The 72089-nt window shown below is 34.7% G+C and overlaps 4 protein-coding genes across 8 annotated transcripts; 1 reads left to right on the top strand and 3 right to left on the bottom strand.

The window, feature by feature from the left end:
* The first annotated feature begins 1589 nt into the window (after positions 1-1589).
* LOC18422287 (uncharacterized) lies at positions 1590-9934 on the top strand. The gene is made up of 2 exons (XM_088864663.1): positions 1590-1899; positions 8812-9934. Exons 1-2 carry the CDS (start codon positions 1605-1607, stop codon positions 9864-9866), a joined length of 1350 nt encoding a protein of 449 aa, XP_088720789.1. The 5' UTR covers positions 1590-1604; the 3' UTR covers positions 9867-9934.
* Positions 9935-36439: 26505 nt separating this feature from the next.
* On the bottom strand, positions 36440-37930 carry LOC18422283 (thaumatin-like protein). The gene is made up of 2 exons (XM_006826788.4): positions 37856-37930; positions 36440-37392 (listed from the first exon to the last, which is right to left on the bottom strand). Exons 1-2 carry the CDS (start codon positions 37911-37913, stop codon positions 36725-36727), a joined length of 726 nt encoding a protein of 241 aa, XP_006826851.2. The 5' UTR covers positions 37914-37930; the 3' UTR covers positions 36440-36724.
* Positions 37931-38252: 322 nt separating this feature from the next.
* LOC18422282 (pentatricopeptide repeat-containing protein At1g18485) lies at positions 38253-41748 on the bottom strand. The gene has a single exon (XM_011624409.3). It carries the CDS (start codon positions 41735-41737, stop codon positions 39212-39214), a length of 2526 nt encoding a protein of 841 aa, XP_011622711.1. The 5' UTR covers positions 41738-41748; the 3' UTR covers positions 38253-39211.
* A 416-nt stretch (positions 41749-42164) lies between these two features.
* Positions 42165-56698, bottom strand: LOC18422281 (protein ESMERALDA 1). Of its 5 annotated transcripts, none has more exons than XM_088865607.1 (11): positions 55885-55989; positions 54396-54496; positions 53988-54060; positions 52752-52819; positions 52510-52598; positions 48713-48910; positions 46991-47195; positions 46678-46845; positions 44440-44607; positions 44134-44324; positions 42165-42813 (listed from the first exon to the last, which is right to left on the bottom strand). In XM_088865607.1, the coding sequence occupies exons 6-11, from the start codon at positions 48820-48822 to the stop codon at positions 42651-42653; spliced, it is 1005 nt and encodes a 334-aa protein (XP_088721733.1). In that variant the 5' UTR covers positions 48823-48910; positions 52510-52598; positions 52752-52819; positions 53988-54060; positions 54396-54496; positions 55885-55989; the 3' UTR covers positions 42165-42650. The 5 variants fall into 5 exon arrangements, 4 of the variants coding, with proteins under 4 accessions (XP_088721733.1, XP_088721732.1, XP_006826849.2 ...); XM_088865606.1 differs by having other exon boundaries at positions 54396-54471; XR_016054758.1 differs by lacking the exon at positions 54396-54496 and having other exon boundaries at positions 47314-48910; positions 55885-56698.
* Between the last annotated feature and the right edge of the window lie 15391 nt (positions 56699-72089).

Raw genomic sequence — 72089 nt, 5'->3', positions numbered from 1 at the left:
ATGATATTGTCTTTGGTATGATTGTATTTGATTTTTCTATATTAGTTTGGAAAAATATTGTTTGTCCTTTATTGTCTATTTGAAGTATATTTGGACATAATGTGTTCATTACCTTATAATATATTCTATAAACAATGGCTATGTTTTGAGAACCTGCCATCATATCAAAACCTTGCGTTTTAAGATTTAAAGATAAAACATTTAATATGTTTGGATCAGTTAATGATACGGAATAATTTGGAAAGCAATTGAAATATATTGGTCCACTACATAAACTAAACCCCTTAATAAAGTTTTAAAGTGGATTAGATATCCTATTCCAAATAAAAAAGATCTATTAGATAGATTATTACATGCTGTAATCTTCTCCAAATTCGATTTAAAATCTGGCTTTTGGCAAATACAAATAGAAGAAAAAGATAAATACAAAACAGCCTTTAATGTTCCTTTTGGACAATATGAATGGAACGCTATGCCTTTTGGCCTCAAAAATGCTCCATCCGAATTTCAGAAAATAATGAATGATATATTCAATCCCTTTTACAAATTTATGATTGTTTATATTGATGATATCTTAGTTTTCTCTGAATCCATAGAGCAGCATTTCAAACACCTACATACTTTTATCCATTTAATAAAAACATCTGGTTTAGTAGTTTCTTCCACTAAGTTACATTTATTCCAGACAAAAATAAGATTCCTAGGACATAATATCAATCAAGGAACTATCATTCCAATTGATCGCTCAATACTTTTTGCTGATAAATTTCCTGATAAAATTCTAGATAAAACCGAATTACAACGCTTTCTAGGATGTCTTAATTATATAAGTGATTTTTACCAAAATCTTGCTTTAGATGCAAAACCTTTATATGATCGCTTAAAAAAGAATCCTCCCCCATGGACTAATATTCATACTCTAGCTGTCCAACGACTTAAACTTAAAGCCAAAGACCTCCCATGTTTAAATCTAGTTGATCCCGAAGCGTTCAAAATCATTGAATGTGATGCTTCAGACCTAGGTCTTGGAGGAATATTAAAACAATCTATTAATAATTCTAAAGAACAATTACTACGTTTTACTTCAAAAGCTTGGAATCCAACTCAACGGAATTATTCCACTGTTAAAAAAGAACTACTTGCTATTATACATTGTGTTTGCAAATTTCAAACTGATATTCTCAATCAACATTTTCTCATACGGACTGATTGCAAAGCTGCTAAAGATATTCTGCAAAAAGATGTCCAAAATCTTGTCTCTAAGCAAATCTTTGCCCGTTGGCAAGCCATTTTATCTGCTTTTGATTTTTCCATTGAACATCTGCACGGATCTTCCAATTCTCTTCCTGACTTTTTAACCCGTGAATTTTTGCAGGGGGGACCATATCCATCATCATCATCCTCCTAAAGACGAAACCATCTTGACAAAGACGAAGACGAAACCATCTCGTTTTCCTACTTACGGTTTGCAACTCTTTCCTTCCAATAAACATACTAATACAAATATGAATCCTCATTCCAAAGGCAAACAACCAATGGATCTCATTCAAAACAATAGATATGGGCCTCTCATGCCCAGTCATTCACCTCTTGACTTAACCCCAATGTCACCTTTGAGATCCACAAATGTACCAGAATACATAATACAATCTCCTCCCCAAAGTCCATTTGTTACCCCAAGTCCAGCATTTACCCCAGCATCATATCCAAACAAACAGACCTCAAACTCTCCCAAGTCAATTTACACTGATACTGCCTTCTTACCAGAAGTTATTATCTCAGATAATCATACTGATCTGGACCCATATAAAATAGCTCCCCTATATTTATCCAACCATATGAATTCATCTTATGGTATCAAAAATCGTGAATGGTATGAGGCCATACTCATGGAAACTGGTTCAGTTTCCATAGTTCACTTCTACCAAGAAAATACTAAGATATTTGCATATTCCAAACTGTAAATCAAAAAATTGCTTTCATATGAAGATTGGGGCTGCAATCCCAATCAGGGAAAAAAGCTTCTCAATCCAGGATTTCAATACAAATCATATAAGTATAGTGAATATATTGAAGCATGGCACAAAGTCTTTGCTTACCAAAATCCAAATAATACACACTCCTGGTATATCCAATTCAAATTCCCTATCCTTGAAAGGTTCCCTAGCTGGTTCCGTCATTGGTTTTTAGTCTGGGGATCTTTGACCCAAATAATGCCAGAATCCTTCCAAGCCCTACAAACTAAATTTGTTGAATATAATACTTGTACCGAATCCGATGATTACCATCTTTATTTCATGGCCATTTACCAAATTCCCTGGATTCTCAAATGGGAATATTCCATCTCTGAAAATAATACTCATGACTATACTTATATTCCCCAACTTGGCAAAACCGTAAAGGTTAAATGGTGGGATATTTTCAGTACTAATCCTGCTACTTTACCTTTGAAAAGAATACCTCCACAACCTGCAACCTTCAACTCTGCTACATATAATACGGTCAGTCTCCCTACTTTCTCAGCCTATCTCAAAAGGTTGAAACAATCAAATCCCAATGCTACTTTTGAGGAAATAGAGCAAACATTGCTCCATGTTTTCACCCCCAATACAGCCATGCCAACATCATCAGAAGAAACAGTCCAGTCAGGAAACCCCCTGTTGGATGATTTCAGCCAAAGGCCCACAGAATGACCCGACCCGATGGTCTATTCCTTCTTCGACATCGACAAGACTACTACAGCATAAAATATTCCCTTTTCACAAAAAACAAAAAAGAAGACGCGTCCCTCTACAGGAAAGATTCCTTTTCATAAACGACAAAAGCCACGTTGCACAAAGGACAACCTTGCCTCTTCGCCAAAAGCTCTGCACCGACATATAGTCACATCAACCAAATATCAATGGTCCGATTCCCTTCTTCTCCCGCACATACGAAGTACTCCTACCATCGATCGCATGCACCGTTACTATACAAGATTCCTCTTCAACCATCAGCATATCAAGGATCGCCACGTCCCCTCTTCGTACTATCTCCTTATCTGAAAGAAGCCTTCTCCAGCAAGCAATCAATCCTGAGCCACAACCTCCTTCCACCAATTACATCCTTTCCTTCATCAGCAAGCAATCGATTCCAGCCACGCATTTGAGACCAAGTCCTCTATAAATACCTCTCTAAACCAAGAAGAAATCAGAGCATCAAGGATAATCCTTCAGCAATTCAGCAGACGTTCTCGCAGCAGCATAGCAGCATAGTTTCTAGATCTTCTCATACTTTCTCTCTCATAAGATCTCTTCTCTTCCTCTTACCTTCTTCTCTTTTCACTCTGTATTTAGGATAAAGGTCATCGACGACAGTACTTCATAAAAGTCGGTAACCTCCATAACTTTTTATGTGTGATTGTAATCAGTCTTCTTTACCTTCCTTTTTGCCTTCCGAGTGGAGGAAATTCGCAAGCCTGTGTATATGTAATCAGTGAGTAATGCAGTTCAAATTTGTCTTTACTTTGATTATACTCATACTTCGTGGATTGTCTTTAACATTTCAATATTACTAATTATTGTAATGTTCTTTGTATTTCTTTATTACATTTCTGTACTTCAGCAATTAATAGTCTATAATTCCGCAATCTTTTCTTACTTCTTATAAATAATTACAGTTTATTACTTAGGGTAGATTCTTGGGCAAAAAATGGTATCAGAGCCAACCCTGTTTTAGAGATCTCATAGTATTACCAGTTTTGTTATCTTAAGAAACTTAAGAAATTTATCCATTAGAGAAAGTTGGTCCGAGTGTTAAGACACGAGACGAAAAAGTCTTATGCAAAGTACCGCCAAGGCCGAGGAAGAGCCGTTAGGGAAAACGCTGGACTTTTGGTCGTCCTGAGTTGTCATTATCCGCAACCTAATAATGGAGAAATTTATTAAGAATCTAACAGATAGCACAACTAGTAAAACTAATAGAACTCTAAGGATTAAAAACAAGGAAGAACTTGTCATAAATGATATTGAAAATCAAATCCAGAACTGGAACATACCCAAGGTTCCTATATCTGATATTTACAAAAAAGGTACATTCGACCTCAAAGTCGGATATGCCATAAAAACAGTAGAAGAAACTCTTTCTGTTACTAGTAATCAAGAAGATTTTCAATTATTATCTAAAAAAATATTACAAGTTCATCAAAATAAGAATTATAAATATCTACATATAGGTTTAATACAAGTAGCAGTTAAACCTCTGACTAGGTTAGGATTAAATAATTCTATTCTAGTTTGTTTAAGAGATACTAGACATAACAAATTCTCGGATTCATTACTAGGAATGGTTGAAACTAGTTTATGTAGTGGACCAATATATTTCAATTGCTTTCCAAATTATTCCGTATCATTAACTGATCCAAACATATTAAATGTTTTATCTTTAAATCTTAAAACGCAAGGTTTTGATATGATGGCAGGTTCTCAAAACATAGCCATTGTTTATAGAATATATTATAAGGTAATGAACACATTATGTCCAAATATACTTCAAATAGACAATAAAGGACAAACAATATTTTTCCAAACTAATAATATTATCAGATGTACGTAAAAATCCTTCCATCTGTGGTTTTGAACCTGGGGTAGCTGGTATGTGGGAATTCCTATCATAGGTTGTAATGGATCTCCTTGGGGGTTCTAAGTTTCTGAAAGAATGGTTGCTTATGGTTTCTGAGGTGGATGTCCTATTTAGAATTCTATTATTCGTAGTAAATTGGATTTCAGTATTTCCATCCGTATATTCTGTAATTCTGTCTGGGATATTTTGAATGGGATTTTGTGATGATGGTTGGTTATCATTATGGATAGCCCAGGTATGGGGTAGGACTATATCTGACCATGATATTGTCTTTGGTATGATTGTATTTGATTTTTCTATATTGCAAACACAATGTATAATAGCAAGTAGTTCTTTTTTAACAGTGGAATAATTCCGTTGAGTTGGATTCCAAGCTTTTGAAGTAAAACGTAGTAATTGTTCTTTAGAATTATTAATAGATTGTTTTAATATTCCTCCAAGACCTAGGTCTGAAGCATCACATTCAATGATTTTGAACGCTTCGGGATCAACTAGATTTAAACATGGGAGCTCTTTGGCTTTAAGTTTAAGTCGTTGGACAGCTAGAGTATGAATATTAGTCCATGGGGGAGGATTCTTTTTTAAGCGATCATATAGCAAAGAGGTAAGGTAGTCCTGCTATAAATTTTTCTTTCCAGTGATCAAGATGACTATCTTCTCGTATAAGTAGTCGGGAGAAAAATACGTCTTTATACCATTTATAATGTGACAATGTTGGGCATCGTAAATTAGATAAAAGATCAGCAGTTCTTGCTGCAAGTATTGAAGTATTTCCTATGAAATGAAGGGCAATTGTATATATCAAGGAATTGACAGCATCTATATATATATATATATATATATATATATATATATATATATATATATATATATATATATATATATATATATATATATATATATATATATATATATATATATATATATATATATATATATATATTATTTTATATATATATATACTATTTTTTTTTCTTATTTTTTTAAAAAATGTCACCCAAATAAGAAAATAATTTAGCTTTGAATCTTGAAAATCTGAGGCAGAGGCTAGAAATTATGAATTCAGATCTTGGAAGCCACTTAAAAATTTTGGAAGTAGTGTTTTCGAAGTCAAAACTTGTTAGAAAAAACTTAGACATTGAATATTCAAATTATTTCAAAAACTTTAAGCCTTGGTCACATAAAGACTTTGACTTAGTTTAATGAATTTTTCAATTCACACTTTGAAAATTTGTCATTAGACCATTAAGATTCCAATTATAGCAAAAAAAAAAAAAAGATAAAATAAAATAAAAGTTATTAGGAACCTCGATCAGTCAATCATTTTGGAATTTCAAGATTCGGAAGTGGAGATCCACAAGCGAAAGCATTTTAGGAAAAATAAAAAATTGAGAAAAAGGAGGAATGAAAGTAAAGACCACAAAAAAGAAATGAATTTTATAAAGGAAAACGTTTCTACATAGCCAGAGGCTCTAAACAATCAAATTAGATCCTACATTAAAAATTTCACTAGAAGATGTTGTTTTGATGCCCAAATATCCTCAAATTGATCATCTCGATATCAAGATGAATCGACATGAGAAAAAAATGGATTTCAAGTTTCAAAAATAGTGCATCTTGTAACGTATTTTTGAACCGCCAATTTTCAAGATTATCAATTTCATTGATTTTCTCGATATGCACTGTTTTTTAAGTTTTAAATTTTATAATTAAAGATGAAAATATATTTGAAGACTATCACAAAGATTTCCAATATTTAAACCACATTTCTTGATACTATTTGAAAGTGTGTTTTACTTTGATTGTTTAGAACCTCGGCTCTATACAAATTGTAAATGAGATTATTTACAAAATTCTTTACTACTATTTGATGTGAAATTTGATAGCTTGGATGTGTCCTAAAGTTCGAAAGAGTTTCTTTTAAAGTTTAAGCATGATCAATAGAATAATTGCATCCACCCAATTTCACATCCAATGATCAAAATTAATGTGACGAACCTTATATCAAAGGTAAATGACAAAATAGTCTTATTATGTATTTGCCTGTTTTTAAAGTTAGAAAAAATTGCATACATGTTTGTTATATTTTTTATTATTACAAAACGATCGAATAATTTCCGTTATTACTTATCTATCCGTTTTTTTCACGTCAGAAAGTTTTTAAGATAGACAACTTTATTCTTTTTGATTGTTGAACAACCAAATTCATAAGATTTTCGATTGTTCATCAGCCAAAAAAATAAGCTAATTTCGATTATTGAATAACCTAAAATTTTGCTTTTGTAATACGCAACATTTTCTCCCTTTCTCTCTCTACATGCCCTTTCGCATTTTCTCTCTGTTTCTCTTCCTAACAGCCATCTCTCTTTCTCTTCTCCACCCGCCATCTCTCTCTACACGTCCTCTCTCTCCTGCACCCACCGTCTCTCCATAACTCAAATAAGCATTCTTATTTTCATCAGCCCATATCCAAGTCCAACAGAGGAAACATCTTCCATCTTTCAAAGTCCCAATCTCGAGAAAACCTTATTCATCTTTTCCCTCGTTTCTCTCTCTCTTTGGTTTTCTATCCAAAGATTTATCTGTTTTTTCATTGATTTCCTTTTTGCTCTCTCTCTCTCTAGGAATTCATGGAACCCCAATTCGTGATCCAATCCGAGCCTCCAAACTCTAGTATTTTTTCTCTCTACCTCAACAACCCATCTCAAAGAAACGCCCTCAACCCCCAATTCTTCAACGAATTCCCCAAAGCCCTCTCTCTCCTCGACCAAAACCCATCTGCAAAACTCATTATACTAGCCTCTAATGGCGACCACTTCTGCTCCGGAATAGACATTCTTGCTCTGACATCTATCCAAAACCAATAAACCCACGACCCAGGTCGGGCCTGAGAGGCCCTTGGGCAGGCCATTAAAGAGATGCAGGCTGCCATTACAGCTATCGAGCTTTATCAAAAACCTGTTATAGCTTCAATCCATGGAGCTTGCATAGGTGGGCGGTAGACTTGATCAGTGCTTGTGATCTGAGGCTCTGTAGCAAACAAGCTTTCTTATCTGTAAAAGAGGTGGATTTGGGCTTAACATCTGATGGAGGGTGGAGGAGAGAGCGGGCAAGTAGAGAGAGATGGCAAGTGGAGGAGAGAAACAGAGATGGCAGGTAGAGGAGAGAAAGAGACAGGACTGTTAGAGAGAAATAGACAGAATGTACGAGAGGGCATGTAGAGAGAAGAGAGAAAGTCTTGCCTACGCGTAACCACAAAAGTAAAATTTTAGGATCTCGAGGAATCGAAATCGGCCTATTTTTGGTTATTAATTTTATAAATTCGGTTGTTCAACGATTGAAAACGATAAAATTTAATAAATTCGCTATTTGAACAAACAAAAAATTATAAAATTGTGTTTTGTTTTTAAATTTCGTTTAAATGTAAAAAATACGGATAGGTAGATAACAACATAAACTATTCGATAGTTTGCAATAACGAAAAATATAACGGATGTGTACATAATTTTCCCATAAAAATTAACTCATGAACGTAAATTTTGCAATTAGCCTACCATCGTCGGCCGTCCATTCCATCTCTCGTCCTACGATCTTAGCCGTCCGTCCTTTCGAGCCGAATGATCACCCCTAGCCCTACTCTTCAAGGGGTCATGGCTACACACTCTCTCTCTACAAAGTTTACTCATGAAATCTTACCAGTACTTACTCACTCATCACCAACAATATGGCCTATCCACCATTTCCCTCTGTTTGAAATTGAGTGAGAGAGAGTCCTGCTTCTTCCTCTGTATTTGAAAGAAGACTGTGAGAGGGGAGAGAGAGATTCTCCTTCTCCATTTTAGAGAGAGAAAGTTGGGGTGCTTGGAAGGAGAGAGAGGGTGTACAGGCTGCAGGTTACTCGCGTTACAGCAAGCCACAGAGTACGGTTCTCGTTCTTTCTATTTCATTGTTGGGTTAAATGATTCTTGTTTTCTTGACGTTTTGTATTCCTTAATGGTGTTATTTGTATTCGCCTCAGAACTGTTTATCTTCTTCTAACCCTTCCAAATCATGGCTTTGACAAAAGCACAATCTCTCTCTAAACCCCACTATTTCATTTCTTTTGTTGTTCCTCCCTCTCTTTATTCTTGTGTTGAACAATTCTCCACAAAACCCCTTTTTCTCTCTTCATCTCCTTCTTCTCTCACTGAGGATGCCATGAGCTTAACTTCTTCCTCTCCTTCTTCATGGTTAATCTGCTTATAAACTCTTTTGGGCTCTCAAAGCAATCATCCATTGCCACAACTTCACAGTTTCTCCGCCTCAAAACAGATGAGAAACCCCTGTCTGTTCCAACCTTCCTTAAAAACAATGGTTTCGAAGCAACCCACATCCATGACATTATTGTAGCTGATGCCGAGAATACCCTAAAACCCAAATTGAAATTGCTCCAAGATTTGGGTCTTTCTAAATCTGAACTTGGGGCCTTCATCTCTGCCAATCCATCTATTCTTACTTATAGCTTAAACAAAACGCTTCTCCGTAGAATTCTTTTCCTCAAAAGCTATTTAGGAACCGATGAAAATGTCTTAAGGTTTGTCAGATGTTGTAGTTCGGTATTGGTGTCTAATAGATTGCTGCCCAATATAAGGTACTTGGAGAGCCACGGAATTGGGGGATTGAAGTTGAAAGCGCTCCTATTGCAAAGGCCGCATATGTTCAATCGGAAGCTCAGTAGGCTTAAAGAAATCACAGAAAAAGTTAAGGAATTGGGTTTTGAATCTCACTTTAAAATGTACTCTCATGCTGTTGGATTCATGAGTGCAATGAGCAAGGAGACATGGCAGAGGAAATTCGAGTTCTTTAAGACTTTTGGATGGTCAGTAGAAGATATTTGCGCTGCTTTCCAAACAATGCCTCTAATCTTTTCTTTATCAGAAGAGAAGTTGCAAAAGACTATGGATTATTCTGTTGATGAGCTTAAATATGATGAGAAATATCTGTGTTTTCATCCACATATTTTCATTTACAGTTTAGAGAGAAGGTTGATCCCAAGGATTAATCTATTGAAAGTGTTGTGGTCAAGGGAATTACTGAAAAAGGATGCCAATTTATCGACAGTTAGTGTGTTATCGGAGAAGGTATTCTTGGAGAAGTATGTGCTAAGTTTCCGAGAAGTGGCCGAAAGTTTACTAAAATTTTGTAAGGGAAACAAGGAAAATCCAAGAATTGGTACTGAGTCTGCGGATCTAAAAAAGGCTTCATAACCATTAAAATCTGAACACCATGACGCTTGTTTTGTTTAATACTGAAAAAGAAGAATTTGTATGTCAAATTTCACTTGGAGTTGGCTTCTTTCTATTTTTTCTTTGTTTCTGCATTGCAAAATATGGGTTAGTAGATTATAAAAGGCTGCTAACCTCTACACAAATGCAAATTAGCAGGCTATAATTTTGGTTTTATTCTAACCATGTTAAGGTTTTGTCTAGGATTTTGTGTGTGTTTTATTTGTGCAGAAAGTCCACCCATTTGTTTTGATTTTCAAACTTTCGAGTGAAAATGCACTCCCCTCTTACCAAGCTATGACTTTCTGCCTTAGGCACAAAAAATTGGTCACCCCCTTTGGGGATGGAAGTATACCCTGGTGCGGGAAGGTGAAAACCCATTTCAGGCCGTAGGCCTTCACTTTCTCTCTTATTTATCTCTTCTCTCTCTCACACACACATTGTGAATGGATGATTTCTCCCAAAATGAGAGCTGTTGGTTAATAAGATTTGATTGCTTCTTTTTATGCGAATACTCTCTCTCTCTCGCTAACTTGGATTCTGAACCAGATCCAACCACCTACTCTTCCTAACCCCTCATTGTGCTCTTTCTCTTCAAAAGTTTCTCCGTTCTCGCTCTCTACTTCTTGGTTTTAGAAACTGGGTTGGATTGGTTGCATAAGAAACTATGGAATCTAATGATGGAGGCATCAGTTGTTTAGATAATAATTCAACAGGTAGCAGCTACTTTTGTTAAAAGGCATGTGATGTGAATTAGCTATTAAAATCTCATTCATAGGGTCGATTTCTTTTTTTTCAAAATTTTCATGTCCTCGTCAAATGCCTCTTTAATTGGGAAGCTGCCATTTCATTGTTTCTTGGACCTTTTTTTATTATTCTTGCCTCAAAAATTGAGTTGGGCTGATTATTTGAGAAATTTTTGGAATTTAAGTATTGGGGCATCGGTTGTGGAGGGAATAATTCAAGAAATGCTTCTCTCAAAAAAAAAAATTTCAAGAAATGTATCTACATTTGTCATGGATTCTGCAATTCAAGAATTCAGATGGTTCTAAAAATTGGATTAATTTTAAAAACAGGGTTGGCTTGGAGCTCTCTCTACATATGACTCTTCATGTACTCTCCAAATTCTTGTTTCATGGAAAGTTAGCATTTCTCGAGTTCCTCTGCTTCCTTGGAACGTTTGTAATACAATGCTTGGGGCTTTATTAGGGCAATGCCCGGAATCATTTATGGAATCTCCTAGCCATTACTTTTCCATTAGGACTTGCCCCATCATCGGTATGAACTGTGCAGATGGTGCAAACTGGCTGCTATCACAAAATTCGAGGAATATTAATGAAGACTAAAAATATTGTCTTGATTATGTTACCTCTGAGTTCTGCTTTTCGTGGAGTTATGCAGCTGGAAGATTGGCACTGGTATTTGAAACTCTACTACTACTGAAACTTGCATTATCCAGATTCTTCAATGACAGTGGAGGTGATGATTGATGATACTAATCTAGTTGAAGGGTGCCTGTTGTTACAACTAATATAGGGAGCCTCATTTGGTTACTAGTCAGACAAGTCAGTTTTCACATTTGTAGAGAAGCTACCTACGTCCTGAGATTTATAAATGTAACTTGCAAATGAAAATACCATATGGGGGTCACCAAATGTTGGACCGACAACACATGGGTATGTATGTTTGTGGGGGTCACCAAATGTTGGCTCTCATTAGGCTTCTGCTGATGCCATAGAATTATCAAAGCCACCCTCCACTGATGACCTGAATATTTACCTTCGCGTTGATGAGTTGCGTGAAACAATGCAAGGCTTCGCCCCCAAATGAAATCAACTTCCTCTGTAGCCAAAAGAAGTCCAAATTCCTTGAAACTCTATAGCAGCCTGCAAACTTGGCATTTAATTGGTGGTTTTGCTCTTTAAGGTGAGAAATGAAGATGGGGTAGCCTAAAGGGAATATATTTTGCAGGCGATCCCATCAAAATTTGAGAAAATGGGACATTTTGTATTTTGCAAAAAAGCTTTTTGGAGAAGGAAGCTTACCGAATCATGGAGGCAAAAGTTCAGCATAATTGGATTCAAGCTTGAGGATGTGACTGCTAACTTCTTGGAGCTCTTTGCAATGAAGAAAGTGAAATTAAAAATGAGAAGGAAGCTTGTGTCTTCAGTGCATCTATACTCGAAGTACGTTGTGGTGCCACAGAATGAGGATGTTATAGATGAAGAGAAGAAGGTTTCTCGTTCTTCACCATTTTAGTCCCCTCAAAACTCTGAAAGTGTAGAATATATAGCTTGAGAACGTGAGTATTTGTCATTCACCCATCTTTCAAATTGGAGGAAAATTTGGAACTAGACCACGCGATTCATGCAATGGCCACCTTTGTGATGATGCTACATGTGTGATAGTTTGTGCTATAGTATCATGATGCAGTAGGCGTTGCTTAACATTAGCAGGCTTTACTTGATTGATGCTGATAAGGTCCAAAGCAAGGCTTATAATGTGCTTTTGAACGCCCAAGAGGCAGCAGCATGGGCATTGAATCCTGGAAAACGATGGGTGATGCTTATTAGGTGGCAATGGAGGTCGAGGAGAAAGAAGCCCATGGGTTCTATTCAAATTTGACGAAATTGGTGGGTTCTGGTCCACGGGTTGAGTTTTGAGAGTCCGGTTTGAGCTTGAATGAGAAGAGTGAATGAGAGGTGAAACAGGACGATATTTAACATTTCGATTGTGTTTCTACTCCTCAAGGGTTTGGAGTCATTCTCTCTTGTCCTTGTCAACACTGTAATTCTGAGGGAGAATGCACCTGAGCTGATGAATATCATTCTTGCCCATTGTGAGAATCATCGCCAACACTGTAATTGTGAGCTTGAATGAGAAGCCCATGCATTATGGGGTTTCTTGGTAGTTTTGTTTAATTCTTTGTGACTTGCACAGGTTTTTGATGAAAAAGGCGGGTGTCTCTACAAATTAGGAGTTTAATTTATATAGGGTGTAACTCTTGTATATTATAAAAATAATGCCAACCTAAAAACTCACCAGAAGATTGTTCCAGTACTGGAGAAAGGTTGAAACTTGACAATGAGAAGTATAGATATCAAAAAGAGGAGTTCGATAACTATAAATACTACATCTTACAACAAATTTAATGTTTTTCAATATTTTCAAGTGTTTGTAAATTATCATCATCTTAAGGTTAAATTTCATTACTTGGGGTGGAAATGGATTTTCAAATCGTGGTAGAGGTTTGTGGCACTCGAATTGTGTCTTTCGATGAGTTTTGGAGGTGCGCTTAACCTTGATTATCCAAGGTTGACACATTATACAAACTGTATCCCTGGTATTATGTTCCATTCCTTGATTATCCAAGGTTGACACATTCTACAAACTGTATCCCTGGTATTATGTTCCATTTGATAGAACGCCAAGGCTTTATGATTGGAAAAATTGTTTCATGCTGCGGGGACTGCATTTATATATTTGCGGTCCTTGAGGTATAAAGCATCTACCTTGAAGGTGAATACAAATAGGTGCAATTGAAGTTTACCATCCAAATGTTTTTTTAATAGAATTTTTATTTTTAATTTTAAAAATTATTTATTTATTTGTATTCAAGATCTCGATGTTAGATATTACATATCCTTAAAAAATTGAGAAATTATTGATAATATATCCAAATTTTTGAAAAAATGAAAAAAAACCTCTAACCTTTCAAAACCTCGGCCACACCTTTTTGGACAATTTTTGTATTTTTTCGGATGAAATTACTTTTTACTGTAATCTTTGTACCATAATAAGGATTATGGTATTGAAAATACCACGATAAATTGATAACAGTACTAACGATACTGTTAGTACCGTATGTTCTAGTCATCTATTATGGTACTAATAGTACCGTAATACTTATAAAATTATTTACTGTACTACTTGTACCGTAATACTTATTTGCGGTTGAAAGTGAAAACAATTACGGTACTCGTAATCTCTTAAATAATCTAAACGGTACACGTAGTACCGTAAATGTAGGGCTCTATTCTGGTTTCTAATTGTGGAGGAGAGAGAAGTAGTAAGTACGGCTTTTCTTTTTCATTTTACTGTTATTGTTCTGATGTGCATAAAAGAATGAAGCAACAATACAGATGAGTGCTGCTCTGTTTCAAGAGGGATCAACCATATTCATATAAGCCTGCATTTATGCCATTCTCTCTTTCTTTTTTTTTGAAATCAATAACCAAGGCGCCATTAGCGGTTTGCTTTTATGCCATTTTCTCTCGTGTAAACCTGCGTTTATGCCCTTATCTCTCTCCCCTTTTCATATAAAACTGAATTTATGCCATTCTCTCGGTACCAAGGAGATAGTTTTATTCTGAGGCTTTTTGGGGAAGGTCAATTATACGCGTCTGATTTGCCTTCGATCAATGAATGAAATCTCTCAAAGACGTACAAAAGAAGAGGCATCTCTACCAGATGGGCTCGAGTCCGATAACATTTTCTTAGGGTTGATAACATTTACGGTACTATGTGTACCGTTTAGATTGTTTAAAAGATTACGGTACTACCGTAATTGTTTTTCATTTTAAAAATAAGTTATAGTACCGTAATTGTTTTTCATTTTAAAAATAAGTGTTACGGTACAAATAGTACTGAAAAGAATTTAGAAGTATTAATAGTAACGCAATGCATAATTAAAACATAACGGTATTAATAGTACCGTTATCAGTTTATTGTTGTATTTTTAATACTGTAATTGGTATTACGATATAAAGACTATCGTAGAAGGTAGTTTCACCCGAAAAAACATGAAAATAGTCCAAAAAGGTGTGGTCGAGGTTTGGAAAAGTTAGAAGTTTTTTTTCAATTTTTTAAAAATTTGGATAAATTAGTGATAATTTCTCTAAAAATTAGGTAAAAAAATATATCTCGAATTAAGAGGTGAATGACTCATGAACTTGTGATTATAGGATTACGAGATTCTAGGTTAGGTTGGGTTTAGATTGTGCAAACCTATCCTCAAAGTGCTTTGGATGGCACCCCGGAGAATGAGAGGAATCTAGACTCGTCTGAATGCTGGTCCGCATCTAGGTCCTCTACTGAGATAGATCGGAGACAAGCCCATCTCTTTTACACCCCATCCACTCGGTTGCATCTAGGTCCTCTATTGAGATAGACCGGAGACAAGCCCATCTCTTTTACACCCCATCCACTCGGTTGCCCCTAAGTGCAATTAGGGGCGACAATTGGGTTAGCATGCCGACCGGACGGATCGACTTGGGTCCCCATCTGGGGTTACATATCGGACCTGAGGGATTTGGTCGGGGTCTGGGTCAAGGCTAATCCCTATCTGGTTGGGTCGGATTTGTTTCAACATCAACCCAACCCATTTAAAGCCCGAAGTGCAATGCTTCTCGCTTTCGAAAGAGGAAAAATTACGGTCTAATACATGTAAAGCCCGAAGGGTCATAGTCAGTCACACTTTCTCGCTCTAAATCTTGACGAAGGCACTTCGTTCACTATTTGAATGAGACAGATCACTCTCACTCAACGGTCTAAAAAGTGGATCGGTGATCCGGATCGGACACCTCAAAAATCGATTCGGATCGGCGAATCGGCGATCCGAATAGGTGAATCGGCGATCCGGATCGAGAATCGGCTGAATCGATCTGATTAAAGATTCAAAAAAATCTAAAAAAAATATTAAAATTCATTATAAATGTTATTTTTTAGAAATCCAATAAGAAATAAGGGTACTACATTATTAACTTTCATTTTTTTCATCAATTTGTGAATATTGGGATGCTCTTTCCTTGTATAAACTTAAGTATTAAATTTGCATCACATAAAAGAAAAATGATAGAATTGTCATGGATAAAATATATAATTATACATGGACTATAATAAAGAGTAGACTAAATCAATGAAAGAATGGCTATTAAAATCTCGTTTTGGCGAAAAACCCTAATCCGCTAAAAAAACCCAAATTATTACAGCTTAACTAACTATTATCCAAAATTATTACAACCTAACTAATTATAATATTATATACTGAAATTATAATTATTAGTTTACATTTTATAATTATTTTATTAGATAAATAATGACAAATTAAAAATATTTTATAATATTATCTAATTTACATGTATTATTGACAACTGTAAGAAAAATAGTACATTACATGATTTATAATGTAAAAATTAATAAATAAAATAAAAGATTTGGTTAAAAATTAATAAATAAAATAAAAGATTTGGTTATCAATGTAAAAATTAATAAATTGCATACAAATTTTGGAAATAACACTTTAATTTATTATATGCCTAATGGGAAACAAAAATTAGCTCAAAAGGGGATAAATTATTATATTGCCTAAAGGGGGGATTCAAACTTGAGAAGTCAAAGCAAATAACATTAATGATAACCATCATGCTTCCTTAACATATGTGTTCAAAATTGCCTATTCATAACATATATTTACATTCTGTTTTCATTTAATGATATTTGGGAATTATCCCACATCGAAGGATGAGTATTCAAATATGCTATATAAATAACTATGTAATTGGAAAATAAACACTAGTGTGAAAACACTAGGGCATCCGTGCATGCGTGTATGTACGTGTCGCACGTGTGGCACATGTGGGAGTGGTGTGTGTTGCATGTGTGACATGTACACACGTGTTAAAGTGTTTTTGAGGCCTGAACCAGCTAGAACCGGTGCACATGTGCATATGCGTATGGAAACTGTGGGAGTGTATGTGGCATGAACAGGATAGAACCGGGTGGAAACCAGCGGTTCTGCTCTAGAACCCAACGGCCCGTTTTTGTGCTGAAACCGGAACGGGCCGTGCCGATTCTTGAGTAGAACCGGGCAAATCCGGTTTGGCTCTTTTTGAGGCCTGAACCAGCTAGAACCAGTGCACATGTGTATGTACGTATGGGAAGTGTGGGAGTGTGTGTGGCACGAACCGGACAGAACCAGGTGGAAACCTCGGTTCTGCTCTAGAACCGAGCGGCACGGTTTTGTGCTGAAACCGGCAAGGGCTGTGCCGATTCTCGAGTCGAACCGGACAAATCTGGTTTGACTCGCCGATTTTTAAATCATTGGATGCACCACATATGTCTTTTAAAAGATATTTGTCTCGTCCTCCTGGCTAATGCTTGATTCACTTGAAAATTGGGACAACTATCTCTCGTTTGTGGTGGCACATGACCAAGAGTTTCTACAAGGCCTAGGCTTTAAGAAAACATAGTAAAAGCTCACATTGAATCCTCTCCTCGAAAGCACTTGGGTATTTGAAATCGGCTCTAAAATCTACTTTCAACGCAAACTGAAATTCGAAGCTTAAAATGGTACGGATCGTACGGAACCATGAACATTTATTTTTAAGGTGAAATGGACAATTTAGACATTGTGTTAACTATTTTCATGACTTGAAATCGTAAATTTCTTTTAGGACCATAATGGTCAAGGCCGAGATGATGGATTTAAAATTTTTCTGATGCCAAAACTATAATTTTTGGTGAGTTTCGAAGTGGGGCTTTATTTATTTTTATAGTGCTGTAGCCCTATCAACCCATTTCTAGTAAGGGCTACTTCTTGACTCCTCATAACTCTTCTGGTATTTCTAAGGGCACGCTATGATAATCCCGTGTGAGTGTGAGTAAAGTAAACTAAGTGCGAGCTAATCCAATTCAATTTTCGAATATTAGCATAAGCTAATCATACATGGAGACTAATATCATAAACTGCATCCAATATATCACTAGAAGCTATTCAATTTTAATTTCACGTCATTCAACCACGTTAATGAGTACAACAATTATAGTTTTCATCAAAACATATCCATATCTACCCCCAAAATGTATTACCTATCGTTTTAATATTGTCAGAAAAGTTGCCCATTAGGCCACGACAATATTACAAAGGGAAATATATAAATTTAAACCCAATTGCTATGATTCAAATACTATTTTTTTGATACATATTTTTTATTAAAAATTGAAAATTACTATGGACTTAAGTAATCCATGGCTATATCCAGTTTCAAAAGACATTAAACGCCAGCAGGCGAGAACTGTTCATTTATTCCCTCCGGTAAAACCCCACTTAAAAAATTAATTTTAGGGCCTCGAATTTTGGGGCTGGTACCTCTGCAACCCCGTAAATTAACCTTAATAATTTTCCGATTTATACCATTTTCACTTAAAAAAAAAATGCTCTTAAGATTAGATAGAGATCATCCAAATTTTAGATGGTAAAATCTTAAAGTACTAAAAATTCAAATTTTAAATTTTTTCTTTTAATATAATCAACTAATAATTCTAAAGGAAAAAATAAAAGAGTTTGATAGTGTTGCAGCCCTATCAAAATAAGGACAGCCTCACCTCTTAAGCACTAGAAAACCTAACATTATGGTTACGAAAAAAAATTCAAACATTAAAAACAGTGTATATTGTAACAACCATTTCATTCTAAAATAAGTGTTTATAGATCCACAATATTTGCACCACGTTTTACGTTTCAGATTTCATTGGCAGGGTTGAAAATTGATTTTGGAGGGGGTCGAAGAAATTTCCATCGTCAAAAGTGCTTTTTATACGAAGATTTGAAGTGAGGGTTTATTTTGTTTACATAAAGCCTACGTCTTGTGAAAACCTCACCCATTCTTAAATGGTTCCCAAAATTTTGAATTGAATTCTGAACATTGGAGTAGAAATAAAATATGCTTCCCCACAAGCACAATATACATGCTCATATTCATCTACAACATCTGGGCGTGCGGGTCCAGAGTGGGGAGCCCTTCAAAACCACGACATTGTCCGGCAGGTATTTCTTGCCATGCAAGACCAATAACCACTATATAGGGGTATAAAATAAGGAGGTTTCTATGAAGCAGCTGGCACATATTCAATGAGTCCCCTCTAAAATATATCTTCAAGATAGAACTTTTTTATCCAATTTTTTTGTGATAATAAATATGAAAAAATTAAATTTTAAATTTTAAAATAGACCTTTCATGGGGAGTCATTTCGTACTTTTAGAATTTTTATCCGGGAACTTTTATCCGGGAACTTTTACAGGGCGTTCATCTTTAAGATGGATGCACTCGCTAGTTCGCAAGAAACTTTTCCATAATATAAACATTTCATTCCATACTGTAGAAAACCAACACAGAAGATTAAAACACCAGAGGCACATGATCTCATCATAGGAACATAACAATTTTAACTTTTTCAATCCCATTTTATGGGAAGCCAATATACAGTTGAGGAACGCCAGTAGGCTCTCAAAAAAATCTAATACAAACTTTTGAAATGATTCACATTCCTACCCAACAATTGAAACCACTACTCCTTCCTAATAATGTATTTTTAATGGAAGCAATGGGTGCTTTGCTTTTTTCCAGAAAATTGGAACCTAAAAGTCCACTTTAGGTGATGTATATGATTTCAAATAGCAAATGATATATAGATAGATATATATATCCAAGAATACATGAAAATTTAAGATCAATCGAGAAATGTAATTAGTTAGGACTAGATTTTGTTAGTAAGGAAAATATGGGTCTACTTACATTAAAGAAAGCAATTGTATAGTATGAAGCCATTCATTTTTGGTACAAGAAAATCGTTACTCCAAGCCATTGAACGTAAAATCTTATGCATTGAATTGCATGACAGCTTCTAAGAAATTTTATTTTGAATTTGTTCCCAATGACACAAAACCAACCACTTGATTTCACATGGTTAATAATGATCGTGACCGGTGTTCAAAACTGCGACTCGGCCATGCCCTATTTAAAGTAAAATTAAACAAAACACTTATGACTTCAAAAAGTACTAAAAAAAATAGATTTTGAAAAAAAATAAAAAAAGAGGTATTTTAGAAATAATAAATAAATATAAAAATAAATATTTAGCCAAAACACTTTCTAGTTTTTTTCCAAGCTTTTATTTTTTTTAGGATTTTTATATTTTTTTTAATTTTTTTGAAGATCCCAAGTTGACCACCGAAATGCGGTATACTCAAAACTTCAAAATAATTAAATATTGATCATGACCTTGTATAAAAAATAAATGCTTGTACAAAAAACAGATGCTAACGAACTCCTCGTATAAACAAGGCAATGTCTTATTTCTGTTCAACAAACAAAAGCCACACTGTGGTCTGTATACACATTCCTTTGTATAATGAGTTCTTTTTACATAGTGCCTACGGCTCCACAAGATAAAAATCAAAAGAGAACAAACATTCAAAAAAAAAAAAAAAAAGTCAAAAGAGTAAAACAAAGGTTCTAGGAGCTTTAGAGAAGAGAGTCACGGGTCAAAGAGAGCCCGGAAAAATGCCAAGTTCCCTCTGCTCGTTCCACGTTACAACCTACATAGCACAGTGCCAAATCCACATGAAAATTTGTAGTGGTTGAGAGAGAGAGGTCTAAAAACTAAAAATCCATGGGATTTACCCATTCAGTAGGGCATAGAGAGCGATAGTATCGAGCGAGTATATATATTCAAGACAAAAACAAAACCCCTTTCCTTTGCTGCATTTATTCCACATCAAATCCAAACTATGTGCATGTTTTTAGAGAAAGAGAGAGAGAACCGGATGCCTGGTCCAGCGGGTGCCTGGCTGATGGTGCCGAGCTCCCGGACTGGGCGTGGAGCCTGCTTGCCCTCAGCCACACTGTACACATCTCTAGCCCTCATCGTGTTATGGGGATCCGATACCGATTCTGCCATCTCTCTCTTTAGAGAGATGGGCAAGCAACAGGGACTCCTCTCTTTCTCAAAGGCATTTACTTTACTTTGAATTAAAGAACTAGCATTTTGATTAGGGGTGAGGTTTATATAAGGTTTACTCCTTTTTGTATTAGGGTGCACCTATAAAAGTAGTTACTTAGAGGGCATTAAAATCTCTTCAAAATCTCTTTTTATTTTCATTTATAAAATTTAAAATTTTTAAAATAGTATATATCCAACACATCATTAAATACTTGAAAATTTTGAAAATAGACAATAACTTGTTACAATGTGCATTACTATTTTTTTTTTTTCTTGATGCCCATATGATCGAGATGATGAGTTTGAGGGTTCTCCCATACTGGAAAAGTCTCCCCTTAGGATTTCCGGAGTGCAAACAGTATAACGGTGCAACCTTATATCAACTTTTTTTTTTTATTAGACGAGAAAATATATGAATAGGAGATATTGTTTTCTCCGAGTTAAAATATTTATCATTCTCTGGAGACGTCTCTTTTATTCACTACTGCGGGTAAAGTCGAGTTGTAGAATATTTTTAACAAGGCTCTAAAAAGTATCACCCTCGTTTTGTATTTGCGTAAAAGATTTAATATCATTAGATTGAAAGATGATATTACTTTTCGTACAAATCTTCTTTGGGGGTTCAATTACCAACTTTATTTTTTTTTCCCTAAGTATTCATTACTATCCGGCATTTTTTTGACAGACACCTCTCGTCATTTGTAAGGAAAAACATCAAAAAATTGGAAGACTGGACCGGTTCTCTCTCCTTATTTAACATCCAACGCACTATATCCCAGTTTAAACATTGGCTCTAATTCACCTTTTTTATCATGGGACAAGCTCTTCCAAGATTCCGTTTGGCCAATGACGCAATGTAACAAAATCGGAGTCTGAACTCGTCCAGAGTTTTTGATGCTTTTATGCGGACAAGGAATAGATGAAATTGGTTTCATTGAAACCAAGGAGAGAGAGTGTTAGATGTTAAATAAGGATAGAGAAAGAACCAGTCCAGCCGTATAATTATTTTGGTTTTCATTTTACAAATCACACGAGCTCTCCGGCAATAAAAAAAAATGCCGGACAACATTGGCGACTTAGGGAAACAAAAACCATGTCCTGTATTTTTGTTGCCGAAAAAAAAAGAAAAATAAAAATTCAAGAGGAGGTGGATTTGTAATATTGGATAAATGACTCCCCATAAAAAATCCGTATATAATTTGAGCAAGTTTTTTTTTACAAAATAGTTTTTTAGCCTACTCATCCAAGCTAAGAGGATGCGTATGCCAATTTGGACCAAAAATGGGGCCACATAAGGCCTCATAAATGGGGAGGGTAAAACCAATGTAGCTGTCCGCGCGAAGTGGACAAACTATTTTTTCTCGAAAACAATTTTCTCGCCCATGACAGTTTAAAAAAAAAAAAAACTAAATTTATCGCCCAGGTTGATTATTACCCAGTGCTGGAAAAATCGACCCCGCATGGTTAACCTGATAATTTGGGACCGGAAGCAGTTCAACCGTCCGAACCGATAAACTAGCCAGTTCAACCTTGCAAGTCCTGGGTAGTCAAAAAAAGTATTAAATATTTTAAAAAATACAAAAAAAAATCTAATAAAATATAAAAAATATATGTAAAGCACGATTAAACAAAATTACATCCAAATGAGGTTGAAAATTAATTTTAAAAAGTGGATTTTAAAGAATATTTGTGCCCAGGAGTATTTTTGAAATTTTTCAAGAAATATAGGAAAATTTGAAAATAAGTATTAATGGCCAAAAAAATCCAATCTTTGCCAAAATAATAAAAAATATTAAAAATACATTACAAACAAAATTCTTTATTTTTTGGGGACTTTATTAATTTTTTTAAAATTTCTTTAAAATACCTAGTTGGTTCACTAAAACTGAACGAAACCAGTTCCATAGTTGGTTCACTAAAACTGAACGAAACCAGATCCAACCAGTGGCCAGTTCCGATCTAATCGAATGGTTAGAATTTGAAGTACCCGGTTTTTTCTATGCTGATCTGTCCGCCTCCCTTGGGAACCCTAGTGATATCTTTTTCCGTCCAAGGAGTGTTTAAAAACCTAGATAGGTGTGCAGATCGTTCACCAAAGATCTATGTCAGATCACTATATCAGGTCTAGATCAATTAGAAGCTAAATGAAATAAAATAAAATTGAACTTGGGTTTTATGGGATAGGGATTTATAGGGGATATGAGAATATATTAGAAAATCTTAAAACATAAAAATTAGAAAAATATAAAAGGGCAAAGTAGACCAAGTCCCATACCATTCCAAAATTGGTTCCGCCTCAACTAGTTCCTATCTGGATCGACGGTCTGTATCAGAAACCTCTAGGTGTTAATATCAAATAGACCCACCCTAAGTAAGTGAAATATTTTGAAAGTAGAGCTATTCGAGATTAAAAATACGGAACAGTGCGACTGTTCCATGTTCCTAACATCAAATGGGCCAGGCCCAAATTAGAGAAATAGCATAACTTCTAGGATTTTTTTTTAATCCGGTGTTGAAAACATCAGACAAGTAAGCATGACTTCTAGGATTTCTTTCTAATCCGGTGTTGGAAACGTCAGACAAGTAAGCCATTTTTAGGGAAGGCTGCAGGGTGAGGGTGGGCTCCGTGTAATTTTTGCAATAAGTGACCCCAATTGTAATAAACCCGTTGAAAACATGTAGGAGTTGGCTGTGGTCATATCACCTCAAAATGCCACGTAGATGGATTGAGAAATAGGAACACCTCCCATTTATTTCGGGTCTTCACCATGCGGATGGATTTGAATGTGCCGAAATTGCAGTTTTTTGGCAAGATTGTAGTGCTATAGCATGCAACTGCAGCCACACCCAAAGATTAAATGGCCCATAACCTTGAACAATTCAGTAGGCCAAGCTATTTCCTGTTTCACTCCTAGATCGCTCGACTTATTTTTAAACAAATACCCCTATGGAATGGTGAATGTTTTGCATTTGAAAATACTTGGCTTTATTTACATAGCTATGAAGTTTTGAAACCCTCTCTTTTGGTTGAGTAGAGCTTAATCAAGCAAGCTCCATTGGGCAAGACACCCACTGAGGCAAATTTATTTGTTTAGAAATTTTAGGAATCTCCTTAGGAACATTTGAAAACTTTTTCAAAAAAAAAAAAAAACTATTCAGAGTGCCTAACGACTTTGACTTTGATAGAACCGGTGTTTCAAAAATCACCAATCTGATCCGGAATCGGGCGATCCGGATCGGGTATCGGTGAGAATCGATCCAAATGTAGTATCGGTAAAACCGGGCGGTTCCTTGCTTTTTCATTTTTCAATCCGGTATTCTTTTTATGCACCCACCCTGTTTTTTTGAAATGTGACACATTTTTATGCCAACTGGCACTCCACCTTGGTTTTTTTGAAATGTGACACATTTTTATGCCAACTGGCACTCCATCCTGGTTTTTTTGAAATGTGACACATTTTATGCCAACTGGCACTCCACCTTTCTCCCCCGTTTTTTTAAAATGTGACACATTTTTATGCCAACTGGCACTCCACCTTTCTCCTCCACTTTTTGAAATGTGACATATTTTTATGCCAACTGGCACTCCACCTTTCTCCCCCCACGTGAATGCCAATGTCACATGAATGCCAGCTTAAAAAATCTCAACGTGCAATACGCTGCCAAGACAACATTCAACCCAACCACATCGTTGGGTTTTTTTATAGTATTTAGTCTTCTCACATCGCTTCGATGTGGGATATATCTGTGAGTTGAAAAAACGCTGGCAAATATTATTAGCTTGGGATAAATTGCAGTGAGATGGTGTACGTGCGATGGTGTACGCACAACGGTGTACGCCCGTCATGAATAAGAAAGTTGTATGTCCAATTGTGGCAATGAAATTTGATGATAAAAAAAGAAAAAAATTATTAAACATATTAATTAGGTGCCCATCACCCCTATCTTTCACCAAAAAAATTTAAATTTACTTACCAAAAAAACATAAAAACTCTATTAAGCTTTTATATCATGGTATTATTTCATTATATGAGTAATAATTAATTAATTAGTTAATTTAGGATTAAAAAATTAGTACTAGCTCATAGGATAAAAAAAATAAAAAGTAATACAACAAGCAAAAAAAAATGTAGTACAACATCTTCTTCTTTTGTCAAAAAAAAGAAAAGATAATCAACAAGTATCATATTTATCTTGTTAAAAAAAAATAAAAGATAACACAATAAGTATTTTTTGTCAAAAAAATAAAGATATTTCTTAATACAACCTAGGAATAAATGGTCTAATTATATTTTTTATTTTTATAACATGATGGTCTTTAACATAAATTTAGTAATATTAATTTAAAGATAGGATTCATACAATGAGGCCATTTGAAATCTCTTTCTTTCTACTAACAATCTCTTCTACTAATTTATTCTAGAAACCTAAAAAATTAAAGAAAATTAGTACGCATTCTAATAATTTCTACATTGATAACCAAATCTTTTATTTTATTTATTACTTTTTGTATTATAAATCATGTAGTGTACTATTTTTCTTACAGTTGTCAATAATACATTTTAAATTATATGATATTATAAAATATTTTGGATTTTTTATTATTTATATAATAAAATAATTATAAATATTGTTGATATATAATATTATAGTTAGTTAGGTTGTAATAATTTGGGTTTTTTTAGCGGATTAAGGTTTTCCGCCGATTCGAGATTTTAGTGGCCAATTTTTCATCGATTTAGTCAACTCTTTATTGTAGTCCATATATGATTATATACTTAATCCATGATAATTCGATGATTTATTTTGTGTGATGTAAATTTAATGGTCAACATAAGTTCATACATGGAAAGAACAACTCAATATTCATAAATTGATGAAAACAATGAAAGTTAATAATGTAGTACCCTCATTTCTTATTGGATTCCTAAAAAAAAACATTTATAATGAATTTTAATAATTTTTTCGGATTTTTTTGAAGCTTTAATCCGACCGATTCAACCGATTCCCGATCCGGATCGGTTTTTGAGGTGCCCGATTCGGGTCACCGATCCGCTTTTTAAACCATTAGATAGAACCAGTGTTTAAAAAATAGGCGCGCCCGGTTCGACTCGGGAATCGGCACAGGCCATGCCGGTTTCAGCCCAAAACCGGGAACCGCCCGGTTCTAGAACAGAACTGCCGGTTCCTATCCAGTACTACTGGTTCCCAGCCAGTTCTAGCCAATTTTTTTTTAGAGAGAGAGCAAAAACAACATATTTCTTTGAAAAAGAGAGAGAGAGATTCTAGGGTTTGGGGGGTTTAGCCCGAGCAAGTATCATCGCCATGACGGCTCAAACCTCAGGCAGGCTTCACAACAGCGGGATCCCCTGCCCAGACCGTCTCTCGGGCAGCCATGGCGAACGCCACTAACCCCATCAATGAATCTAAGCCGTTCATTTCTGGAAGGGCAGCATTTCGGGCAGCCATGTTGGACGCCACCAACCCCATCAATGAATCTAAGCCGTTCATTTATGGAAGGGCAGCATAGGCAGCTCTGACAGAGAGACCGGCAAGCGTAGCTGCTCAGATAAGAGCAAGTAGTGAGCAAGGAATTTGGGTTTCCTTCACCTTTTAAATGATAGCCGATGGCTTGGATTTACTTTTCTGTTGATACTGTATCCAGGCCGCTCTTTTGAAAATAACAAAAGAGGTGAGGAAGCGGTTCATATTGTTGGAGAAAGACTGACGAATCTCCACCGTCCATTGTTTGAGAAGAAAGGCTGATGCCCCATGATAAATTGGGAACTGGATATTCTGTCTAATTCCTCGTGGGATTGAATACAATCAATGAGCCCCCATAACAAGAAGGAAATGTTTTGAGCGTGTATGCTATATGCTCCTTCGGGAGCGTACTATACCTTTACTTCCTTGAGCAAAATACTTACTTGATAAAATCTTTTTTTATTTGAAATTTTGGGATCCATTTAATTATCGTTAGATGATTATTTTCAAGGAAACTAGTAGATTTTGAGTTTTGAATATCTAGATCATTTCTTGCAAAAATTGGATTGCAATCTTAGGATGCTATTTTTTAGGTGAGGTTGGTTGGTTAGTTCTAGATATCACATCTCTAACTATTGGATCTAAAATATATGTATACCTTTAGTATGATTGGGGTTATATATTTTTTACTCCCGTGGGAGTAATTAGAGATTCTTTATCTCTCTAAAATTTATTGGATCTAAAATATATGTATACCTTTAGTATGATTGGGGTTATATATTTTTTACTCCCGTGGGAGTAATTAGAGATTCTTTATCTCTCTAAAATTTTAGGATATATTTTTAAGATCAGGGTTTTATGCGGCCAAGCTAATTTTTAAGTACACATGATCTCTAACATGAATATCATTAATATTAAAAGATAAATAAATTTTAAAAACTAGAATCAACCATTCTAATTCAAAAACAATTGGACCACTAGTTTTTATTGTTGTTAGATGGAACACCTACTTCCATCCATCTTTAAGATAAAATGCTTTACACTTTTTATTGTAAATATATTCTATTAATAGGCAATTTTAAACATATATGCTAAGGAGGCATGATGGTTATAACTAATGTTATTTGTTTTGACATCTCAAATTTGAATCCCCTCTTGGGCCATATAATAGTTATCCCTTCTTGAGTTAATTTTTTATCCCCCTTGGGCATATAATAAATTAAAGTGTTTTTTTTCAAAATTTGTACGCATTTTATTAATTTTTACATTGATAACCAAATCTTTTATTTCATTTATTAATTTTTACATTATAAATCATGTAATATATTATTTTTCTTACAGTTGTCAATAATACATTTTAAGTTAAATAATATTATAAAATATTTTTAATTTGTTATTATTTATCTAATAAAATAATTATAAAATATAAATTAATAATTATAATTTCAGTATATAATATTATAATTAGTTAGGTTGTAATAATTTTGGATTATAGTTAGTTAGGTTGTAATAATTTGGTTTTTTTAACGGATTAGGGTTTTTCGCCAAAACGAGATTTTAATGGCCATTCTTTCATTGATTTAGTCTACTCTTTATTATAGTCCATGTATAATTATATATTTCATCCATGATAATACTATGATGTTTTTTTTTATGTGATGCAAATTTAATACTTAAGTGTATACAGGGAAAGAGCATATCAATATTCACAAATTGATGAAAAAAATGAAAGTTAATAATGTAGTACCCTCATTTTTTATTAGATTCTTAAAAAACAACATTTATAATGAATTTTAATAATTTTTTCGAATTTTTTTAAAGCTTTAATCCGATCGATTCAGCCGATTCCCGATCCGGATCTGTTTTTGAGGTACCCGATCCGAGTCACCAATCCGCTTTTTAAACTATTGGATAGAACCTTCAAAATAACGGACAACTTATGTTCAATCGTGGGAACTTTTTTTCCAAAGCAATTTCGGGATCCAAATTTATCTTTTTTTTTGTTTTCTTTTTTTTTTTTTTTTCCAATTTTCTAGTGGTCATCTGGATTAGTAACTTCACCGCCAAATTTTGTTGTCAGGTGGATTTTTGCACAAGGGTTAACTGCACATTTTGCTCTTGCCGAAGATGTAGTTTTTCCTTTTAATTTTGTCTCGTCTATTTCTATATAAAGTCGGTAGTTCATGCTATTTTTTTCAAAATTCAAGAAGAACGGATTGACAAGGAATCAGTATGGCTAATCCATATTACTGAAACAATATAAATCTAAACAGAAATTTAATGAACTGGCTAATTCAAAGTAGTGAAACAATATGAATATAACAAGAGAAATTAAAGAAAGTGTCATATCAGAATTAGTGAAAACGGAGAAGTTGAGAAATAAACGGGGAAGTAATGTGCCCAGCAGTGAGAAGACATGGTTCTTCCCTGAAAAGCCATGAACAATATTTACATCTAATTGGCTGGATGCATAGAAACCCTATAGATGATGGTGATATTCGAAAGCCAAATATTGTCTCCACAAACACTAAACGCATGTTTCTTTTCTGTGTATTAATTCTAGAGGAAGACGCTAATTCTTTCCTACCATAAACATTTGTCTTCATTGAAACATCGCTATTACTTTTTGAAAAGAATACGAGAAGACCGATTATTTTGTTATAAGGTCATAATCAATACTAGCTGCCGGATTGGGTTGTTGGAATTATGTTATTCGCTAGGCTCACATGCTAAATAAGATATTTTCAAACTTTGTGGTACAATTTTAGCTGTTAGATTTTATATATGATGGTTATAAGTGCATACGGCCTCCTTGTACTTAAAGTAAATAGTATTAGTGTTAGTGTTGGTGCATCTGGCTATGGGGTTTTATGCTACATATTTATTTTCACGATAGGCTCTAATTTGATTGTTTAGCGTTTATCTTTTGTTAAACAATTTTTTTTAAATATAGTATGTATATAACTAATTATTTTCTAAATGGTTTTCTAAACGAACATATGAGAGAAGATAAGCATGAATGATATTTGAGAGGTGGTTTCTCATAGACCCATTAGAAATGGATCGTTGAGCCTTATGCTCTTTTATATAGGGAGTTCAAGGAACTTAAAAAATGCATTAAAGAATTATAGAGCTTCTGTATTTTCAGAAAGCTTTTTTTATCTAGAACGGAGTTCTTGAATCAAAATGGGAGCTCTGCAATCACCACCCTCATGGCGCTCCCCTCTCATATCTCTGGTTTGGTACTATCCTTGCACTTGACAAATTTGTTCTCACCACTATTAGAGTAAACCAGGTTCCTTTTGTACTTTTGCCCTCGTTTTCTTATGTTAATATTTGTTCCTGCTAACCTGGCTGGTAATGAGTCTCTCTAATTATAAATTTTATTCGTCACATATTTATCTTTTACTTAGGATTAATATCTATTTTAATTTAGGAGAGTTGGCTTGAAGTGCACTATTACGAGGCACTGATAAACGATAGAAGAGAACATTCTTGTAGAAACTATCGTCATCTTCCTTGAGGTTTGGACCTTAATCCAAGTAAGGTGTGCCTTCAAATTTTATCATAAGTTGTAATTTTGGTGTAAATTTTTTTTAGAATAGCCTATAATTCATTTTATCTCTAATTATGAATTTTTGAGCTTTTAAATTTCAAAAATAGTTCAAATCAAGTAGATCAATAAATACATGAAAATCTTAAAAATAGACGGTCTAGATAATGTATTGTAAGATGCACTATTTTTGACACTTGAAATCTTTATGTTTTTACAAATTCATCTATCTCGACGTCGAGATGATCAATTTAGGGTTTTCTAATATCAAACATTTTTCAATAAACTTTAATGGTAAAGTTTGTGTTAACTTAAATTTTGGAACCCTCGTCCTAATGGGCTAATACTCAACCTCATTTATTTATCCCTGCCACAAGGTCCGCGGTCTTTCTCTCCAACGTGTGAAGGGGATGGGGAACACCAAATTTGTATATTTTTGTGTTCTAGTTGTTATTGTTATTTTTTATTAATGTTTTTTGTACTTATATACGTAGGGAGGTACGTCACTAAGACCTATCATTTCAAGAAATCATTTTATTGGATGCGTTTTATAAAATTTTATTCTTGGCTTAGGCTTCAAGTTTACCGACGTTTTGTCTCTCCATAATTTCCCCTTGATAAAACTAATACAAAAACGGTTTTTTTTTTAAAAAAAAACGAACTTTTCACTCCTCCGTATTGTATGCAAATGCTCCTCCATAAGGTGTTTTTATTTTTTTCTTAACACCAGGTAGCATTGTATGCATAGCAAAAAATCGATCAGGTAGCATTGTATGCATAGCAAAAAATCGATTATATATATATCTATATATATATATATATATATATATGAATTTTTTATGTTTAACAATCCTAAAAAAACATGAGTTCAAGATAAAATCACTTGTGATCACCTTTTTACCTCTATTACGTATATATTATTAGAACCTAAAGCTTATATATAAAAGCATTTTGGATTTTTATCTTAAAAATTTAAAAAAAAATAAAAAAAAAAATAATAAAAAAAGGTGTAGTTTGAATTTTGAGGGTCATTCCCTCCCCATCGTCTCTCTCTTAACACCTACCTTGCCCTACCCTTCTCTCTCTGTTGTATAGATCACTGTTTCAAAACAACGGTCTTTTTCCACATACTTATCAACATCGGTCTTTCTTCCACTATTTGGCCCATTGCAACATCGCTCTAATCAGCCATGAGATCCCCTCCATTGTAATATTTATTACCACCTATGAATTTTTCTTATACCTTAAAGCCCCTAAATCCTTGACATAATTGTATGGTCATCAAGCTTTGATTGCTTCCAATTTTAGTAAATTTGGAGCATATGTGCTCTCCCAAAATTAATCTTCTATAATAACTCCACATTATATAAAAATCATAACCGAACACAAAATATAAATTTTAACCTTAGGATTTTTGAGAGCTCATTACTTGTTTGCAAATGAGCTTTTAAGAGGTTTTCCAACTAATTTTTAGGTGATTTTACTGAAAATGTTCTCTTTGAAAGCAATTTCAATCAGTTGGTTTCAGCGGTTTTGAGCATCGAATTGAAGGAGCAGGAGGAGCCCACCATCACCTTTCCACCATCGCCTCCTCTCTCTTTGACCCTCTAAACAGAAGTCATGTTGTAGAATTACCATTGTCTTGAAAAACCAATATTTTAGATCCGAGAGACAGAAAATTCGGCTTACTCTTTTTTAAAGTTCGGAAAAAAGGGGTAAGGCTATGAGGCAAGAAAGTGAAGAGAGAGAGAGGGGGAGGGTTAGATGTTGGGAAAGGAATGACCTTGAAAATTTAAACTTCCTTCTTTTCAAGTTTCGTTTTTTAAATTTTTGAGGCAAAAGTCTAAACTGTCCTTGTACTAAGTCATTGTGTTCTAACAATATGTAGGCAATGGAAGTAAAAAAATGGTTCACAATTGATTCTAACTTGAAATCATGTTTTTTGAGGCGTTGTTATATATATATATATATATATATAGGGAAAAAATCTTGTGCGTCCAGGTGCATATTGCTACAGTAAATGCCCACGGCCCATATTGAATCTGGGTCAATCTGATGATCACGGATGTCCAATAGTATTTGAATTTTAATTTTTTTTGTACACATCCAAATCACTTGAAATTTTAGGCGTGTGTTATTCAAAAATAGAAAAATATACAAAAAATATCAAAAAAAAACTTTTACAAAAAATATATTGACCAAAATACCCCCGAAATGTTTTGGGCGGGTATTTTTGTCAATTTGTTTTTTACGAATTATTGTTCTTATATTTTTTTTAAGTGCTTCTTGATGAGAAAACACACGTCTAAAATTTTTTCAAGTGTTTGGATTTGTAGAAAAAATTAAAATTCAAACACTATCAGACATCCGTGAGCGTCAGATCCGTTAAAGAATGGCCCAGACTCAATCTGGGCCATTCGCATATGGGCGTAATGCAGTGACTCCACATATATATATATATATATATATATATATATAAAAAAAAAACTGGGATTAGCCCACTAACTCATATGAATATATGAGCCCAATGGCCTAGATTGAATCTGAGCCGATCTGACGGTCACGACCTCATTTCATGTTTGAATTTTAATTTTTTTTTCTATAAATTAAAATTACTTGAAATTTTAGTCGTGTGTTTTTCTCATCAAGGCGCACTTAATAAAAATATAAAAAAATTATTCGCAAAAAAAAAAGTGACCAAAATACCTCTTAAATTTTTCAATTATATTTTGGTCAATTTCTTTCATATAAAATATTTTTTTTTGAATTTTTTTTAAGATTCAACTATTTTTTATAAACACACTCTTAAAATTACAAGTGAATTGGATTTGTAAAACAAAAAAATCCAAATTCAAATACCATTGGACTTCTGTGATCGTCAAATCGGCCCAAATTCAATCTGAATACTAAGATCTTTCATATGTTTTTGCGGACCCACCCAAACCTGATAGAGTAAAAAGATGTTGAAACTGATGAAGAAGCAAAGAGGGCAAAGGTTTGCACGCACAACGACTTCTTTTTGGTTTTGGGGGACAATAAACTAATTGCAGCACAGGCAACGGCGAGAGAAAGACAATAGAGGGTACGTGAACGATCAGAAAAACACAATCAGAAGATCCGACGGTTTCATGGCTCAATCGGAAGGAAAGGATTTTGGAGTCGATTAGAAAAACCCAACCATTTCATGGCTCAATTGGATGGATAGGATTGAGGAGTCGATTAGAAAAACCCAACCAGAACATCCAACGATTTCATGGCTCAATCGGATGGATAGGATAAAAGAATAACTGAAAAACAAACTCGTCTTGAAAATCAGCAATACTGCTTCAGGGACAAGGGATGGACATTCCAAATATGAACCTAGCTCTAATACCATGTGAAGAATACCTGACTCTACTGTTTATCGTGTTAATGTGGAAGGAGCATATTGTAATATGTATATTTGAGAATGGTAGATACAATATCTTATATTTATAGTAAATCTGGGTATAATATATAATTTATTTTCTATTATTGTCATCTATCATTTGTCTATGAAATACGAGTCAACATTTTCATATGTTGAATGGACACTGAGTCCCTGTAAAAAACCAAAGATACTTATATTTGATAATAATTTTTCCCTGTAAAAAACCAAAGATACTTATATTTGATAATAATTTTTCCTCTCTCAGTAAGCATGTCAATTGTCAACAGTTTCCTTAACCACAACAGCTATAAAAATCACTTCACTTGGAGCTGGTACCCTCCATAATTTAACCAAATTTGGCTCCCTCCGTCTTCTTCTATCATTTAATAGCAAGCTACACAACTTATTGTGAACACACCTTTGGAGCTGGGTTTAACACACTAACTTAAAACCTTAGTAGGGGAAAAGTTTATATAGAGTCGAGGCTCTAAACAATTAAATTAGAGCCTACTTAAAAAATTTTACTAGAAGAGGTTGTTTTGATGTCCAAATATCCTCAAATTGATCATCTCAACACCAAGATACATGGACATGAGAAAAAAATGGATTTCAAGTTTTAAAAATAGTGTATTTTGTAATGCATTTTTAGACCGTTAATTTTTAAGATTTTCGAGTTTTCATAAATTTGTTGATCTACACTATTTTTTCAGCTTTAAACTTTATAAATAAAGGTGAAAACATATTTTAAGGCTACTACAAAGATTTCCAATATTGAAACCATATTTCTCGATACTATGTGAAGGTAGGCTTTAATTTGATTGTTTAGAGCTTAGGCTCTACACAAACCGTGCACCCAGTATTGCTCCACCACTTCATCCGACGACCTAGTATACTTAAAACTCTGTCGCATCATGCAATGCCCACTTCACCATCTCTTTTATTTTGAGGGAAAAGTTTATATAGAGCCGAGGCTCTAAACAATCAAATTTGAGCCTACCTCAAAAATTTTATTAGAAGAGGTTGTTTTGATATCCAAATATCTTTAAATCGATCAGATCGACATCAAGATATATGAACATGAGAAAAAACATGGATTTCAAGTTTTGAAAATAATGTATTTTGTAACAAGTCTTTGGAACGTCAATTTCAAGATTTTCAAGTTTTCATAGATCTGCCGATCTATACTATTTTTGAAGCTTTAAACTTTATAAATGAATATGAAAATATATTTTTAGGCTACAACAAAGATTTCCAATAGTAAAACCGCATTTCTCAATACTATTTGAAGGTAAGCTCTCATTTGATTGTTTAGTGCCTAGGCTCTATATAAATGGCACCCTTATTTTGAAGACTTGTGATGCAACTCAATATAGGTAGTTGTGCTTTTGGAGACCGTTTCCAACCCATTATAACTACCAAAACCTCGTTTTCTTGCCATTGCCCACTAGCACGGGCATGATCCATAAACAGATACTTTTTTTTTAAGCAAAGAAAAATAGTAATTGAGTTAAGAGTGTAATATGAAAAGTATTGGCGGGTTGGATGTCTAGTTCATTTTAAAAAGGCGTATAAATCTTTGCTTATTTTTTGGATAAAGACATGGTTTACTTAACATGAAAACCAAGTATTTGGATTAATGTTTAAGTAGTGGATTTCTGATTTTTATCAGGAATTTAAGAAAATAAGTTGTAAGTTAATGAAAAGGAAGCACGTACACTGATTAGAGGATAGATTTTGGTTGAATGGATAGATAATAGTTTTACATAGAGAGAAGAGAGTTCTCTTGTTTACTTTTGATGATTGACACGTCTCAACTCCTATATCTATGCTTACTTGTTGATTTCCTCTCATTTGTTTCTTCTTAAAATGCAGCTGTTATTGATGACGATCGTTGTCAATGGCAATTGTAATTGCTTGTTACCGGAGAATTTTTAAATGTCTCAAAAACTTGAGCAGTTTTTGGTGTTTTTTTTAATTTTTGCTATGGTTTGTGCATGGGGTAAGAGAGAGATAGAGCTCAGAATTCAAAGGCTTACAAAAATATGCAAATGAACTATTGATAACAAAAAGATTGGAAGGAAAATTCTAGACAGTGAAAATGAGACATCTGAATTCACAAGCTCATTAAAATACAAATACCAAAAGATTGAAATGAAAACTCAAAACCCCATTCTTTTACTTTCTTGCTCCTTTATTTCCGCTAAAATTATTCTGGTTTTTTCTCAAAGAAACTAAAAGGAAAAAGGAGAGAGAGAGAGGTGGGAGGATATTTTTGAAGAGGGAAGAGAGAGGTTTGAGTGAGTACACGTCAGGGTGGGTTTTTTAGAGAGAGAAAAGAAGTTTGGAAAGAGAGGGTACGGATCGTTTATTTTTGGGTGTTAGAGGGATAGGTATGGGTTTCTAGAAAGAGAAAAGAGTTTTTGGTAGAAGCTCCAAATTATTTATTTATTAAATATTATTATTATTTTGATAGATATATAGATTGGTAATCAAGGAGGGTTTTTAGAGCGAGGGACAGGTAATCAAAAAGGGCTTTCAGAGCGAGGGACAGAGAAAAGCAGGACCTAAAGGGTTAGGTTAGAGTGATCACAATATTTTATAATTGCGTTCAATAAATTTTTGATATTTATATATTTATTTTATATTTTATAATTACACTCGATAAATTTTATACATTTATATATCTAGTTTTTGATGACATCATTCAAATAGAATATTCATAAGATATTTTTGATAGACATCCTCCAAATGGGATATTCATAAGTTCGTACCTCTCCTAACAACAAAATTAAAAATAAAAAACCCCATCTAAAACTTGTTAAGGACAATTAAAATGAGCTCCTGGTCATAATCCAAAGAAGATAAATGGTCTACCGAAAGAGGAGAAATGATCTATTTGTCGCTAACTCCTTTTTTATCAATATTGGTAATGACTTAGGAGAGACCATCTACCGTTCAAAAAAGGTGGTCACAAAAATGGTGGCTATAAAGGCTTGGGATTCAAGATTTATGTATGAGCAACCGGCAATCCCGGTCAAGCTTCCGGTTGCAATTTAATTTATTTATTGGGCGCAAGTGCCGCGCTAGGGCTAGGGCTAGTGCGGCCCTTTTTAGCCCAGCCTAGGGCTCCGTTTTCTCATTTTTATCTAACTATCCAAATGGGTGGGAAGCCATTCTCTTTAGGGAAATCAACCGAACCAAAAATGATATTTTGTAAACTAATTTGCATAAAGTGAAAGAAATGATCATCCGGAAAAGAAAAAATGATTTAAAGAAGAAATAAAAGACCACCCCAAAGCAACCGATGAAAGTAAATGAGTAGAACTGTGAGTGCAAAATGGTTGAACATATATTGGGCAGTATACTAGGGATAACAGTCGAAACCGACACCATTACACTTTAAAAGGGCAGACGATGCAAAAGCATCTTGGATTACAGTAACAAGGGATTACATAACCCTGGTCTCCAAAATCAACGAGAAAACTCCCAAAAACCTATATTACTGTAAGCATAAGAACTGAATAAGTATCACTTTAAGACACAAAACACTACTTAATACTAATAATAGTTAACATTAGTTTATCTCAGAGAGAGAGAGAGAGAGGCATTCATCTATGGGCAGAAGGCGACAACATAACTGGCCCCCTTGCAAGTGACAATACTCGTCGGATCATCGTATGCATACGAGTAAGCCCTCGGGCATGCAGTCTTGAACAATCTTGAATAAGCAGTTGGCTTGCACGCCTGAGGATTCCCAAAGCTCCCGGTGCAACAATACCGTGGCGATTTAAATGCAAAACATGCACTCTTACAAGCTACCACCCTATTATCATGCGCCGACCTCACCTGTAATCCTAATGGACACACCCCATTCAAATCACTAACACAACCAGCATAGCTACACTTCCCGGAACCCCTAACTGGCATTATAGAGATTCCAAGATTGTAACCATCAACCAAAGAAACATCATAGAAATCTTGTTCTCCTAGTGTTATCTCAGCCAGAGTAGCAGGAGGTGCACCACCAAGGCCATTGCAATAGAGGCCACCACAGTCACCGGTTGCGCAATGGCCCTTGCCCGAGTGATCGAAAACACAATCTTGGCGCCCCCAAAAGCGGCCAGACCATCCAGATGGCGCTTTGAGAGAGAAGATTTGGTTTGGGAGGAGGCGGAGGCCACCATTTGCGAGAATGGATTGGCCTGCACTAGGCTGGATGCCAGGCCAGACTGTGTATGGGCAACGGTTGTGTAATGTGAATGTAGTCCCCCATGCTTGCCCTGCATCCCATTGTATAAAAACAAAGACTTTTCACATTCATGGTAGAAAGAAGAATATATTAAAGTGCTCGAAAATGTAGTTGAGATTAGAGGGAGAAGGCATAGAGAAGTGTTGTGACTTTTCATAGGAGAGAAGAAAGCAGTATGCTGCCCGACTTTAAAAGTTAGTGGAAGTAATGGAGAGAGAAGAAGGCATGGAAAGCATTTTCTCTCATGGAAGGACAGAAGGCATTATAATGGACTACAGCATAGAAATCAGCAATGGCCAGGCATCCGTTTTCTCGCCAGCCGATTGCGCGGCCACATCTATTTTCTTGTGGTGTGAATAACAGAGATAGAAGAGGGCCCTGAAAACTTCATGATTTTGTTGAAACAAGAAAGCACATTGAAATGTACCACCATAAAAACCCGTGACATTGAAAAGCTTTATGACATAGAGGTTTCACATGGTTTACCAACTTACCAAGAAGGCAGGCGAGAAAGAGTAGTGGGAGGAGGCAGTGAGAGATCTGCATTTTCATCTACCCACTGCTGAAAAACTAATACAGAAAGAGGATGAGTGGGGATATATAGAGAAGGTGAAGCAGGAGGAACAGAAAAAGGGGGTTTCAAATAAAGAAGAGGGCAGCTCGATATTAGGGGAGGTCTAATGGCGTTTATACTCACCTCGGGGGTAGCGAAAGTGTGACAAGAAAGCCTGGCAGAGCAAGCAGTCAAAAAGACTCGTTTAACCATCATCATGCTGATGAGAGAGAAACAGAAGAGAGAGAGACATAGCACGAGACAGAGAGACTGAGTAGAGAGTTCGTCTCTTTCTTCTCTTTAGTGGTGCATACTGCAAAGTTTAATAAACATACGTACAAAAGTGAGGTGTTTTTGCAGGCCCGAGGCTCTGAAGAAAATATTCGGTTCACATGTTCAGAACTTTGGAGGCAGGCTTTTACCACGATGCGCGGTCACCAAGTGAGTGCCGCTTCAGGTCTCGATTACCCGCCCCCATTGTCTTGCTAAAATATCTTTATAAATTTAGCAAAACGCCAAAAACCACTGACTGTACAATTTTGTAGCTCTCTCTCTCCAAGGTCTGGTTTAGGAAAGGGCCAAGACCCAGTCTGCACAGTTTTGTACACACCCATGACCCAAGTCACTTTGTTAGTCTCTCTCTGACCGACACTGCAAAGTTTTGCACTCACCTAACCACTTCCTTAGAGAGAGAAAGAGAGAGACCTCTCTCTCACATCGGCCTCTGCAAAACATCAACACTTCACCCCACAAATACAAACAGAGTCTCTCTCTCTTAAAATAATTCACCGGGACGTACTTATAACATTGCATGTGGCCCTATATCAGCTTTATTTGACAGTAGTTTAATAAATAGACATAACCAATTAGCATGACATTCATCCAAATTTAATAGATGGTGATGAATTTCACCATTAGTGCCTCGCTATAATTTCTCCCATGAAAAGTTGGAAACCAGCTTGGCCGCACTATGACAATCCGCCTGCAAATTCCCAGATCCTTGTCAGTCTCAACTGTGCCTACGTCTCTCATTGTCTCAAAACCAAGCTTGTGTTCCATTACAGAGACTTTTACCCCTTGGTCATCTATAAATAAAGTCAGCACAACCAAGCTTTGGTCCATTACATAGCCATAACCCCCTGAATCTTCTCTAAAGTGATGCAAAACCAAGCTTTTTTACGTTTACAAAACCTTTTAGCCTTCACCTTCTCCTCTAAACCATGCAAAAGCAAGCATTTGCCCTTTCGATGGCCTTTGACCTCAATCTCCTCTAAAACCCTCAATTGTTTTGTAGGTTTCATTGAAGAGGGTGCCTACAATCCCCTGCAAAAAACCCATGAACTTGGCCCCCAACCTCAATCCAACTACACCCAGGCTCCTTCCTTAACTCCATCTCCTTCATCTTGGCTCTCACTCTCCCCACTTCTTCCCATCTTCCTGACCTTGCATAAATATTCGATAATGCTACATAATTGGTAGCATTATTTGCCTCCAATTCTAAAAGTTTTTCAGCTGCTTTCTCCCCCAATTCTATGTTTTGATGAATTATACACGCACCCAACAAAGCACCCCATATCCCGGCATCAGGTACAATAGGCATTTCCTCAATGAGCTTTTTAGCTTTGCTCAGATGGCCCAAACGCCCAAACATGTCGACCATAATTGCGTAGTGCTGAATAGATGGTTTGATATCATACTTCTTTTGCATCTCTTCAAAGTAATGCAAGGCCTCTTTGACCAAGCCGGCATGGCTACATGCCATCAAGACTCCAATGTATGTGAGGACATCAGGTCTCACTCCTAATAATTCCATTTCGTGAATGAGAGAGAGAGCCTCTCTTCCATACCCATGAATTGCATAACCAGCAATCATAACAGTCCATGAGACAATATCTCTATTTGGCATTCTATCGAAGAAAATTCGGGATTTATTTATGCAACCACATTTTGCATACATGTCTACGATAGTACTTCCCACATATACGTCATCACTGATGTTCCTCTTTAATGCATTGCAATGGATCTCTTTGCCATGTCTAAGAGAAGCCAATTGTGCACAAGATGCAAGGGCACTCATAGTGGCTATCTCACGTGCTTGAATGCCTTCCTCATGCATCTTGCGAAAGGCATCCATGGCCTGATTTGGGAGCCCATTTTGAGAATATCCAGTGATCATGGCATTCCAAGAAACCAGATTTCTTTCTCCCATAGCATCGAAAACCAGCTGAGCAGCCGTTGGTTCTTGGCACTTGACATACAAAGAGAGGAGTGAAATTGAGATGAAAGAATCATTTTCAAGCCCTCTTCTTAACAAACAGCCATGGATTTCTTTGCCATTTCTCAGCGATGCAAGGTGGGCACTAGCCAGAAGGATGCTCCCTATGCTAAAACTGTCAGGTTCCAAGCCTGAAGAACCCATGCGATGGAAGAGTTGTGTTGCCTTATTTGCATCCCCATTCTGCGCATACCCACCTATGAGAGCATTCCAAGAACACACCGTTTTGAAACCCATCCCCTTGAACAAAATATCAGCACAATCCATAGCACCACATTTTGCATAGGCAGCAATGAGTGCATTCCCCACTAAATCATCAGATTGATGGCCATTTCTAATGGCATAAGCATGGATTTCTTGCAATTTGGCCAACTCCCTTGGCTCATCGCATATAGGCAACATGGCCAAAATAGTAATATAGTCAGCCTTCAACCCCAACTCATGCATCTGTAAAAGAAGGCCCAAAGCCTCCTCTAGATTGCCTTTCCTAGAACACTCACCTATCATGGTATTCCAAGAAACAATATTCCTCTTATGCATCTTGTCAAACAAAGTCCTAGAGTTGACAAGACACCCACACTTTGCATACATATCCATCAATGCATTGGCTACTTTCGCCATCATATCTAGCTCCAACTTGGCAGCCAACCCATGTATCATCTTGCCCATTTCCAACTCCATTTGTGAAGCACAGAGAGGAAGAAGACTAGCCATGGTGGCATCATCAGGCTGAAGGTTCTCCAGTTTTTGCATAGCTACAAATGCTCTGAAACAATCCTCCACATACATGTTTTGGGCAAAACAGGAGATCATCGTGTTCCATGAAATAATGTTTCTGTGAGTTATTCTATCAAACACTTTTACGCAATCTTCTACTTGACCACATTTCCCGTACATAGAAATCAAAGCATTGCACACAAAACTATCTGATTCCATACCAGTCTTCACTGCACAGCCATGGACACCTCGACCGACCCCTAATAAGAGAAGACCAGCACAAGCCTTGATGACGCAAGGCAAGGTGAAACAATCAGGTTGAAGGTTTTCACCAAGTAAGTCAGAGAAAATGGCTATCGATTCTTCAAAGAGGCCATTCCTTGTGTGCCCACTAATCAGTGAATTCCATTGTAACAATTTCTTTTCTTTGAGAACATCAAAAACATGGCGAGCTTCTAATGGGCTCCCACATATGGAATACACACTAATAAGCCTGGTATTCAACATGACGTTGCCATTCAAATCACTCAATTGGATCAATTCATGAACCTTTCTGCATGCTTCCAAGTCTTTCTTGTTTCCACAAGACTGAAGGAGAAGATCCAATTCACCTGAATAAGCAGAAAGCCCACCGGCCATGCTCTTTCTCTGCAACACCCGCAAAGATTCAAGTAACTCTATTTCTTGGTGAATCTCTTGAGGTGTCACACTTGATTTGTGAATTCTGGCTCTGGAAATAGCTGAGAGGTTTATTGAGCATCTTGGAAAAGCAGCATAAACCCTCGAGCAATTGCAAGGGTGAGGATGGGGGTACTGATATAAGGCACCCATGAATTCTCTCCATCAAGGGAACTTCCTTGTCTGTCCGTGGTTAAAACAGGACATAGACTTCAAAGATTTCTTAAAAATTTTCGTTGGATAATGACACTAGTGGTCTAAATTAAAAAGCTATATTATCAAAATACCTCTATACCTGAAATGGCAAAAATGAACAGAAAACGAAAAAGGATACCGGTTATCGAAGGGCAGCACATTTGAAAAGCAAAAAATTAAAGGCAAAAAATTAAAGGCCATTACAATTGAAACCAGACAATTCTCAAAATTAATCAGTATCCCCATTCATTAATATCAAATCAAGAGTAAACCAATCCATTAATCTCAATTAAGAGGCCTCAGCAAAAAATCCCAAATGAAAGTAAACGGAAGATGGGAGGAGGAAAAGAATTGATCCATGAGACAACCCAATAGAGAAGACATCTTATGGAAATACACACAAAAGAATTGCAATTGAATTTGAATGATTACAAAAGTTAAATTGGGATTCCTTTCTTACAGTCATGAATGACGATAAATCAATCATGTACAAAAAAATGAGGCTGCAAGACCAAGAAGAATCACAACAGATTGTAGAGTTTCTCACATCACAATGCCGAAGTATTTAAGTCAAACCCCAGTATGTATGTGCAATTGCCGGTCCTAAAAAATCGAATCTCTTCCTTCTTCTATTTGAACATTTACAAGGGGGTTGGTTCTCTGGTGCTCTTCAAAACCGAGCAATTTGCTCCACCAAAAATTGGTTCTACATCCGCACTCTAGCAGTGTCAGAACAAAAGAATTGTGATATTGGCAAAATTTCAAACAATGAATGGTGAAGCATGTGCTGATAAAATACATGACGAATTCCCCCAACGAGGATCGCATGGAGCAAAGGTGATGAATAATTAGAACTTCGTCAAAAATAGTTTCATGAAAGTGATTTAGGTTGGCTATCATCCAAATTGTTAGCCCTGCACATGCAATCTGGACAGGGGAAGGTGTAGATGGAGTCATTTGGCCTTCTGATCTCCATGCCCTTGGCGTCGCTGTGGGATCTCATAACTAGCATTTGCCGCTTAAAGTTCTTCCACCTATAACCAGAAATGGAGTCCCAAATTCAGATGATTTAAAATTTTGCAGGTGAAGAGAACACTAAGTGAAATTGATTTATAACATAATTTAAACTTAAAGAAACTGCACGAATCAACTTGCAATAAATTATCTAAGATAGTGAGACATACATCAGAATCAACCCATTCATATTCACACTTCTTTTCTTTTCCTTTCCTAAGCATTGAAAGACAAAAAAGTGTGCACTGCAAAGCAATGTCACAGGTCACAGGTTCAAGTCATGGATCCATGGGTTATTAGTTGATGACCTCACCTCATAAAACAGGAAACAAGACAAAAGAGAATCCACTAACCAAATCATTCATTATATAGGAAGACAAAGGTAACATGGCCACTCTACGAGGAAAGCAACTAAAATGAAAATGAATCTGCACTAGGAAGCCAATGTCACAATAGAGTGTATTCTGTGGATCATGTTGCATCAGTCCAATGAGGATCACGTACGACTTTCCCTACATGTGATTGCATGAGTTAAGAGAGTCCATTCTTAGGGGGGAACCTAATATTTGCAACCGTCATCCAAAGCACCATCAAGACCAATGTAAATGTCCGGAGGTATGCTTGACAAGTATAGATTACAAAATGTGAGTAACATGGACACCTAATTTCCACGTATCAATAGTTTGTCTTCCATAAACTCTGCTTTGTGCATGAAAGGACGTTACTATATTGTTTCTAAACAACGGCATGCATGAATCATTCAGAAAACATTTTGTTAGAGTATAACAATAAGAGAATATGATCATCTGAAATAATGTCTTACTTCAGCACATCTTGTGAAGAAGTTTTCTCAACAGACAGGTGACAGATCACTTTCAGCTTCCAGTAACATCATTATGTTGCCTTTGATAGTGTCATGACACTTGCTTTGTATAATACATGCCAAAGCTCATCGATGAAGTCGTTCCCTCTTGCAAACTAAGCTAACCTACCCAAAAACTAACGTTGTCCACATATAACAACACTAGCATGTTCACCCATATTCATAAGAAAGAAAGAAAGAAAGAAAGAAAGGAATTAAAAGGAGACGCATACAAGGAAAAAATAAAGTAAACCATTTAGTGTTCATACATTGAGGCCTCACATCTCAACTAAAGAAAGATCAACAAAAGAACACAAAAGCTTAAAAAAAAAAAAAAACACGGTTTTATGCACAAATTTTTTTTCAGAAGATAAATGTTTGAAGTCGTAGATAAGCAATCCAAGATAAGAAATTTGATCAAGCATTCTCAGTTCAGGTAAATCAGCAGTCAACTAAAGAGGATTAATTGAACACATACCCAATATTTGGATTACCAAATATCTGCACCAACTTTCGTTTGTCAGGTCTGATTGTCTTCGAATGTCCACCATATAAGAATCTCCTGTGACCCATTAGAAAATGAGGGAAGTTTCCGCCTTGTGTTGTAACAAATACTTCACTATGGAGGCAAACAGTGTAGTCTATAGCAGCCATCCTGGAGGAGTAGTTCTAGAAGCAGTAATATCTAAGTTATAATCACTGAAAATTCCAATCCTAGAACTAAAAGGGAAACACATGAAGATAGAGATGGAAGAAACATAAATTGCACCAAAAACTAGTATACCTTGAATGGGGCCAGTTCTTCATCAGAGGCCAGTGTCTCTTTGGTCTGTAAAAAAGGAAACATTTGGAGAAGGGGGGCCATAGTGTTTTCTGCCTTGTAGATCCTTCCAGATGCCAAAAAAATCGCTGTATTATTATCAAAACCCATACCTCTGAGCATTAGTCCCACCTGCAAGCCAATATTTAGATAATTAAATAAAGAAAAATCCAACCACTTACCCTAAAGAATTGATGCATTTATATTGTAAGTTCCGGTGCACAAAGAACAAAATTTCAGTTTCGGTAAAATCCTGAAACAACCTGATGTAGGGACGATGGGAAAGAAATAAATAAATCAAAAAATAAAGGTAAAAAACAAAAGATGAGAGATTATACCCTCTTTCAAGGCTTGCAAGGGAGTCCACCCCAAAAAAATCTATTCATAAGACCCAAAATAAACTCTTATTCTCTGCATTCTGATCCCATAATTACATAATTAAAGAAGAAAAGAAACCTATAACCTAACTTTTCCCTACGAAACCCTAATCAAATCCTAACCCTTCATTTAACAAAAAAAAAACTTTCAATTCTACCCCTCAAATCTCTACAACAAAAAACAGACAAAAATAACCCTAAAGGAAACAAGAAACCCCAAAAGAACCCCAAAACTAAATCTAGATATCAGTAAAATGAAAAAAAATTAAAACCCCATTACATTATTCTCCTGCGGCTGGGAGAAGCTTGATTTTGAGCTTCTTGAATTCATTATAGGACGCAGTTAGCCCCGCACATGTAGAAATGTGAGCTTGGCAATAAATATATTTTTAAATATAATTTGATCTCAATTTTTCGAGAATATATAATCTTTGAAATGGAGATCATGAATATGAAAAAATAAATAAATTTTGAAAACTAGAAATAATAATTATATTAAGAAAACATTTGGACCGTTAGTTACAATTGTTTTCAGATGGATCACCTATTTGCACCCATCTTTATGATGGATGCTTTATACCTCTAGACCGCATATTGTAGAAATGCGGTCCAGCCCGCATGAAACAATTGTTCTTCATTATATCCTCTGGAAGCCATTTCAGAATTGATGATGGGTTCCACCATTTGCCCGTCTTCCTCAATGAAATAATTGATCAAATACTTCACATCAAGCTAGTAGTGGACCTTTAGAATTCCCAACTTAATCTTGGTTTCTCCTTCAATCTCAAAGGGTAGCATTTCACATGCTGAAATACACGTATTCTTTTCTTCATAATTGATTAGTGATACTTCTAGTACTTTTGGGTTGTTGTCAACATCTTTGGCATTGAGATTTACCTTTTCAAGTTCTTCTACCAATCTAGATCTTGTAGACCTTGTATTTTGTCAATAACTTTTATCAGGTCTTCTTTGACCCTCAATTATTTGTTCCATTCAATCCAAACGCTCCATAATTGGATTGGTAGATGCTTGTAATGGTATCACCGTGTGTGGATCTCACGCTCTGATACCAATTGATGCAGGGAAGATGGGAAAGAAATAAATAAATTAGAAAAAATAAAAGACAAAAACAATAGATGAGATATTATACCCCCTCTCAAGAGTTGCAAGGAAGTCCATCCCAAAAAGAGCTCTTCACAAAATCCAAAAACAAGCTCTTCTCTTCACTCTTTTTTTCTGGTCTAATAGCTACATATTTATAGAAGAAAACAAACCTAAAACCTAACTTGTTCCCTAGAAACCCTAATCTCCATAATAACCAAAAAAGGACAAAACTAACCCCTAAAAAAAAAACCCAAAAGAACCCCAAATCAAGATCTAGAAAAGAATAAAATGAAATAAAAAATAAAAAATAAAAAAATAATAATAAAAAAAAAAAGCCCATTACATCACAACCTAATTCAATCAAGAACATAATATAACTCAAGAATTAATAAAATAACAGAGAACCTCCAGAAGAGGAAAAGCTAGCCCTAGTACCAACTTTTGCAACAATGCTAAGTGCAGCACATCCTAATAAAGGTAGAAACTACATGAAGTTCATCAAGAATAAAAAGGACTTACAGAAGCGCCAAAGGAAGGAAAAGGAAAACATCAATCTATTAAGGCATTGAAAGGGCAATAATACTTAAAGAATGTTAAATGCCAGCCCAAAAGAGAGTTCAAAAAAATTTTCTTTTTTTTTTTTTTGGGGACAAGTACTCCAAAACAAGATTACGAAGTTAGAGAAAATCACAGAGATTCCAAAAAACAAGGGATGGCAAACCTCCAACGGGGTTAAGGGGCATTTCCCATTGATCCTGATTGCTCCAGGTCGTATGACACGACCAGCTCTAGTGAATTTCCCCCTCCAACCTCTTTCCCTCGCAGCATTCATTTCTAGTTTCTCTTGCTCACCACCATCAAATACACAGCAAGAAAATGCTACCATATCCTACACACACGAAACAATAGGAAGGAATTTATCAATTATTAGCTATGGAAGGGCACAGCTATTACAGTGAATAGAACAGTGTAGAAATATAGACAGATATAGAGATAGAGAGAATGGAACATTGTAGAGAAAGGGAAAAAAAAACCTCTTCAAAGCGAAGATGGACGGAAACATATTCCCCATTATTACTCGCACTGTGTTCTTTCATCCGCTCAACCAGTTTGTCAGCAATAGAAGCAATAGGATTTGAAAACCTCAATGCCTCATAGTTTGCCAAGCATCTGAATCGTTGGACAGGCGGTTGGACATCAAATGACAGACGATTTGCAAATGGAGAAATCCTTATGACCCTGTCATTCAAAAGCAGAGGAGAGGTCGAGTTAGGTATGACAAACAGTAATAAAAAACCTAAGCTTTCAGCAGTTACACAGACGCTAACTACCAAAACAACTAAGAAAGGAAACTAACCATTTTTGTCATGTTGAATGCTCCAGATGGATGTTTCTAAAGTCTAAACAAAAGAGTAATTTGTTTTCAAATAGAATAAGATACAGCTATCAACAGCATCAATTACAAAAACAAGATACAGCAATCAGAATAACATGACTATGTGCAGCCGAACTTGCAGGTGCCACAGATGCTTGAGTAACAGTCCAGTTCTTTATCAATGGAAATTATATTATATCATTGAGGCCATTGTAGCCAAGGATTCATGTGTTTCCTACTCAAGATGCAGAACAAACTTGTGGAATTAGAGTGCCATATAAAAATAGAAGTGTGTATTTAGCGTCATTAATACAGTCCAGGTTGTTTATCAATGGAATTCATATTGATTGGCACTATAGCAACAATGGTTTCATGTACTAATTGTAATCTCTGGCAATGAAATACATTTATAGGCAGCTGAATACTCACCTCTCCTAATCAGGTCCTATTGTTACTGCTGATCCTCCTCTTGATAAGGAGGAGACTCTCACGTTGTAATGTCAAGGGCTTCCAAGGAAGCTCACCGTCCGTAGAGGTTAGAATATATTTTTAACCAAATTGATGTGATAGCAAGCTCTATGCAGGTTACTTTCAAGCATGTGTTGAGGGAAGCAATAATACCAGATGCCTTAGCCAAGAAAGGGGCAGTTGCCCAAAATTTTGTACCTAATTCAATGTTTTGGTTACAGGCCCTTTTGCTCTTTTTATACAAACTACAAAGTTCCCTTAACTTTGTAGGGGACCAACCACACACACACACGCACAAACGCAGACACTGTGTGTTTTCTTATGGTAAAATGGGGAGTGACACGAGGCTTCCAGAACGTCAGCCGTCCTAAAAATGCTCTTGTCCAAGCATGGTTAAATTTGGAGTTCAGATGGGATCAACCTTCAACCAATAAAAAAATATGTTGCCAGTGCATCCAGTTAAAAGGAAATTGTGCCCAGTTACAGACGAAACAACCTACCTAAAGCAGTCAAGTTTTTTATAAATTATATTTGTTAAAGCTATCATAGCCAAGGATTCATATGTTTCCCACTCCAGATGCAGGACAAACTTTGTGGAATTGGAGCCTCATACAATAAAATATAAGTGCATCCAGCACAAAACAAGGACTTCCAAGGAGGCCACTCATCCTAGTATTACTCTTGCCCAAGCATGCTCAACTCCAAGTCTGTAGGATGTGGTGAAAAGAAGTAGAATATGTAATGCGTATGGTGAAAACTCACATTTCCAAACACATAAAAATAAGGAGGAAAAAAAACGGAGAACCAAGATATCCTTCACAAATGCAATGCATTTATGGTTGAAAGTAGATCACACAGAAGCACAGAAATTGACTATTACTTTATGAAAAATGACAGGATACGTTTCACTTACTGCTCTTCAAGAAGCTTCGGGAGAACCACAGCCTTGTAATACTGAATCGATGACCAAGCCTTAATTTTGAAATTATAAACATTACTCATATTGTGATCAAATCGATCCATTATGTATTCAGGAAGCTTGCTAACAACCCTCACATTGTCTTTCAAGGAACTAATAAAATGCTCCTCATCATATATATCGTTGAATTTACTGCAAAAAAAGAGGGGGGCAAGAAAAATAAAAACTTAGTATCCATACAAAAGATAGCATGTTGGTCTCTATTTCTCTCTCCCCCACTAAAATTTGAGACTTTTGCATCATGATAACTAAAGCAGCGTCTACCCCAGCCACACTAGAATATAGACCACTCAGGATTAAATGCCATTCAAGAAATCAATCAATCACCAGAATGAATGATCAAAGGAGATCCACTTCCACTTAAAATACTACCAAGGGACACAAAAAACTAGCCATTATTTAAAAAAATGAAATAAAATAAAACTTATGATATACTGCAAAAAACAATCATATCCAATGGTCCTAATCGATGATTTTAAAAAACGCCAGGTAGGCACAGAATCGCTGCGTCCGACCTGAGAATCGGTCACCCCATGCCAATTTTGTGAATACATAGAAAGTCGTTCGGGTCTAGACAAGAACGAGTGATTTGCTACAATAAAACAGTGTTTGCTACAGTAAAAACACCTATTTACTACACTGAAAAAAGCCAATTCAGTTTTGGCCAGTTCACTATTTTTGCATGTGTTTTTTTACCGGTTCCCTATTTTATTCCACGCAATAAAATGGCAATCCGAACTGCCAATTCACCGATTTGGACCAATTTTTGCGATGCTCGATCCTGGTCACCGATCCGTTTTTTAAATCACTGGTCCTAACAAATGCAATCTCAATCACAAAAGCAGACATCAACGTGTTAATGAGATTTAGAGGTATCAGCACCAATATGGGTATATGGCACAGCCTTCCCCAAAAACTCAATATAGACATGAGCACAAAGACACCGCCTAAGAATCAAATAAAATAAAATGTAGCACGAATACCAATGTGGTTATCTCAAGACTAAAAAGCCACAAAAAGTTTATAAAAGGAATCAACCTTTTTTTTTTGAGAGAGAGAGTATAAAGTGGCATCAACCTTATAGTATAATAGTAACATGAACCTCGAAAACCCCACCAAAAAAAAATTGTTCCAACACACGAAAGCCCTCCAATTGATCACCTCGAACTCAAGAATATGGATGTGGGAAAAAGGATTACAATTTCCAAAAATACTGCATCTTGTAACACATTATCTGGACCATCCATTTTCAAGTGTTCATTGATCTACTTCATCTGCATTATTATTAAGCTTTAAATTTCATAATTAAGTGTGGAAATAGATTTTCAGACCATTGTAGCGGTTTTCGGCACCCAAATTGCATCTTCCAGCTCGGTTTGGAGGAACACCTTACTTTGATTGTTTAAGGTTGATGCATTATATAAATCGCACAAAACAAGTAATAGCTAGTTACAAAATATAAAAATTAAGACAAAATACTGTAGACTTGGAAATGTTAATAAAAATGATATCATGAGAAATCAGAATGTAAAATGTGATACTTAATTGACTAGGCAATTGTGTACTTCGTATATCCTATTCAAAACTTTAATTAATTCATTTACAAGAGATGATGATAGAAATAAATTTAGACACTAAAAACTTGGGATTCAACTATGAACCTAAGCATTAGATAAAGAATTGATTTACCCATATTTTAACTATGGAAAAAGTTTATATAAGGTTGCAACCAACCTTAAAATGTAGAATTAAATATGCACCTCAAAAATCCATTGAAAAAGGCTGATTTAATGTTGAAAAACCTTCTAATTGATCATCTCGACATTGAGAAGTATGAATATGAAAAAAAAAAAAAAAGGATTTTGAGTCCCAAAAATAGTGCATCTTGCAACACATTATCTAGACCATCCATTTTCAAGATTTTCATATGTTTATAGATTTATATGATTTTAATCATTTTTTATGTTTAAAATTTTATAATTAGATATGAAAATAGATTTTGAGATAATCCTAAGAGCGTTTTACTCCAAAATTGATTGTGATGATAAAATTTGAAGGTGCGCCTTAATTGGATTGTTTAAAATTGCAACATTATAGAAACACCCTTTAACTATTTTCTTAAAGCATATCAAAATTTGGGAATTGAAGTTAGCCATTTTGCTTTATGCTTTGGAATTCAGAGTTTTAATTTTGAAGCAACAAACATCAAAAAAAAAAAAAAAAAAGTTTGAAGTAACAAACATTGTAGAATTGCCAGATTCAGATTCTATGACTTAAGAGTATGGGACATCTCCATGGGGCCCCAGTGATCATTTGGAACTGAGTTTATGGGACATGGATAATGATTTACAGTGCCTAATCACATTTTGACATCATGTTATACCAGATCCGCATTCCACGTATATAATTGTCACAAAAAATATAAATTCCTGCACCTTTCCACATCAAGGCATTCGGATATCATAGAAAATAGGCATGCCAAGCATACAATATATAAGTAAAATTTAGTAACATGTATTTTCATGTCAAATGCACATCGTATAACTACCAGTTAGCCAAGGCTACCAATGTTGAGAATATCGGCCCCCAGTTCAAGTCAAAAGCATTATAGAAAGAATATCAATAAAGATAGTCTCTTACGTGAATTGAATTTTAAACTCATGTATTGAAATAAAGCAGAAAGAGAGTCAAAAAATGAACAAGAAAAGGAAGACAAAATAATATTCATACTAAGCAGCCACAAAAACTAAAGACAATATGCTTTACATATATATATATATTTATATATATATATATATATGGAAGCCACAATGCAATGCCTATGGGTGACAATGAACAGCATTTTCGCCCATAGGCTCAGCGCCGTCCGATTTTTTCAGACGGCGAGGATTAAAGACCGCCACGGACTAGCATGTCCGTGGCGATACGAACATACCATGTCCGTGGTGGTAAAAAAACACACGAAAACTGCCATAGACCACAAGTCGTTCGTTGCGGCTCCATTCAATAAACCGCCGCAGACTTAACACGTCCATGGCGGGGCGAAACACTGTTCAAAATCGCCTATAGGCATTTTTAAGAGTTTTCCTATATATAATGCAACCACACTTCTAAAAAACCATCTTTGTAGCATTTGTATCACCCCAAAAATTGCACATACCCTCTCTTCAACCCAATAGTCAATTTTCAAAAAAAAAAAAAAAAAAAATTGAATTTGCATCTTAGATATAGTTAAAATGAGTCCCCTCCAACATTAAATCTAGACCATCCATTTGGACAATTTAAAGATCTACGACTTTACAAACACAAAACCATTTTTTTTCTATTTCAACATTGTTCATCTAATGATAACAAAGCTATCTAAAAATTTTGAAAAGAGAAAAATCCTTCTAAGGCCTAGATCTAAGCACCTTAACAAAATAGGCAGCTTATATTTATTGGGCTAAAATAACACTTTCTAGGGTGCATTTTCAAATTTTGTTTTTTTGTGATTGTTCAATGGAATGAAAAGAGTACACATTTAAAAATCGGTATAAAACAAAGGGCACTAACATCGTTTTTTAAGGTTGTTGCATTATATTACTATACAACCATTGCATGATAGATATATAAATATATATATATATATATATCGATAAACACCCAACTAACCCTAAGGTTTTTTATAACATTACATAGCAAATCGTAAGCAGAGAGTCAATGGAGCATGGGGCACAGCAAAAATTATCCACCTGGGATCTCGCCAGACACTATGGAAATGAAAATTTGGAATTACTAGAGTTGCATTTAGGTAGCCAGCAACTGCTACAGCGTTGCAGATCTACAAACAAGTAAAAGGAAGTAATGTAAGTCCAAAATCTCGTCCGTACAAACAAGCAAAAGGAAGTAATGTAACTCCAAAATCTAATCCATGGAACATTCTTTCTTTCAGAAAATCACTGCACAAAAGATTGGAGAAGGAAAAGATAAATACTGATGTTCGCTGCTGATTCAAACCACCATTTGCCTCGATATAAATATAACCATTTGAATCTGGCAAACCTGCCACATTAACAAAGAAAACCTATTATTCTTCCCTGCCAATTCATTAAAAAAAATCACACTTCAATGTTTTGTATTTTTTTTTTTTTTTTTAAGAGGTTACATTCACACTTCTTCAATGTTCACAAAGTTGAAGCAGACAAAATTACAACAGCTCAGTTGCCATCACCAAAATATACAATGTAAGCTTAATAAGACAAAAAATAATGCAACAATTTTTAACAAAAGCTATAAATGTTGCAAAATTAGATGGCATTTAGCTCCAGCATTCAGCCACAACCAAATTAGGCAGGTACCAAGTAAAAAGCCCCCAATTCCGGCCCTATCATCTGAGCTTTATCCTAACTATTTGGGGTCCGCATTTCACCCTAATCAAATCATGTTGAAAATTAGATGTTACTTATGGTATTAAATCTTTTGAGATGTGCAAGGGACTTATGGAGGCCAATATTAGGGCACGTTCACCAGTACAGCAAGGAGTACAGCAAGGACAATGGTCAGGGAGTCCAACTAGGGGCCTCAGTGGGTAGGCCTTGAGGATGCCCTAGAATGTTTCAGGATTCTAGAATGCACAATGAATTGGGTAAAAAAACAAGTAGAAGGCAAGAAAAATCAATGATCCGTGACAGATTCCTTACACAATGTTCAGATGATTGATCTAATGGAGTGGCATGGCGTGCCTAAGTGGGTAGGCCTTGAGGATGCCCTAGAATGGTTTAGGATTCTAGAATTGCATAATGAATTGGGTAAAGAAACAAGTCGAAGACAAGAAAAATCAATGATCCGTGATAGATTCCCTACACAATGTTCAGATGATTGATCTAATGGGAGTGGCATGATGTGCCTAAGAGTATCAGAGGAGCATACTATTCTTGATTTCTTCATTACCAATTGTTAAGGCAAAGTTAACCACTTGATTTGAACTGCATTCTCTCATATTTCTCAGCATCCTTAATTATAAGCCAATTATCTGAATAGGTTTATGTGCTTTAAATGTTTTCGTTCATTTGTAAGTGAATCGTCGAGATATAACCAGCTTCACAGATTATTGAAACTAAGATATAGTAACAACCAAGAAAATTAAGGACTCCCAATCATAAAACAGAAATGAAGAGGGAATGATTAACCATCAATCCTGTAGTTTCAAAGCTTTCAGTACTGTCCATACCTCCATCTAACGTTCTGTTTATACAAGGTTTCCATTCTTCTCCTTTATAAGGGCGTCTCCATACACTTGCCAGCTACAAAAAAATTGGAAAGATCCATTTAACTCCCGCAAATACATCTTGTCATTCACAACATCAATAGTACTAAAGGAGTCTGAACACAATACACAATGAAATGATAGATCCTGTCAACCAAATGTAAGGTGAAAAGAAATAGACCAAAGTGAAAAATAATGTGAAATCCCATCCCTTTATGGCAATATATATGTTTCCTTTATGACATATGAAATTTAAATCTGGCAATACATGCGTGTAACAATAGATTATAATCACGAATTGCAAATCCCGTAATATCTACTAAAAATATTAAAAGAAACAATTGTACAAAATGTAAATGCAGAGGTACAGACCTTGCTAATGCAACAAAACCTTATAAAAGGCCAAAAAGCATAGTTCAGTCATCAGCCGACCTCAACATCCAGCAGGCTGTAGCCAGCATTTAAATGACCACCTAATAGTTAGCAGCTAACTTTAAAATCCATATACCTCCCATCCTATGCTACATATAGGTGATTGCAAACATTATTATTACAAGTAGGAGACATCGAACATTAGGGCATGCTCATGTACCTCCAATTGACCAAATAATGAACTTGTACAGAGTAAACAAGGTAGTCAACCCCTCTAAGCATGTATCAATAAGCAGCCAGCAGAGGTACCATAACAGTTATGAATGCACATGTTTTTAATTTCAAATCATCATCACCCTGAACAATATTGGATAATGGATACATGAAACACCATGTTCTTTTGCATCCACAATTGACATTCAACCTTATTCTTGTGGCAATGGAATATGATGAACTGTTTATGTACGACTCTTCTCCCTTGGCACACCTTTTACAAAAGACACTCATTAGACTTTGCTTTTTTTGTTTTCTTTTCCTGAACCTATCAGCACGAGTTGATTTATCCATCTTTAGCTCAAATGAGTGATATGAATAGTTGTCAAAACGAAAAAAAATTCAAAATTCATGATAGTCTGGGGTAGTCGCGGAGAACTTAACAGCCCACTCTTTTTTCACTCTTCAAATTCAAATTCATATGACCTAGGGTAGTAAATAACAATCCATCCATCCTTGCTGCTTGTGTACAAGTGAACATACATTCAGTTACCAAACCGAGTCATTGACATCACTGTTCTGCTCATGCATTCAAAAATAAAGATTCCGCAATATTAAAAAAACAAAAAGAATAACTCTGCAACTGATCTCATCAATCAATACAAACACTTTGAGCTATTAAGTGGCTAAGAATTCACTGCAAGATTCTCTTGTTTCTTTTATTCTTTCTCCACAAAATTCTTCTGCATATATCTTTTTTTTTGTGCAGGGTGCTACATAAGGTTACACAGGGTTGATATAGAGAACCAAACAACTATCCAATTTAAGACAGAGCTACAGGTCAATATCACTCGAGATCAAAAATAGGTCTAAAAAAAATGAAAACCACAATTCATATGATGGAAGGAAATATTCATAATCTGGAGCAGCCATGGATTAACTGAAAGTGTTTTACCAAATTAACCAAAAACTCATAGAACCAGCTCAACTTAGACAGTGCCCCATTTGTCAGACCCAAATGCACCAAAGCAAGAAACATTTCAGATAAAAATAAAAAGAAAGAAAACCCAAAAGAGACCATAAATATTCATTTCAAAAGAAATGAAGATCCATGAGATCAATAAATACCATAATACCACAAAATGAAACCTATCAAGTCAATTCTAAAAACACAAATCCCACCAGAGAATCATGCACAAAAAAAAAAAACAAAAACAAAAAGGCAAGAAAGAAGCAAAACTGGAGTTCAAAAGCCCAAATAATTACAATCACTAACCCCATCAGAAGAGGAATTATCAGCATTCATCTGTGGCCACAAATTCCTGAACACTTCAGGACTTTTATAAATAGAGCCAGGAGGTGGGCGCACTGAGATTTGAGGTACATCGAAAGAGACGCTCCCCATGTAAAGAAGCATTCCTGATATGTAAATCAATGGGGCGAACAAGAATACGCCCTGTCTCCTCAAGAAAACTGAAAGAAGGGCCAATGTCACCCTCTGAACCAGGCTTCTCTGCCCCTTCCCTTTCCCATGCCTTAGACCCGGTGACCTAAGGGGAGAAGCACGCGGCGATGATGTGCTGTGCCCTAGGCTTGGCAACCGGTTGTGGACGTTCATCTCTTTTTCTCTCTAGAATGGCCTTGGGATCTCTCTCTCTCTCTAATGTCAGTAGTGTATTTCTATCGGTTCCTGTGTGAGTCTTCCTCTTTCTGGAGAGGGGATCTCCCTCTCTGTTAATGATGGAAACGTATGGTTTTTGCTTGCTGGTTCTCTCTCTCTCTCTCTCTCTCTCTCTAAAGAGAGCGCGTGCACGAGGGGCACGTGCCTCTCTTTCTCTCTCTACTCTTTGCGTTCCAGTTCCCTTTGACCTGCTCTCCGTAACGTATTCCGACGGTCTTTTGAAATCCCAAAATGTCTTGTCGCCTCTCTTTCTCTCTCTAGACCTTGGTTTTGCTTCCATGTGCTAATCTCTGTCTAATTCTGGCCTAATTGCCACGCTTTCATCCCCTTGCTTTGCTGGCTTGCCTGCTCATGCTTCTCTCTCTAACCTGGCCTCAACTGCCTTTTGCTCTCTCTAGATTCTCAGCCCGACCGCTACGCATGGGATTGCCTTTGTTTATGCGGCTTCGTTATTCTCGGCTCACTAGGGGATTATTGAAGGAAAGAGTTTATATAGTGTAATAGAGCCGAGGCTGTAAACAATCAAATCAATTAGAGCGCACAAAAATTTCACTAGAAGAGGTTATTTTGATGCTCAAGTATCCTCATATTCATCATATCGACCTCAAAGTGTATGGATAGGAGAAAAAAAATGGATTTCAAGTTTTGAAATTACTACATCTTGTTATACATTTTTGGATGGTCAAATTCAAGATTTTCAAGTTTTCATAACTCTATCGATCAACACTATTTTTTGAAACATTAATCACAAAGATTTCTAATATTAAATTCGCATTTCTCGATACTATTTGAAGATAGGCTCTAATTTGATTGTTTACACCCTAGGCTCTATACAAACCGTACCCTAAAATAGCGTTGAAAAATGTGGTTTTATAGATAGAGCTCTATACAAACCATCGAGAAATGTGGTTTTATAGGTAGAGTCTAGGCTCTAAACAATCAAATTAGAGCCACCTACAAATAGTGTCAAGAAATATGATTTTAATACTAGAAATCTTTGTGATAGCCTTAAAATCTATTTTTATCTTTATTAATAAAGTTTAAATCTTCAAAAATAGTGTATATCGACAAAGCTATGAAATCTTGAAAATTGACAGTCAACAAATACGTTATAAAATATACTATTTCCAAAACTTGAAATCTATTTTTTCCACGTGTCCATGGATCTTGATGTCGAGATGATCAATTTGCAGATATTTGGACATCAAAACAACCACTTTTTATGAAATTTTTTATATAGGCTCTAATTTGATTGTTTAGAACCTCGGTTTTATATAAACTTTTCCCTTCTAGATAGAATATTTTTAGAACTCTATATCTTTCTTAGTTTTAGGGTTGAGAAAGATGGAATTTCATAATTCCTTAATTAACCTGAGTACAAAAATTAAACGCCTCTATACCACTAGTTAATTATTGGCTTTGTACAAAAAGGAAATTGTTGATGCATGGGGGACGCATTGCTACGTTTGTGTCCCGAGAGCTATAAAATAACCATCTTGAAATGGATGCGAAGTCCCTTTCAAAAGTTAGAACAAATAATCTAAATATTTTCTCTTTAAATTATTATTTTAAATTTTTAAAGAGTTCTATTAGGGTACTCTTATATATGGAGTATTTTTCTAATATACTAAACATTCATTATATACTCATTACCCATATTTTGTAAAACAAATTTTTTCGAACAGTGCATATTTTGTCACTAGTGGAAAAATGAATGAGCTTTCAATGACAATAGCTCTACATTAAGGTTCAACATTGAACTCGTACATCTATGTCTTAGTTATGGACGATTTAATTAGGCACCTACAAAATGAGTTACCGTGGTGCATGTTGTTCGCAAATGACATAGTTTTGATTGATGAGATACTTAAAACAATGTCAACACAAAGTTATAACTTTGGATAGATGCTCTAGAATCCAAAAGTTCTAAAATTAGTTAGATTAAGACAGATATGGAATGTAAGTTTAGTAATAATAGGAGTAGAGACGATGAAGTAGTTAAGATTGACGGCCAAAAAGTACAAAAATGACCGCACTTGTGATATCTTGGGTCGATGATTCAGGAAAATAGAGAGATCGAGGAAGATGTCGCACACAGAATTAGAGTTAGGTGGGCGAAGTGGAGATATGCAACTGAAATTTTATGTGATTGTTACGTACCAATAAGGCTGAATGACAAGTTCTATAGGACAACGGTGAGACCTGCTTTGCTCTATAGGGCAGCATGCTGGGTGGATAAAAAACAATATTCCTATAGAATGAGTGTATCGGAGATGATGATATTGAGATGGAGGAGTGGCAAGACAATAAATAATAGAATTCAAAATGAATATATTCAACAAAATAAGTGTGACACCAATAGACGTTAAAATGAGAGATAATAGACTTAAGTAGGCTAGTCATGTGGGAAGCCGACTAAGTACAACACCTTTTAAGTGGTGCAAGTTAGTTCAAGTGGAATAACTGAAAAAGATAAAGGATACCCCAATTAATTGGGAAAATGCTAAAATGATGATGATGATGAATGGTGAAATAGATATTTCTATATGAAACTAGTAGTATTCTATTAGTGGTTTAAAAACAATTATGATATATGTGGGTGATCTCATACCTCATATAGAGGATGTCATAATCCACTATAGTGAATAAATATTTTATTTCTATTGAGAATTTCTATTTTAATTTCATTTATTTTTTAAAACAACCCTATAAAAAAGCTATTAAATTATGGGTAAGAGTATCAAGTGTTCAAAAATATTAAGTACATTAAGAAAATATTAAATGTGTAGGACTACCTTAATAAAAACCCATTTTAGAGATTTTTTATTCTTTAAAATTTAAGTTCAAAATAATCTTAGAAAAAGAATTTTTTTAAGAAGGGACTCATTTTCACATATGAGTCCCATGACTCGTAGAAACCTTATCCTCTTCGAAATACTCCATTGGGTGGGACGACTCAAAAAATAGAGCGACAGCTAAAAATAGTTGCGTCACAAAAGTAGCCATATGCATGGCGACGTATACACCGCTTGTGTATGGCCCGCATTTACTATACTGTACGGCAATTCACATGAAAATAAAAAATGACATCTATGCCTTTGAAGATCCGGATTATTTTCTCTTCTCTTTAATTTTTAACTAAATAGGATTTATACTTAGAAAAGTGTTGCGTGAGCCGCAAGAGCATGCTACCTTACAAACGTTTCATTACGATGGAGGTTGTTTACAATGTAAGGAAAATATCCTTTTATCTTTTATTTTTAACTGTCAAAATATCTTTTTATCCCTTATGTTTAACTTCCATAACTCATGAGATCTAAAAATTAAAAATATTATAAAATTAAAAATATTATTTATAAATAAAAGGTCTATATCTTTTTTATCTTAGAGCCTCTGGACCTCTTTGACTATAAATTTTTGACCCAAACAAACACTAAAATGATATTCTATTCAAACTCCATATCTCTCTCTTCGTTTTTCGGTGAGTTTACCAACCAAAGGGTTTAGTTTGAGTTCCAACACGAGCACAAACACACCTTCTTATGTGTGTGAGAGATGGAGTTTTAGAGAGATAGAGAGAGATAGAGTTTGGGTTTTAGAGAGAGATATGGAGTTTGAGTTTTAAAGAGAGACGATGATGTGAAAGAGAGATGGAGTTTGGGTTTTAGAGAGATGAAGTTTTGAGAGGGACAGACGATGATATGAGAGAGAGAGTTTTAGGAAGAGAGATGAATTCATTTCATAAGTTGTTGATATCAATAGTACATGATAAAAAAGGTTTAAGGGGTTGGGAGATAAAAAAGATAATCTTTTTCGCTTATAAGTAATATTTTTAATTATTAAATTTAATGAGATATAAAAGTTAAAAATAAAAAATAATATGATATTTTCCCTAAAACGTATACTCAGCTTATTCCATATAGACGGTATACCAAAAAAATATATTTAAAATTTAAAATTTTAATCTTATTTTTATTTTTATATTCATGATCACCTTGTCTAGATGATGAATCCATAAAAAGAATTACGTAAAACAATTATATCTGAAATAATAGATTTTAAAGGGGGCCCATTTCGACCCCATCCTTTATAATTTGATGAATTTGTAATTCCCGAGCAAAACGAAAGTGCGTCCCCATTCTGTCATAACAAAGGTCGTATTTGTTGTCTCAAGTGGGAAACAGGGTGGCGTTAAGATGAGTCATTTTCTTGAGAGGGATGGGAAGAATGCGTGGTGACAAAGTAAAGTGCGCACGCGTCCCTTATTCCTTGCTCTCACGCCTCATTAAAGCTGCCTGTTTAATGCCCTAGAACTCTAAAGTCGCGTATAGCGCTCATCCCGCGGGAGCACGCCATGGTACTAACTCAGTCCTGGCCAGACTTACTGTATCTGATTTATAAGGAAAATGGTTAATAGGTTGTAATTTAAGTATTAGAAAATCTTTATATGGATCATTTTGTCTTGAATATTATAGTTGTGAAAAGAAAATAAAAATAAAAAAAGGATTTTGAGCTCTACAAATATGGTTGTTGTAACAAATTATCTAGACGGACTTGATTAGCATGCAGACAAGCCCGTACATGTAGACATGCAGGCTTGACAATAAATATATATTTTAAATATAATTTGATCTTGATTTTTTGAGAATATATAATATTTAACATAGAGATCATGAATATTAAAAATAAATAATTTTTTTTTAAAACTAGAAATAATAATTATATTAAAAAAACATTTGAACCGTTAGTTACAATTGTTTTTGGATGGACCACCTATTGGCATCGATCATTAATATTGATGCTTTATACTTCTGGACCACGTATTGTAGAACTGTGGTCCAGCCTACATGAAGCAATTGTTTTTATATAAATGGTCCATTTCACTCTAAAAATAAGTGTTCATAGATCCGTAAGATATATTCTATTTTATGAGTTTCGAATTTTATTATCGATATTGGAAATTGATTTTAGAGCTATCATGGAGATTTCTGGACCCGAACGTACTTTTGGATGAGGACTTAAAGTGAGGCTTAATTTTTTTTTCCATAAACCTAGGCCCTATAAAAATTTCATTCAATTTTTAATGGACATAGTTTCTATAAGGCCCAGGCTATACGAAAGTAAAATAAAGCTTCACCTCGAATCTTTGTCTTGAAGGCACTTTGGGCATCAAAATTCTACATGATAGCTCTAAAATCAATTTTCAATACCGATTATAAATTTTACAGCTAAAAAAATGTACAAATCTTAAGGATATGTGAACACTTATTTTTAGAGCGAAATAGATGGTTCATATAATTTGTTACAACATCCATTATTTTAGGGTTTGAAAACTTTTTTTTTTTACAACCATAATGGTCAAGCACAAATTTTTGGAATCTGTGCATTCATGAAAGCTTTTAGACATGGGGATTTTTGGGATCTTGCTATAAAAAGCTTTTGGGCGTGGGGATTTTTGGTATCTTGCTATACATTCATGAAAGCTTTTGAACGTAGGCTTGAGGAACTTGCTGCCTATACTTGGATTGTCGAGATTCCAATGTTTTGGGTGTCTCCCAAAAAGAGACAACGGTGCCTCAAGGAGGGGAGAGCTCCACTACTACCTAATAAAACCAAATTCAAGAATTTTAGTTTTTGAAAGTGGCCAAACGCTTTTTTCTTTTGACATAATATTACAAGATAGAAAAATGTATATTGTCCAATATAGGGTTGAGGTCATGGTGGCAGCATCGCCTTATCTTTAGCTATCAGTTTGGGTTTTTATTCCCAATAACGCATTTGAAAAATACTAACTATTTCTAAAATAGGTAGGGCCCTGTATTACCCACTGATCTACCCAAAAAAATATGTAGGAAAATGTTCATTATACCATTGTATTACTATCATGTACACAACGAAAAAACCTCGACAATGTGAGTATATGGCACAATTACTTTTTCAAACGTTCATTCTCTCTTTAGAATTCATCAAAACCTTATAAATAAATAATCTAACCGATAAATATGATTGTGACATTTTTGTACAAAAAATAAATGATCTCTTTGTATAATTTTTCATAAATGAATTATTAGCTCAAAATAGTACCTAATCATACCTAAATATTTGACGCAAAGAGCCTATTTTGAACCAATCCTTTCAAACTTACAGGGGAGTGTCAAAGTTAGAACTGTAGCTAGCGTAGTATGGAATAACAATACACTGTTAAAACATAAAATTCGGTATTAAAATTGGACATATACCGTGAAAGTTTCAAAATAATTGGGGAATGTCATTGTTAAAAATTATAGTTAGCAAAACGGGTAAACAAGTAAAAAAATGTGAATATTTCAAATTTCATAAAAAAAAAAAAGAAACAGAGTCAAAAAATTTAGATAGGCATAGTTCTGAAAATCTTAGGACTCTCGCTTGAAACCCATTTTACAAAGAAGTGACTTCTTCCATTTAAATACAAAATAAACTGAATAAGGAATGAAAGTTAAAAAAAAAAAAAACCCATAAAAATTCTCTCTTTCTCTCTCTCACGTCTCTCTCTTCTTATTTTCTCTCCCTCTTTTACAATCTCTATCTTCATTTAATCTTTCTCATATCTAAATCCTTTAAATGTCTTAAATTTTATACAAATATCTTCTTCTCTCAACACAACATGAGGCCCCGTAAAAGTCCGTAAGACTTAAAAAACCACATTAACCCCCACCAACCTCATCCATAGGCTTTATCAAGTAAACAAGAAATACCTATGAAACTTCCTATCGTGTCCAATTCCTAAAAAAATAACTCAAAAAATAATAAAAATGAAAATTTTGGATTTTTCCTAATTCTTACTTACATTATTAATTTGTTAAAATCATATTCTGGATGTGTATATGTATATGTGAAGAAAGAATATGAAAGAGCAAAGAGTTCGGAAGAAAAATCCCTAAAAAAGCATACCATAGTGAGTGACTTGAACATGACTATACACTGAATCACAGTATAGGAACGTAGTATTCATATTATGCTCAAGGAATTGATTCTCTTGGCTTTGGGTGTCCTCGATTCCTCCCTGCCGTAGGGTTCTTAGTCTAGAGAAAAAGACAATTTTTCAATGGTTGATTCGTTCTCTACCTCTATTTTTCCTTTTTTTTTTTTTGAGAATATATTGATGAATCTTGAATTAGTTCAATTTTTAGTAAGCTTATCTCATTACCAAAATTTAAGGATTAATCAATGAAGATGAGAGAAATTTGAATTTTCAAGGACATGGTGAGAGGAATTTTTTTTTTAAAAAATCTTTATGGAAAAAGATAAGATGAGAATTTATGTCAGTTCCATAAAAAAGATGCTACTTTTTGAAGATACATTCAAAAGCTCAATTTTTTTAACATAATAAAAGGTTTCGTTAAGGTGTTCGTATATGTGGAGTATTTCTTTAATGTAGTCAATATTTTTGGATACTTGATACCCTTATCCCTCAATATAATTTTTTTTTTGTTTAGAGGTATTTTAGATAATTAATTAAGGATAAGTAGTAAAAAAAATTTGATGGAAAGAAAATCATATTAACTGTAACGAAAAATGACATCATCCATATAATGTGTGACATGGATGGAACATTAATAATTTTTTAATAGAATGCCTCTTGTTTCTTATAGAAATGTCTATTTTCTTACTTCTAATGACAAAAAAAACCCTTGTTTGAAAAGAATTTGTATTATAAAGCAAAAGTAATGACTGTCCAAAAAATATTGAGTATATTTAAGAAATGCTCCATGTCTAGGAGTACCCTAACAAAAGCTTAATTAGGAAATGCAGCCTTTCTTTCTTTGGTAAATTCACATTTGTAATAGCAACTTGCTAACTATGGTTAAAAATCTGTTAAAAAAAACTCAAATTAGATCAAAACGAAAGTAGGATTTTTAAATTTTTTTTTAGCAAACCACCCTCAAAGGACGCACTATTAGACATTTCATCATTTTTTCCTGATCTCAAATAGCCATCAAGGGCATGCTTCAATGGGTCAATAATGATTAGAAAACTGGTGGACCCAATTTTCAATATCTCCCCTTATCTAGACAGCGAGATTTTGGTTTTTTCAATACTCATATATCACACTAAACACTGCATGAGATATTGATATTTTGAGCATTAATATCTCACAAAATAAATTATGATGATATTGGTATTTTCAAATACTAATATCAACTGTAAAGTTTCTAAAAAACATAGATGTTTCCAAACACCAATATCTCAAGTGAGATATTGGCATTTTGAACACCAATATCGGACCAAATAAGTTATCCCATGAGAAATTGGTATTCAACACCAATAATATCTCCCCAAGTCACCTGTAAAATAGTGGTATTTATACATACCAATATATATTAAAGAAGTATACAATAAAACCATCTACTTTGGGTACAATGAGGTTATAATCACTTTTCTCCATTATATTAGATTTAAAAGTGAGAGTTGAAAATGTGTCACTGATTAAACTCAAGGTCTAAAAGAAAAAATTTCAAAATTTATAACATATTACAAGCTATCAAATTAAATATTGGACGGTTGGATGTCATTGTGTCCTCCGTATTCCATAATAAATGGTCTCATAGTATGTATATATAATAGGTGTTTAAAGTCATATTTTTATATTTAAAAATATCAGTATCTCCCATACCAAATTCTTCATGAAACCATTTTGATTTTCATGGCCGAGTAAATTTCAAATTGCCCCTCCATCAATAAGTGACCTTTGATGATGTGACCTTGATGGGCTTTTTGGAAGTCCGACAAAAAAAGAGTGGCCTAAATGGTTAAATAGCGGATATCTTAAGTACTGTGTCATAAATTTCCCCTTTTTTAATTTCAAAAACATTGGTATTGGATCCGCAATTTTTTATTAAAATTAATAGGAAATATCCAACGACATGATACCAAAAATATGAAATCCAAATACAAAGCCCTCCAAGAAGACACAACAAAGACAATTATGGATCTAACTATTGCTCCCAATTAAAGGAAAAACCTTAAAACGTATAAGAACCAGAATGAGAAAGCAGTGATGTCAGTCAATTTTTCCTTGCATAACATAATAGGTGTTGCTGCGTCTTGAGAGCTCTGGTAGCCACACTTTTTAATAGTCAAGGGAGAATTCGGCTTTACATAATGGAATTCCGCTTTACTAAGAAACCGTCAACAAAATCTAACCTCTTCTTGAATAAAACCTTTTTAATTTGGATTTGGTATTTTGGTCCAAAATCCAAACTCTCGTCTTTCGATATTCAATTAAATCTTATTTTTTATTATTGAATTGACTTTATGGTTCCATAATTGGCGATTGCTGAACTGTTTCTTCTGTATCGGATATCATCGAAATAGGCAAAAATACTATTTCTACGTAAAAAACATTTTATGGGTATTTTAATCATGATACCAGAAGGCCTTAGTTCCTTCTCCCGTTCTTGGTCATATTGGCATGGAAGAACCTTAAAATCCTCAAAAAAAATATTTTAAAAATAAAAAATTGGAAAGAAACATATCCTTTATATACTATCAATTTCTTGTTATTTTTATTTGCTTGTCAGATTTTATCAAACAAATATCCTTTAGGTCTTTCTCTTTCCTCCATCATTGAATTGCTAAATAAAGAGAAGATCCCCTTGCATGTGTTGGATTAAGAAATTCTCAAATTTTAATTATTAAAGAAAATAACATGTACGTTTTAGGTTACTAAATAAAGAGAAGATCCCCTTGCATGTGTTGGATTAAGACATTCTCAAATTTTAATTATTAAAGAAAATAACACGTACTTTTTTTAGCTAAACATTTTCATTATTTAAATGTTTTGCTAAATTTAAAATAAGGGACTTAAAATATTTAAATTTGGAAAATATTTATCAGGTGATAACTATATACCATTGAAGTAAGGCACACATAAAAAAACCCATTGGAAAAGGTTGTTCTTATGCTAAAAACCTTCAAAATGATCATCTCAACATCAAGATATATGGATATTAAAAAGAACGAATTTTAATTCATGCATCTTGTAACATATTTTGTGGACCATCTATTTTAAATATTTTAATTCTTCATAAATTTACTCGATCTACATTATTTTTGGAGCTCTAAATTTCACAATTAGAGTTGACAATAGATTTTCATGCCAACACAACACCTTTCCTGCATCAAAATTGTATCTTCCGACAAAGTTTTGAGGTGGGCCTGACTTCAATAGTATAAGATTTGCACCTTATACAAACCTCACCCTTTAAAATAGGGTTATTTGGGCTTATATTTTGAAGATTAATATAACTTAATTTTTTATTTTTCTATAATGTTAAGGAATTTGATACTTGTCTTTAAATTTTTAATTACCAATATTTATCTTTACCAACTGAATTGTGCCAATTTAAGTAAGACAGTTAGAAACGATATGCAAGTTTGGCAAGTTTGATTGGCTCCCCTTGAACAAGTTGTATAGTAGTAATATATTAGTAATGAGTAATGATCCTATAGGACCCTCCCCCACCTATATGTATAGGACTCGAAAGGATCACCCGGTGATTTAAAAATCGGCGAGTCAGTCGAACTGGACTCGTTCGATTCGACTCAGAAACTGGCAGACCCGATCCAGTTCCAGTGAAATACTCAAAATTACCCGGTTCTAGAGAAGAACCGGCACCGTAAATCGTCAGGTGACATCATGATTCTTCCGATTCAACTTCATGCTCGATTTATGACGTCATGGCCCGCCGATTCTTCCATGAGCATTTTTGTAAATTTTCTTCAATGGGTATTTTTGTAAAAAAAATTCAAATGGGTATTTTTGTAAATTTTCTTCAATAGGCATTTTTGTAAATTTTCGTCAATGGATATTTTTGTAAATTTTAAAAAGTATATGTACCTTGAGGTCCGTACACCTCATCTCGTGACTCTCCTCACTGCGCATACGTTATCCTTGTTAACTACAAAGAAGTATTTATTCACTACAACTTCCTTCTACCTCTTCGATGGGGATAATTTGAAGGTATTACCTTGAAAAATTAATGTATTATATATTTTGTTTGAACTTTTAATACTACTAAGTAGTATGTGGCTTACTGGTTATAACTTTTTTTCTGCATGTGGAGGGCGTGGGTTTCATTATCCTTGGGACGAAAGGAGGTTCTTTTATCAACAAATTTTCTTGTCAATTTTATTTTTTTCTTGTCAATTTTATTTTTTTGAGGTCAAGTTTTTTTCTTATAAATATTTTTCTTGTCAATTTTAACTTTTTGAGGTCAAATTTTTTAATTATAAACAACATGAAAGGTTTTTTTATCAATTTCACTTTTTGTCAAATTTTTTTATTATAAAAAAAATGAAAGGTTTTTTTTATCAATTTCGCATTTTGTCAAATTTTTTTCTTATCAATAAAAGAAAATTTTTCTTATAAAAAAAAATGAAAGGTTCTTATCAATTATTTTTCTTAAAAATAAAAATTTTTTGTCAAAAAAAAAAATTAATAAAAAGTTATTGTCAAAAAAAAAAAGTTGTTATAAAAAAATAATAATACAACAAGTATTTTTGTCATAAGAAAAAAATCAACGGTTTTTTTATCAATTTCGCTTTTTGTCAAATTTTTTTCTTATCAAAAAAATGAAAGGTTGTTTTTATCAATTTTTCTTTTTGTCAAATTTTTTTCTTATCAATAAAATAAAAAGTTTCTTATAAAAAAAATGAAAGGTTCTTATCAATTATTTTTCTTGTCAAATTTCTCTTTTTATGTCAAAAAAATAAAAGGTTTTTGTCAAAATAATAAAAAGTAATAAAAGTTATTGTAAAAAAAAAAAGTTCTTATAAAAAAATAATAATACAACAAGTATTTTTTGTCAAAAAAAAGGTTATTGCTTAAAACAAAAAAAAAAGTAATACAACAAACATTTCTTGTAAAAAAATAAAAGGTTTTTGTCAAAAAAACTAAAATATTCTTATAAAAAAATCATTACTTATTATAGTCCATGTATGATTATATACTTCATCCATGATAGTTCTATGATTTTTATTTTGTGTGATGTAATTTAATGGTTAAAATAAGTTCATACAGAGAAAAAATATCTCAATATTCACATATTGATGAAAAAAATTAAAATTAATAATATAGTACCTCGATTTCTTATTGGATTCCTAAAACACAACATTTATAATAAATTTTAATAATTTTTTTATATATATTTTTTATAGCTTAATCCGACCGATACGGCAAATTCCCGATTCGGATTGCCGATCCATTGATCCGGATGGGTTTTTATGTGCCCGATCAGGGCCACCGATCCTTTTTTTAAACCACTGGGATCACCATTAAAGTTGGTACGGATCTCTAAAAAAGTTATTACATGGGTGTGGGACTAGACTTTTCTATAGATCTGTGCTAAATTTAATGGTGATCTTTTGGGGTCCTACACACATCGGTGGATAAGGGTCCTATAAGATCATTTCTCATTGGTATTATATAAAGGACGGTTTATATAAGGTTACAACCTTAAAATGTAGAATTAAGGTGTACCTCAAAAATCCATTGAAGAACGTTGTTTTAATGTTTAAAAAACCTCTAATTAATCATCTCGACATCTAGATGTATGAATATGATAAAAAAAATAAAAAAAAAGTCAGTCCAAAAAATAATGCAACTTGTAGCATATTATTTGGACCGTCTATTTTCAAGATTTTTATATGTTTATAGATTTGCTTGGTTTGAATCATTTTTAAGTTCAAAATTTTGTAATTAGCGATGAAAATAGATTTTCAGGTCACCCTTAGAATTTATAACACCAAAATTATATATTATTATAAAACTTGAAGGTGCATCTCAATTTGATTGTTTAAGGTTGCAACCTTCCGCAAGCCACACCTGTAAATAAAGTTTGAAGGGAAAATATTCCATACTTAGCACAAGTATCGAGTATGATACTCAATCCCAAGATCCCCCGTTGATGTTTATGTCAAAAAAGTGGGTGAGGAATTGATACATAATTTTAAGGAAAAGGTTTATATGAGGTTGCAACTTTAAAATATAGAATTATAGATGCACCTCAAAAATCCATCGGAAAAGGTTGTTTTCATGTTAAAAAAACGTCTAATTGATCATTAAGACATCGAGATGTATGCAAATGAAAGAAAACAAGATTTTGAGTACTAGAAAGAGTGTATTGTGCAACATATTATCCGGACCGTCCAATTTCAAGATTTTCATATGTTCATAGATCTAATTGATTTTAACCATTTTTGGAGTTTAAAATTTTATAATTAGATATGAAAATACATTTTCAAATAATTCTAAGAATATTTTACACCAAAATATCATGTTATAATAAAATTTGGAGGTGCGCCTTAATTGGATTGTTTAACGTTGCAACCTTATAGAAACCGCACCCTAATTTTAAAGCTGACTTATTTTAGGTAGTGGGAATAATTGTGCGACTCTATAAAGAAGTATGGATGCTTGGTTTTTGGTGTTTGGCATGTGTACCCAAATATTATACACATTTGGAGTATGGGATCCATTTCAAGTCTGAACTGTGAAAGGAAAGTATATATTGGATATTAGGTTAATATGAAGGTGTATATGGTAATCTGTATATTTATATCAATTAATAGATACTGAGTATCTTCAGATAAACCTAGGACTCTTCACATGGTTTTAGAGCGAGGTTCATCCTAGTTATGTCCATTCCTTGTCCCTCAAGCATTGTCGTCAATTTTCAAGACAAGTATGTTGCTCACCCAATCGGTGCATCTTTTGTCGAGTCGTGTTTCAACTCTCTGCTAAGTCGTGTTTCTACTATTTGATCCGTTCTCTCTGCCAAGTTGTGTTTCAACTCTCTAATCTGTCTCTATGTCGAGTTGTGTTTCGACTCTCTGATATGTCTTTATGTCGAGTCGTATTTCGACTCTCTAATCTGTTTGATCTTTTCCAAGAGTTCCTGAAGCCATTTGTTCTCAAGGCTTGTTGATTCGCCATTGCTTTTTGTGCTTGTTGATCAAGTAATCTGAGTATGTTCCTGAAGATCCAACTGCTCGTTTCCGCAACGGTGTTCAAATTCCAGCTGCTCTCTTTCATAACATCTCCTCCACCTCGACTCTCTGATTTGTTTGATTAGAGAGCAATTTGAGCATGACAACCAATGTTTCTACTGGTCATGCTACGCACCTGAAGATCCTGCTCGTTTTTTTAATTAGAGACAAATACAAATGACAAAAATAGAAATAAATCACAAACACCTATACTCTATCCAGATTTACCATAAAGTACAAGATATTGTACCTACCATTCCCAATATCGGTTACAATGTACGCCTTCCCAAATATACAAATTACCATATACAGCTTCTATATTAGCCTGATAGGTAATATATGCTTTCCTTTCACATGAATCACTAGTGTATTGGTATACAAACTCCCAAAGTAAAGAAACTCCGACAAATTAATACTCAAAGAGATGCCCTTATTAATAAATATGAAAGTGTAACATAGATGAGGGAAGCCCAAATAACCTCTCAGCCTAATGGAAAACCTATAGACCCCTTCCAAGTTAAAAGAAAATGACATTTAACCTGTCGTTAATTTTTTTATTGTTCAAATTACAACATGTTTTCCTTATTTTTTTCTAATAACTCATCATATAAATAGAATTTTAGATCTCGTTAACCTATTTGTGGGTTTTACGAGATGAGAGAGATATGGGGCTCAATCAAGGTTGAGAGAGAGAGAGGGAGGGGTTCATAGGTGAAGAAGAGAGAGAAAGAGAGGGCAGTATAAATGCTAGGGCAAATATGGATGTGCTTGAGCGAAAGGCCCAAGGGTGGTGGACGTTGAGAAAAGCCATGTTTGTAACTTCTGTATGTTAAGGCGTCTGGTTGAGATTTGAGAATAAAAAACCCTAATCTCTCTCTCTTTCTCTCTCTTCCTCTATGTCTTTCTATTTCTATGCGTGGTCCTCTGCCAATCTATTTGGTGCAGGCGTAGGTGAAGTTGAATGTTGGGCTTACAATATATCGATAAAACAAAGCGAGGCTGATGCCTGTGTAGTTTTGTACTGTGTTATTTTCATTCAAGGGGCGTGACAAGAAAGGAATATTGGTCGGTAAGAGAGAGGGAGAGAAAGAGATCTTAATATTTGGCTGAAGCACCCATGCTCGCAGACCTCCTGCAATACATAGTCCATATATCAGTGTTGTTTGAGCTAGCACAACTGCAAACCAGTGAAGCTTCTCGATTGAAGCTGAAGCCCCAATTGATTGAAGCCCAAGCTTAACCCAATGCGGATAAGAGATTCTACTGGTAACAAGAAACCAAGGAGGGTACTTGGCTATGTCGATTACTAGAAGAAGAAGAGCAAGGGTTTCTCAATAGAAAGAGAGAGAGATGGTCAAGGAAAGAGGACCAGCCATGGCCGCTTCTCACTAATCCCTAATTTTCACCATCCTCCTAAGCTCCCTTATCTGCCTCGTTTCCATTCAGACAAGCATGACTCTCTTGCTCCCCTCTGTTTGAATAGGCATTATTCAATGTTTGGGCCTTCGACTGTAGATTTTTTGTGTCTCATGGCATCTATTTTTGGTAAAGTTTATTTTTAGCAAAAGATTTGGATCTCTATCCTTCGTTTGAGAACTTGGGGGGATTTGGGGTTCTTGCACTTTTGCCCATGGTTGTGAGGCTCTAAAGCTTCGCCAAGCTTCTATTTATGATGACACTTTATGATGTTCACAATAGCTTTTTGAGTTGAGCTTTATATTATAAATTTCAAGAACAAAGGGAGCCTCTGCACTTTCCTATTCAAATTTTCC

The sequence above is a fragment of the Amborella trichopoda genome, chromosome 4 (genome assembly GCF_054954075.1).
Source record: "Amborella trichopoda isolate Santa Cruz 75 chromosome 4, AtrichopodaSantaCruz75HAP2 v2.0, whole genome shotgun sequence".
Lineage (NCBI taxonomy): Eukaryota > Viridiplantae > Streptophyta > Magnoliopsida > Amborellales > Amborellaceae > Amborella > Amborella trichopoda.
Note: the sequence above shows the minus strand (reverse complement) of the source record. Positions and strands in the feature narration are given on the sequence as shown.

Coding starts and splice junctions, on each gene's coding strand:
- LOC18422287 (XM_088864663.1), top strand. CDS start 1,605: ATGTCACCTTTGAGATCCACAAATGTACCAGAATACATAATACAATCT. Junction 1,900..8,811: donor GGCCATACTCATGGAAACTG/GTTCAGTTTCCA, acceptor TCTCTCACTGAG/GATGCCATGAGCTTAACTTC.
- LOC18422283 (XM_006826788.4), bottom strand. CDS start 37,913: ATGAAAATGCAGATCTCTCACTGCCTCCTCCCACTACTCTTTCTCGCC. Junction 37,393..37,855: donor CTTTCTCGCCTGCCTTCTTG/GTAAGTTGGTAA, acceptor AATGGGATGCAG/GGCAAGCATGGGGGACTACA.
- LOC18422282 (XM_011624409.3), bottom strand. CDS start 41,737: ATGGGTGCCTTATATCAGTACCCCCATCCTCACCCTTGCAATTGCTCG.
- LOC18422281 (XM_006826786.4), bottom strand. CDS start 56,025: ATGCTTCTTTACATGGGGAGCGTCTCTTTCGATGTACCTCAAATCTCA. Junction 54,061..55,884: donor ATAATTCCTCTTCTGATGGG/GTTAGTGATTGT, acceptor ATTTTTTTGTAG/CTGGCAAGTGTATGGAGACG. Junction 52,599..52,751: donor TGAATCAGCAGCGAACATCA/GTATTTATCTTT, acceptor ACTTGTTTGTAG/ATCTGCAACGCTGTAGCAGT.